Raw genomic sequence first — 72,089 nt, forward strand, 5'->3', positions numbered from 1 at the left:
TTCTGGAAGACAACTTCTTCAAGCAGTGGTACAGGAAGAAGTCGGTATCGTTCAAGAAAAACATGATTTTCATGCAGGACAATGCTCCATCACATGCATCCAACTACTCCACAGCGTGGCTGGCCAGTAAAGGTCTAAAAGATGAAAAAATAATGACATGGCCCCCTTGTTGACCTGATCTGAACTCCATAGAGAACCTGTGGTCCCTCATAAAATGTGAGATCTACAGGGAGGGAAAACAGTACACCTCTCAGAGCAGTGTCTGGAGGCTGTGGTGGCTGCTGCACGCAATGTTGATCGTAAACAGATCAAGCAACTGACAGAATCTATGGATGGTCGGGTGCTGAGTGTCATCATAAAGAAAGGTGGCTATATTTGTGCAGTTATATTGGTTTACTATATTGGTTTATTGGTTTACCTGGTGAAAATAAACAAGTGAGATGGGAATATATTTGGTTTTTATTAAATTGCCTAATAATTCTGCACAGTAATAGTTACCTGCACAAACAGATATCCTCCTAAGATAGCCAAATCTAAAAAAACCCCACTCCAACTTCCAAAAATATTAAGCTTTGATATTTATGAGTCTTTTGAGTTGATTGAGAACATAGTTGTTGATCAATAATAAAAAAAATCCTCTAAAATACAACTTGTCTAATAATTCTGCACACGGTGTATGATAGCTTTTGTTTATTTTTTTTGTTATAAGTGTGTGTTTTGTCATTTTTTTTGTAAAGGCCTATCATTACTATTGACATGGTTTTAGCATTAAAATAAAGGTTAAATTCTAAAATAAGTATATTATCGGTGAAACACAGACTTTTTATTTATATGCCCATAGACAAAGTTCAAGAGACTGTGATTTCTTCTATATACAGCAATGCTGTGGCATTGCTGTATATAGAACAAATGATCAGACAATTGCAGGTTCACATCCACCAAAGGGGACTATTAAACATAGTAAAAAAAAAATTAAAAAAATATAAATTAGATAGAGAGACAGATAGAAGTTCAAATCACCCCACTTTTGCCACATTGAAAATTAGGACAGAAAAAATACACATATTTGGCATCGCTGCGTTAGTAAAAGTCCGATCTACCGAAATATAAAATGAATGAATCCAGATAGTAAACAACATAATAATAAAAAAAAAATCAGAAAGCCAGAATTGCAGTTTTTCGGCCACCGCAATAACAGAAAAATATGCCATAACAGGCAATCAAAACATCGTATATACCCCAAAAAATTGTAAATAAAAATATCAGCTCAGGGTGCAAAAAACAAGTCATCACATGGCCCCAGATCCCAAAAATTGAGAACAGAACGGCTTTGGAAAAGCCGTAACGCAAGCAAAACGTTTTGTTTAAAAAAATTCTGAATTGATTTTGTACATGTTTGGTATCTACATAATCGTACTGACCAGGAGAATCATACTCACAGGTCATTTTATGGTAAAATTAACTTTGTAAACTAAATTTAAAAAAAAATGAGAATTTAACTTTTTTTGCTTTCTTGCCACACTTGGAATTTTGTTTCCTGCTTCTGACTACATCATATGATAAAAGGGATGGTGTCTTTCAAAAGTGCAATTATCCCATAAAAAAAACAAGCCCTTAAATGGCTATATCGATGGAAAAAAATGAAAGGTTATGGCTATCGGAATAAGGGGAGGAAAAAGTGAAAGTAAAAAATTAAAAAAATCGCCCGCCCAATTAGTTCTCCTGATATGGCCATGTCGCTTACCTCATATGCAGGGCATTGCAGCTTAGGTAGCCATGGTAACGACTAGAGATGAGTGAGCCTAAGGTTTGGTTTTTGAACCAAACCCCAAATTTAAGAATCAAAGTTCAGGTTCGGGGTTTGGATGCTTTATGTGCGAGCATCACTATGCTTGGGTACGCTTAATGCTCAGCCCTGTGCGAGCCACTTGCAGTGTTTGAATGGCGCCCACTGGGGGTAACAACAGTGTGATCGGATGTAGTGTGCGCCAAAAAAAGTTTGAAAATGCCCACCTACCCCCCCGGAAGTGATCTGCATATGGCTGGCTGTAGGTACGCGGAGACTCAAACTGCCAATCAGTGACTGGACCCGGGGTTCGGGTCATGCTCAAGCCTGTGGAGCTAGACTCGCTTGCTGCCGGCGAACTGAGACTCAACGGATCCGCTCATCTATAGTTATGACCACTCATATAGGGACAGTTAGTCAGTAGCTCGTGGTCGTAACCATGGATACCTAAATTGCAATATCCTGCACATGAGGTAAGCGACATAGCTAATCAGGAGAACTATACTACCTATCTAATTGGAGATATTTGCTAATATAAATATTATTACTATTATTATCTACTACATATTGGGATAGTATCTTGTAGATGGGAATACCCCTCGAAGGAGATAATTGCGCTTCACATCGACTAACTTCAATGCATTTTTCATCAGTGGTCAGTTTTCTGTTAGGCAGAAAGGGCCTCATTTATGAAAACCACCTAAAATACAAGCCATATTTGTTGCCCACAGCAACCAATCAGAGCTCACCTTTCATTTTCAAACTTCTCTGGCAAAAATAAAAGCAGCTTTGTGATTGGTTGCTACGGGTAACAAAGACAGGTTCGACAGCTTTGATAAATGAGGCCCAGTGTATATAAATGTAAACATCACATTGCAGTTACCAGATAATTGTATCCTTCGGTAACTATTAGTCTCCCGCTTCAGACATTTCTTCTCTCTGTGTTTTTCCTTTTCTGTCTTCAGCTGGGCAGAATCCAATTATTTTCACAATTACACTTATGACACCCGTGTCCCCGGAGTTTACACAGTGAGCGACCATTATTTCATCCTGCACTAAAGCCTCTGGATGACCTTTGTTTTTGAGGACACGCGGCGGACAGACCGATTTTTAGAAATATGTATTCTGCATTAGTTCAGCCAAAATAATTTTTATTCCAAAACTTTGAAAAAATGTGTCATTTGTTCGGTTTTTTCATAAGAAAGATGTTCATGTCAAACTTCAGAACCTCGTTTATAATACTGGAGCCTCTATAAGCCGCCAGGTACCATGGGCCACACAAAAGCTACACTAAACTTGCCAAAATTGGTAAAATAAAGACATTTAAAGGGGTATTCCCATCACCAAGATCCTATCCCAATATGTAGTAGGTGTAATAAGAAGAATAATAGCAAATACCTCCAATTAGAAATGTAGTATAGTTCCCCTCATATAGCCATGTCTTTTACCTCATGTGCAGGGCATTGCAGGTAGGTATCCATGGTTACAACCACAAGCAACTAACTACTGTCACTACATAAGTGAACGTAACCATGGATACCCAAGCTGTAATACCCTGCACATGAGGTAAGTGACATGCTAACAGGCGCAGGTGGATATGCGATCCACCCTCTCCTGCTTGCCACTAGGATTGCGCTGTCAGAATGTGACAGCGTGATTTAAAGGAAACCTGTCAGGGGCATTATGCAACCAGAACCACGAGCAGTTCTTGGTGTATATTGCTAATCCCTGCCAAACTGTCCCTGTATCTAGTAGCATAGATAAAGAGATCTTTAGAAAAAGTATTTCAAAAGATCTTTTATAATATGCTAATGAGCACAGGGACTAGTCACAAAGACGTTACTTCCCTTGGCTAGTTGGCCCCCTTAGGCTATGTGCGCACATTGCGTATTTGCATGCAGTTACGCTGCGATTTGCACCGCAGCGTAACTGCATGTGTCCTGCGTCCCCAGCATAATCTATGAAGATTATTCAGGAGCCGTGCGCACGTGGCGTATTAGAGCGCAACTCTTTTGCAGCTGCTTTTTTCGTGTGCTCTGCCTGCAGGTCCAGCTCTGTCTATGGGAGGGGCTGCAGTCAGAGCGCATGAAATCGGCTTTTTTTTTTTTCATTACGGACTCTTTCTGCAGCGATTTGAAGCGCACGTGTGCTGTTCAAATCGCTGCAGAAATTTCTGCAGGGACAGTACGCAACGTGTGCACATAGCCTTAGCATGTTAGTACGCCCAAAGGGGTGTGCTAACATGATAATGAATGCGCAGCCTCAGACATATTGTCAATCTAACTGCTCTCTGCTGCCACCGCACCAGACTCTGGATTTTGGCTGACTGCGCATGATCAGAAGTCCTGGACATCCAGTCATGCGTACTATGAAGCTGGGTTTATGTGTCCCAGCTTCAAACTGGTGTAGTGCGCATGACCAGAAGTCAGTGGACGTTCTGATCTTCCAGCGGTAGCAGATGAGGTGAGAGTGACCATGCCTCTGCCACTGCGCATTCATTAGCATGTTAGCACGCACCTGTGGGCATATTATCATGCTAAGGGGGCCGACTAGCCAAGGGAAGCAATGCCTTTGCGACTAGTCGCTGGCCTCATTAGCATATAATAAAGAATCCTTAGACATACTTTTTTTCTAAAGATCTCTTTATTTATGCTACTAGATACAGGGACAGTTAGGCAGGGATTAACAATTTCGACCATATGCTCATGGTTCCAGGTGTATGTTGCACCTGACAGGTTCACTTTAAATGGCCACAGCAGGGATTGCACTGTTCTCCTCCACCATCGGAGGCCCCGTTACATGATCACGGATAGCCAATGGTTGTCATGGTAGCGAAGAGTCATGTGATGACCCCTGTGGCTATCATGACGTAGTTCCTTTAAGAGCCGACAGAGCGGCATCTCTTAAAAGAACAGTGCATTTTTGCTGATCAGAGCTGTGCAGCTCTGATCAACAGAAATGCACAAGTGATCAGATTGCTGATCCATAAATTCCCCTAGGGGAACTAGTAAAATAAATAATAAATGTTTAAAAATATAAAAAATAAAAAAACTAAAAGTTAAAAGTTCAAATCACCACCCATTCATCCCATTAAAAATAAAACAGTTAAAAAATTAAAAAATATACACATATTTGATATCGCCTCGCTCAGAGATGCCCAATCTATAAAAATATAAAATCAATTAATCTAATCGGTACATGATGTGGCGAGAAAAAAATTTCAAACGCCAAATTACGTTTTTTGGTTGCCACTAATTTTTTTAAAATGCAATAACAGGAGATCACAACGTAAAACAATTGTGCAATTGCACTTTTTTTGCCATGTCTCCGCACTTGGATTTTTTCCCCATTTTCCAGTACACTATATGGTAAAACTAATGGTTGTATTCAAAAATTAAACTCGTCCCGCAAAAAATAAGCCCTTATATAGCAAGATTGGCTTAAAAATAAAAACGTTACGGCTCTCAGAAGAATGGTAGCAAAAATGAAAACGAAAAATGCAGAGGGTGAAAGGGTTAAGTCTTAACCCCCAGGACTGTTCAAGAAATGTGCGTTTTTGAGTCACATTTACATAAACCCAAACTGAATTCTTCACTTTTATTACTATATTTGCATGTAGCGATACGCTGAGAAGCAAAAGGGTCAAGCATGTCACTCTCAACCAAAATCTGATCCCAGGTGTTTTCTACACATTCCCAATGTTGGCGCATACTGGTCGACTCACTTGGGTATGTATACAGCTTTCTCTTCAACTCTACCCACAAGTGTTGGATTGGGTTAAGGTCTGGGGACTGATGTGGCCAATCCAGCACCTCTACTTCATTGTTATAGAACCATTTCTTCGCCAATCTTCATTTATGCTTTGGGCATGAAAAGGACGAAAAACTATCCCAGCAGAACAACGACCCATAGTACTCGAATATATGAAGTAACTCGTCTTGTAGGATATTCACATATAGCTCAGCATTGAGACCACCATCGATCCTGGTCTAGTATCTACCCTGTTTTGGCCGTGAAGCAACCCCAAATCATCAGGTGGCTTCCGCCACCGAACTTAACAGTTCCTTCAAATTCTCGATCTGTTAGCCCTTTTTTCCCTTGTTTTTTCCAGACCACTTTGCACCCATCAGATCTTAAGGGGGCTTCACACGCTACGAGGGTGGGTACTTTCGCGCTCAATATCGCTAGCAACTGCTAGTGATATCGAGCGCGAAAGCACCCGCCCCCGTCGCACTTGCGATATCGTGTGATTTCTGCCGTAGCGAACATTATCGCTACGGCAGCGTCACACGCACTTACCTGGTCGGCGTCGTCGCTGTGACCGGCGAACAATCCCTCCCTTAAGGGGGAGGTGCGTTCAGCGTCACCGCGACGTCACCGCGATGTCACCGCGACGTCACTAAGCGGCCGGCCAATAGAAGCGGATGGGCAGAGATGAGCGGGACATAAACATCCCTCCCACCTCCTTCCATCCGCATTGCCGGTGGAGGCAGGTAAGGAGATGTTCCTCGCTCCTGCGGTGTCACACATAGCGATGTGTGCTGCCGCAGGAACAAGGAACAACATAGCTAAGGAGAGGTGAACGATTTTTGGTTTTAGGACGATCTCTCCACGGCAAACAATTTTTGCCACTTTTGCAATCGTTTTAGGTCGCACATAAGTGTCACACGCTGCGATAGCGTTAATGATGCCAGATGTGCGTCACTAACGACGTGACCCCGACGATAAAACATTAACGATATCGTAGCGTGTAAAGCCCCCTTTAGTCTATTGACTTTCGTCTCATTGCTCCAAATCCCCATTTCCAAACTTCTACTGTTTACTTCTTTGCAAACTTGAGCTGACGCTTCTTATGACGATATAGCTTCTTCACCTTTTTTTGGGCCACCATCCCACACTTGTCTAATGTGCACCACACGGTGCTTGCATGGACGTCTGTGATCCCACTATTAACTATTAACCTGGACATTCACCTCTTGGTTTTTAAATGAATGGACGGACTTCATTTTGTATTCTTCCAACTGTTATGGCCTCACATGATGCAGTTTAGCAATTTTTTGCCCGAGAGACCGCTATCAATGAGCTGGATGATGCCGTTTCTCTTTTCTTGGGAAATCTTCATGGCAGCTCCTCGATTCAAACCAGTGACCTTTCACTTGGCCATCAACCTAATACCACACTGCGCTCTTAGGAAATGTAAGAACAGGTTGTATTTTGTATTGTACACTACGAAAAATATTTTTATATTTTTCAAACACCAGGAGCAAAACAGTAACAATGCAATGACATGACAAGAATCTGGATAAGTAATCATATACTAAATAGTTGCAAATCCTTTGGTAATATTCAGATTTCATGATGCCTTGCACCCAGTCAATGCCCCCAGTGCCAGAGGCAGCAAAACAACTCTAAAACAACTTTGAACCTCCCCATATTTGGCTGTATTTACTGTGATCTCTTCTTTTTAGGCATCATTCCATTTTCCGTAAACAGTAGGATGATGTGCTGTACCAAAAAGCTCTATCTTGATCTCATCTGTCCACAAGATGATTTCCCAGAAGTATTTTGGATACTCACGTACATTTTGGCAAACTGCAGTCTAGCTTTTTTATGTCTCTGTGTCAGCAGTGGGGTCCTCCTGGGTCTCCTTCTTATCATTTCATTTCATGCAAATGTCAACGGATAGTTTACAATGACACGGATGCACCCTGAGTCTGCAGGAGATCTTGAGTTTCTTAGTTTCGTTGGAACTTGGTTAGGGCGGCTTAATCTCCCTATACATGGACTGTCAGGATGATCCGGATGGTGGATAAGGCTACTTTCACATTAGCTTTTTTTGCCTTCAGGCAAAAAAACGCAAACCGCATATGATCGGATCCTGTGGATTGAATGCGCAACGCATGCAACTGCAATTGTTATTTTACCGCATCCTTCTGCAGCTGGAGACAGAATTTATCGGCTGGCGCTGGAGCCCATTGATCAGGAGTAAGGTGAACTCCTGATCTCACATCCCGCACACGCTGCGATGGATGCAGGATAACAGCAGTCGCTGGCTGCTGCCGATCACGTTTGACCATATGCGGGCTGTGTGGTCAGGAGTTCAGCTGAGTTCAGATCAGCTGACTCCAGTGTCGGCCTAATACTTGTTCTGTGTCCCCCTGCATCCATCGCAGAGTGTGCAGGCTGGAGTCAGCTGAGTTCAGATCAGCTGACTCCAGTGCTGGCCAAACTTAGCTGACCTCACAGCCCTCACACGCTGCAATGGATGCAGGGGGACACAGAACAAGTAATCGGCCGACACTGGAGTCAGCTGATCTGATTACTTGTTCTGCTGGATGTGTAGTCAGGAGTAGGGATGAGTGAGCAGTAAAATGCTCCGATGCTCGATGGGTGAAGCCCATGTCTATTTTTTTTGTTTAATCATTAAAAAATAAAAAAAAAAAACCCAAACACATAACCATAACCCTAGAGTTAGGGGTACAAAAAAATGCGTGGGTTCCAGCTGCATTTTCTATTGCTAAGGGTAACCCAAGCAGCTACTGGCTGCTAACTCCCACTGCTTGGTGTTACCTTCACTGGTAATAGAAAATCCAGGGAAGCCCTTTTTTTTTTAAGTTTTTTGCCCAAAAACTAAATAAAAAATTACATGGTCTTTGCAATATTTTTGTATTCTAGCGAGGTAAAGCAGGCAGGTACAGGCTGCCCCCAACCCACAGCTGCCTATTTGTACCTGGCTGGGAACCAAAAATATAGGGAAGCCCTTTTTTTATATATTTCATGAAATAAGGGGAAAAAAATGACGTGGGCTTCGCCATATTTTTGTATGCTAGCCAGGTACAACTAGGCAGCTGGGGATTGGAATCCGTAGCACAGGGTGGCCCAAGCTCTCTGGGCCCCCCGCTGTGAATTGCAGTCTGCAGCTGCCCCAGATAATGGCATTTTCATAGAAATGCCATCTTCTGGCACTGTATCCAACTCTTGCAGTGGCCCTGGTGCCAGGTGGCATGCTTGGTAATAAGGGGTAATACCAGCTTTGTTTTACCAGCTGATTAAAAGCCCAAGATTCTTAATGTCAGGCCAGGTTTGACCCTGCCATTAAGAATCTCCAATAAAGGGTTAAAAAAAGACATCACACAGAGAAAAAATATTTTATTAGAAATAAATACACAGACACACTTAGAGACTCCATCTTTATTACTCCCTCTCACCCCTCAACGATCTGCTTTCTTCTGTATTCTTTCTTCAACTCCACTATATCAGAAAGCACAGGGGAGGAACTACTTTCTGGGCATGCTCAGTCCAGACAACAGGATCCTACCTACCAGAATGCGGTGACTTCCGGTAGGGCAGGATCCGGCTCATTGAACTGCATTGCAGGTACCGCTGCAATATGAAGGATCCAGGGAGATGCAGTGTTTTGTCGGAGGTCAAAAACGCTACAAGTAGCGTTTTTGAAAAAACATAAAATACCGCATTTCACCAGATCCAGTGTGTGCCGCATGCAACCGCAAGTGACTGCATCTTGCCACGATTCCATTGCAAATGCATTGAAATGACAACGCATTTGTAATGGATCCAGCTTTGCGGCAAAAAATTAATTTGTGCCGCAGTTGAAAAACACTGATGTGAAAGTAGCCTTAGCTATAGTGCATATAACGTTGAGCATAAAATCGATTTTCCTCCCCCCCTTCCTGTTAGGGTCTTCCGGAAAAATGCTTAAGTTTCCCAATGACTTCCGTTATACTTATTAGTCAAATTGAGCCCTTCTGAGCGTCTGACCTGCTCGAACCGAATGGAACACTCGAGCATTTTAGTGCTCACTCATCACTAATTTACACCATTTATAGCCGAGGCTTTCTGAAAAACTTTCTCTGATGTTGCTCTTTTTATTTTACATTGCTATTTTGACCATTCAATATTTCTTGTAATTGAATGAGGGATTCTAGACATTCACTTTTGAATAAAAGTGCTCCTGGAAAGTTATTAAATCAAGGACTGACTGCCAAGTGATCAGTGAGAGACTTCAAATAAATCTTAGGTGAAAAGACATGAATACAAATGCACCTTGTTGAATGATAACACCCATACAGATTAAAGAGAATACATTTAATGGGGGTTTCCCCTTAATTTACAAAGAAAAAAACTCAAAAAAATTATTTGTAATCACAAGGCAATAGGTCTACTGTGGTGGTGATGATACACACAGGTAGTAAACAGAGAAGAAGTCATGGCAAGCGGTCGTCCAAAAAATTATCCTTTTATGAAGGACTATCAACAGATCTTTGCCAAATGAAAAACATAGGATTTTTAACAAGCCTTCCAAAAATTATCAGTTTTGGAAGCAGTAATAGGTTTGCTGTTTGTAAAGAGAAACATCAATGGGTTTTTTAAAAGTTTTTTTAAAACTATTTCCTATACAGTATAGGGCTCTAGGCAGCAATACAGAGAAGCTATGAATTATAATAATCAAGCAGAAGATGTGTGTGATAGTGGAAGTGGCTGCAGCAGCAGAATGTTACGCTTGCTTGTGGAGGCACTGAGACAGATTGGAGAGTGATCTCCAATATTCTGTTAGCAAATAACACACAAGAGGGCGATAGAGTAGTCAGCAAGCCGGGTCTGCAACAAGAGGTCTCGTCAATGGTGCAGGAGTAAGCAAATCATAGTCAGGTGATAGTCAGAGGTCAGGAGACAGAATGTTACGTATACAGCAGAAGGGAGAGACGAAGCCGAGGTCAGGAATGAGGATACAGATCATAGGCCGGGGAGTCAAGGTAACGTACAGGGATACGGATACATAGGTCAGGACCAGGGTCAGAAAGACAGAAATTGGACTACAACTACAGACAGGAACGGGGAGTCAGGAAACGAGGGATGGACAAACAGAGGAGGGCGTGGATCAGGACAAGGTATCTGGAAGGCTGGGGAGTCAAGGTAACATACAGGGGTGCTGATACACAGGTCGGGACAAGAGTCAGACAGACAGGAATGGGACTACAACTACAGACAGGAATGGGGAGTGAAGAAACGAGGGACGGACGAACAGAGGAGGAGTGTGGGTCAGGATAAGGTAGCTGGGAGGCAGGACAGATCAGGTTAACTAACGGGAGCCAGGCATGCACACTGCAGAGCAGGAACTATTACTGGCATTGTTCTGGAGGTGCAGTGCGAGCATATAGTGGCCTGTATTCCGGAATGAGGCAGAATGGAATTAACCCCTCCCATAACTTGAAGCCCAGAGATGAAATACCAGCAATGGCTCAGCGGCGGGTGAGTCAGGCATGGATTATGACACAGCCACTGAACAATATAAAATATAACGGGACAGGCAAAAAGATGTTCAGCTGTGTAGGACCAGCATTAGCTGCCCCAGCAGCAGCAGTACAGTAGAGTTATAGAACAAGATAGGCAGACAGGAAATGTGTGACTGTCTACCGGCAATAGCAGTGACAATGGCAGCAGTTGAAAAGTATAGAATATGAAGGGACAGGCAAGATGATCTCTGTCTGTGTAGGGCTAGCACTAGTAACACTAACAGCAATAGCACAGTATATTTATAACATGATAAACAGGTCTGGGTGTGTACGTCACTATTGGTGAAATCATAACAGTATAAACCACAATTGACAGACAGCATGTTATGTCCATTATGCCCAATCTAATCAATGGGATCAGACAAAAGTTAATTAAATTCAGCACTGATCTCTGCCTGATTCATTTTGACATTTTTGCGAAGGACAATTTGGTCCACTTGGCCATAACAAAGCCACCTGCAGCACTTAGTACCTTCTCTGACAATACACTGGAGGCTGGGAATAACAGTACACCCAAGGCAAACTGGGTTTGTTCTTTCCAGTGGTCCAATCTTCTGACCCAGAAATTTATGAGTTCAAGGTTCAGGGTACCTCCTCAAAAACGACTCAGTCCAGGTACAACTTACCATTGCTGTTCAGGTAGTGCTTCTGTTTGCTAAAATGCATCAGTTAGTGCATCGCCAGACAAAACTCTTGGTCCATTGTGTCATGTATACTGTATGAGCTGCTGCCTCAGCTACACACGTGGTCAAAATTGTTGGTACCCCTCGTTTAATGAAAGAAAAACCCACAATGGTCACAGAAATAACTTGAATCTGACAAAAGTAATAATAAATAAAAAAATCTATGAAAATGAAAGAAATGACACTCAGACATTGCTGCTTTCAGCTTCCACAAGTAAAATATATCTTTGTACCGTGTTAGCCAGTAGAGATAAAAAAATTGTTTAAAAGAACTGAGAGTCCTCAGTGGTTGATACCTTTTAATGGCCAACTGAAAAGACTACTTACTGCACTATTCTAAGTCCTGTTGTGTATAAATATGTGACTCTTCAGATTTTGTGTTATACCATGCCTGATGAAGAGACCTGAGAAGTCTCGAAAGCTGCTATTGTGACCATCTTTTCAGTTAGCCATTAAAAGGTATCAACCACTGAGGATTCTCAGTTCTTTTAAACAATTTTTTTTTCAGCTTCCACAGAAATTTTTAAAAATAAAACTCATAAAACAGGCCTGGGCAGAAATGATGGTACCCCTGAAAATAATGTGACAGAAGGGACATGTTAAATCAACTTGTGTCCACTAATTAGCATCACATGTGTCTACAATCTTGTAATCAGTCAGTGGGCCTGTATATAGGGCTACAGATAATCACTGTGCTGTTTGGTGACATGGTGTGTACCACACTTAACATGGTACAGAGGAAGTGAAGGAAAGAGTTGTCTCAGGAGATTAGAAGGAAAATTATAGACAAGCATGTTAAAGGTAAAGGTTATAAGACCATCTCCCAGCAGCTTGATGTTCCTGTGACTACAGTTGCACATATTATTCAAAAATTTAAGATCCATGGGACTGTAGCCAACCTCCCTGAATGTGGCCGCAGGAGGAAAATTGATGACAAATCAAAGAGATTAATAATAAGAATGGTAACAAAAAAGCCCAGAAAAACTTCTAAAGAGACTAATGGTGAACTTCAAGGTCAAGGAACATCAGGGTCATATCACACCATCCGTCGTTGTTTGAGCCAAAGTGGACTTCATGGGAGACGAACAAAGAGGACACCATTTTTGAAAAAAAAATCATAAAAAAGCAAGACTGGAATTTGCCAAACTACATGTTGACAAGCCACAATGCTTCTTAGAGAATGTCCTATGGACAGATGAGACAAAAATGGAACTTTTTGGCAAGGCACATCAGCTCTATGTTCACAGAGGTAAAAATGAAATATATCAAGAAAAGAAAACTGTCCCTGTGACGCCCTGGACCCCAGGGGTCACAGAATAACATCATACACACACACCCCCTCCCCTGGTCAGGAACACCCGTCAAACAAAAACCCTTGTTGCCTCCCTCCAGGGTCTGATGTCCACACCAGGTGGGGCGGAGCCAGGTGGTTCGCCCCACTCACCGAGGAGTTCACAGGCCTGGAGGCGGAAAAAGTTAGTCAGTCGAGTTCAGGAGTTGAGTGGAGGAGTAGAGTTTTGGAGGTTGAAGTGGAGACTGTGTGTGTCTGGGTCGGAGCCCAGGCAGCAACAGCAAGGTTGGCAGACGGTGGTGGCCGTCTGCAGGCGTTAGTGGAAGTCTGCGGAACCGTAGGACTGGGGTCGGGCGGTGGCCCGCTGGTACCAAACCGGGGAGTGGATTGAAGCTAAGCACCAAGGCAGGGTACTCAGACCCCGACTAGGCTCGGAAGCCGCCGTAACGGTCAAATTCTCTAATTGCGGTCTGGACCTCAGGGGTTCATTCCCAACCAAGTCCCGTCAGAAGGCAACAGCCCAACCCGTCCGGATAAGAGCCACCGCCACGGCCAGAGATCCAAGGGCCAGTGCCTGCGGGCAAAACGGGCTCTCCCGACACGTACAAGCCGGGGAGCGGACCACCCGTGGGAATCCATAGGGGTCAAACACTTATACACAGGTGCAGGGAATGACAGCCACCATCAACCCGTCCGGGAAGAGTGAAGGCAACGCAGCCGACTGCGGGCCCCGTCCATCCAGCCGTTTGGTTTACCAAAGACTCTGTCATTGACTACCTGAGTGAGTACACCAGTGCCATCCGGCACAGCGCTGCACCGTAACGCTGCCCCACTTCCGCGCTGCCTCCCCGCATCGGCACCTGCACCTATCCCCTACTCATCAATCCAACCCACCAACCGGGGTCCCAGGACCAACAGCCCCTACCCACGGAGGGGCCAACACCTCAGCTGCTCCCCGCCATCGCTCCCGGGAAACCCCATCACCAGCAGCGGTGGTGCCCACCATCACCACAACCCCATGGGTGGCATCACAACCGACATCCCACCACCAAACCTCCCCTTTTCACTCGTGGGCAAGGAGGCGCTGCTCGAGCCCCCGGGTCCGGCCCCGTGCTCGAGCCACCGAGGAGCAGAAGCACCGAACCCGAGTGCCAGAGATTCCCCAGCCGAGCGGCGTTCCCAAAACCCCTCTCCGCCCGCGACATCCCTACTGTGAAACAAGGAGGAAGCTCTGTTATGTTCTGGGGCTGCTTTGCTGCATCTGGCACAGGGTATCTTGAATCTTTGCAGGGTACAATAAAATCTCAAGACTATAAGGGGATTCTAGAGAGAAATGTGCTGTCCAGTGTCATAAAGCTTGGTCTCAGTCGCAGGTTATGGGTCTATCAACAGGATAATGACAAAAAACACACAGCTAAAAACACCCAAGAATGGCTAAGAGGAAAACATTGGACTATTCTGAAGTAGCTTCTATGAGCCCTGACGTAAATCGTATTGAGCATCTTTGGAAAGAGCAGAAATGTCTGTAAAGACGACCTTCACACACCAGACAACTGGAGCAGTTTGCACTTGAGGAGCGGCCAAAATGTCTGTCGAGAGGCCCAGAAGTCTCGTTGACAGTTACAGGAATCGTCTGATTGCAGTGATTGCCTCAAAAGGTTGTACAACAAAATATTAAGTTGAGGAGGAGGAGGAAGAGGCCATCATTTCTGCCCAGGCCTATTTCAGGAGTTTTATTTTTTTTTAAAAATTCTGTGGAAGCAGAAACGCAGCAATGTCTGACTTTCATTTGTTCATTTTCATAGATTTTTCTTATTTATTATTACTTTTGTCAGATTCATGTTATTTGTGTGACCATTGTAGGTTTTTCTTTCATTAGACGAGGGGTACCAACAATTTTTACCACGTGTGTATTTGATGTAGCGATAAAGCTGACAGGTGGGGGAGCGTTGGTTCAGAGGGATGAAGAGAGGGTTCCTCTGTATAGAAGTGCAGTTGATAAGATGTTAATCAGCAAAAAGCTTCATCAAGCCAAGCACAGCTTGGTAGTATGCCAGTTTTTACACTTTCAAGAGCAAGAATAAAGTCCACTATTTTGCATTTATAGTGAAGGCCTAAATGCAAGTGTCTCGGGCGGAGGGGCCGTGTTCGCTACGCTCGGGTCCGGGGACTTCTGCTGCTGCTTGGTGGCTTGAGCGGTGGGCCGGACCCAGGGACTCGAGCAGCGCTCCTCGCCCACTAGTGAAAAGGGGGTGGTTTGTTTGGGGAGATAGTTCGTCACGCCACCCACAGGTCGTGGTGATAATGGGCACCACCGCTGCTGGTGACGGGGGTCCCGGGAGCGATGGCAGGGAGCAGCTAGGATGTTGGTTCCCCCTCCGTGGCTAGAGGTTGGTGATCCCGGGGCCCGGTGGCAGTACGGGGAGGCTGGATGGCCGGGGTGCAGGGTTACAGGGGCAGCGCGGCGCGGTGCCGGATGGCACTGTTGTACTCACTCAGGCACAGATTCAAAGAGTCTCTGGTAAACCAAATGGCTGGATGGACAGGTCCCGCAGCCGGCTGCAGTGTCTTTGCTCTCCCCGGACAGGTTGATGGTGGCTGTCTTTCCCTGCACCTTCGTAGAATGTATTGACTCCGATGGTTTCCCAACGGTAGTCCGCTCCCCGGCGTATATGTACCGAGGGAGCTCGTTTGCCCGCAGGCGCTGGCCTTTGGATCTCTAGCCTATGGCGATGGCTTTTTATCCTCACTGTGTGGATGGTTGCCTTCTGTCGGGTCTTGGGTGTTAGGGAACCCCTGGAGTTCCAGTCACTCTCAGATTTGACCGTTGTCGGCGGCTCCTAGCCTGCTCGGGGTCCGGTGGCCCTGTCTTTGCGCTTGGTACAGATCCGTTCCCCGGATCGGTACCGGCGGGCCACTGCCCGTCCCCGGTCCTACGGTTCCGCTGACTTGTACCACCTCCTGCAGATGGCCACCACCGTCTGCCGACCTTGCAGACAGTGCCTGGGCTCCTACCCAGACACTAACAGTTTCTGTCCTCTCACTTTCAACTCCAAACTTCACTCCTCCACTCCACTTGAACTCCAAACTGAACTAACTGCTTTTTCCCGCCTCCAGGCCTGTGAACTCCTCGGTGGGTGGGGCCAACCGCCTGGCTCCGCCCCACCTGGTGTGGACATCAGACCCTGGAGGAGGCAACAAGGATTTTGTGTGACTGATGTAGACTATCCAGGGGAGGGAGTGTGTGTGATGTTGTGTTTGTGACTACCTGGCTAGTCCAGGGCGTCACATTCCCCCTTGGTGAAATGCAGACCGTCCCCGGGCTGCCCGTCCATCACCGGTTTTATTTCTGAAAAATAGAAATTTAACATTGAAAACATATAACATAAGCATATTTTTCATTCTTCCCTTACGGGAGGCTTTTCTCTTAAACGTTACAAACGGTAAAAACATTTTTATTAATAACGGATGGGTCCATGTTCTTCCGCTCACCCACCCAAGCAACCTACACCTTGATGCTGCCCCTAAGAAATGGGCAGCACCCCTTTACCCCAGTTCTGATCCAGGTCACCCGAGCGGGAACGGATATGGTGTCTCGCACCCGGCTGTCATTTCAGGGGACCCCACGTCCAGGGGGACCCCTGACCCCCTAAGGATGGTCATCGGTCCTGGTGGTGACCGGACCCCAGCCTGCTCTGCTGCGGGTCCTCCCTCCAATCTGCCTCTCCGGAGGCAGCAACGGAATACAGCCCACAAATTATTTACAAGACCACAAGTTCGTGGTTGGCCTGCATGTTCTCGGCCTTGTTCATGAGTAGTTTCTCATGTGGGTTGTTGCAAGGTAGTAATACGGCAGACAAGGAATAAACATACTGATGGTCCCAACGGGGACAACTTTCTCCTTTTACGGATGGTACAAATCAGGTAAGTCATTCGGATTGATTGGTGCTCACTCATTCAGTATTTACACAATCAACATGCTGCACCCCTAGATGGTTGTTTCCCTATACCTAAGCGGGGGCCTACCTAGGTTGGGGCGTGTGGACCTTCGGGGCCCAGTGTCGTTAGTAACGGGCAAGGGGATAGAGGAAACACCCGGTTCCTCTTCCCGTATGGCAGGTATGGCGGGCAGAGACCTACTTGGGCGTGGTATAGGTGCATCCCTGGGCATTAGTCCAAGCGGCTCACTTGCGGAGGTTTCCGTTTCCATTTCTTCCACGGGTGGTGGGAACATTATCACCGGAACAATCACCGCGCCATTCTGCGTAGGCCAGTCTGCTGGAAAGTCACCCATCACTGTGTGGATCACCTCTTTTTCTTTTTCCCCGTTCGGCATGGGAACCGGAACCTCGTTTGCCACTCTCAAGGGGGGTGGGCACTTCTTCAGGTGGTCTTTGTAAATGGTAGTTGATGTCTTTGTCGCGGGCGGAGGAGGGGACGCCGCGCTCTCCCAGCTGCTCGGGTCCGGCTACCGCCGCTGCTGCGGCCTCTGCTGCTCGGTGGCTCAAGCGATGGGCCGGATCCCAGGGACTCGAGCGGCGCTCCTCGCCCGTGAGTGAAAAGGGGGGGGAATGATGGATTGTGGGGATAGGATATTGTTCGTGACGCCACCCACGGTTGTGGTGATTTTTGGTAACACCACCGCTGCTCTATACGGGACTCCCGGGAGCGATGACAGGGAGCAGCTTTGTTGGTATTTCTCCCCTCCGTGGGTAGGGGGTTGGTTGTCCCGGGGCCCGAGGATGGGGTGATGGATGAGGGATGGCCAGGCCGGTGCAGGGCCTGGATAAGTGCAGGGTCGCGGGGGCAGCGCTGTGCCGCACGGCACGGTGGTACTCACTCAGCCTGAGATGATGACACAGTTCTCGGTAAAACACACGGCTGGAAAGACGGCTCCCACGGACGGCTGCTGTTGCTTTTCCCCGGTAGTTAACGGTGACTGTCTCTTTTCCCTGCACCTTGTGTAATGTTGGTAGCGATGGATTCCCACCGGTTACCCGCTCCCCGACTTGGATGTGGGCCGGAGGAGCCCCTCTTTGCCCGCAAGTGCTGGCCCTGAGAAACTGGTGCCTTGGCGGTGGCGGTGTCTCTCCTTCACGGTTGGACCGTTGCCTTCAATCGGGACTTGGTTGTTTGGAGACCCGGAGGTTCCCTTCACTGACGGATTTGGCAAATTCACAGCGACTCCTAGCCTTGCCGGGATCCGAAAGGCCCCTGCCAATGGTGCTGGCTTCTCTTTGTGTACCGATCCGGTACCGCCGGGCCACCACCCGTCCGCAGTCCTCACGGTAACTCCAATAGGCCACTCCTTCAGACGGTCACCGCCGTCTGCCAACCTTGCTGTCACGGCCCGGGGCACACACCCGGACCAACTTCAGGCTTTCAAGCTGTCACTTAGCTCCTCTCACTTTCTCCTCCAAAACTGATCTGCCTGTGTTTTCCCTCCTCCAGGACTGTGAACTCCTTGGTGGGTGGAGACCAACCACCTGGCTCCACCCCCTGGTGTGGACATCAGCCCCTGGGGAAGGCAACAAGGATTTCTGGTTTAGCTTAGATGTGCCTAACCGGGGTGTAGGGTGTGATGGTGTCCTTACCTGTGACCCCTGGCTTGCCCAGGGCGTCACATCTTCCCCTGGTCACGACTTATCAGACAAGTCTTTTCGTTCCCCCATTCAGTGGGCTGTATGAAGTACGGGGTTTTCTCCCAATGGTCATCGAGCTTGTGGGTTCTTCTCTTCCGTTTCAGCACTACATCCCCAGGTTCAAAGGGATCGGCCGGAGCCCGCTTGTTGAAGCACTGTTCTTGTTTTTCTCGGCTCTGGTGCAAATTCTTCTCCACATATTCCTGGACCCGTCGGTATTGCGCTTGCCGCCGGGTATCCCAGTCCGCAGTCGAAGGGAGGGCCTCTGAAACTTCCGAATCCATTTCCAGGTCCACCGGCAGCCGGCCCGGTCGGGCTCTCATCAGATATGCCGGTGTGCATTTGGTAGAGCCACAGGGGATATTATTATACATGTCTACCAGGTCAGGCAGCTTCTCCGGCCACAGGTTTCGCTCTTCCAACGGTAGTATCTTGAGGAGATCCAGGACCAGGTGGTTCATCTTCTCACACATCCCATTAGTTTGGGCATGGTATAGCGTGGTCCTGATTTTTTTGCAACCGTATAATTGGCAGAACTCTTGAAACACCTCTGTTTTGAAGTCCGATCCCTGGTCCGTAAGCAGCTTTTCAGGGTATCCGTGCGGTCAACAAAAGTAGGCCTGGAATGCTCTCGCTGCAGTACGGTCGGTCAGATCTTTGACTGGGACAACCACCATGAATCTTGAGTAGTGGTCCACGATGGTCAAGGCATAGGTGTACCCACTTCAGCTAGGTGTGAGCTTGACGTGGTCCAGCGCGACCAGCTCCAGCGGTTGATGGGTAATGATTGGCCGTAGCGGGGCCTTTTTTTGCTGGCTTCGTCCCTTCTTCTCAGTGTACAGGGACCACACTCTCGGCACCAGGCCTCTACAGACTCCCACATCCCGCTCCAATAGAACCGCTCTCTCAACAACATCTCCAGCTTCTTCCCACCAAAGTTCCCGGCACTGTCATGGTAAGCTTGTAGCACTTTGGGCACATTGGCCTGAGGAACCACCAGCTGGCGAACCTTCTCATGAGTCTTTGGGTTAATCAGTTCTCGATACAGCTTCCCTTGATGGAGGCACAGCCGGGCCCTTTCTTTCCATAGCCGCTGGGCTTCTGGGAGAGCAGCAGGGTCCATTCTGGAGAAACCCTGTTCAATCATGGTCTTCACCAACTGGACAGCAGGCACCTGATCTTGAGCCTCTTGCCATCCCTGACTGGGTAACGGGTCCAGGTTCACCTGTTGCTGAATGACGCAGGGTTTTTCAGCCAGTGGCCAGTGGAACGCGGGTAACTCGATTTCTTCAAGGTCATCTTCTTCTGCCCCTTCATCAAGTAGGTGTGGCATTCTAGATAATGCGTCCACGTTGGTGTTCTTGCGGCCGGCTCGGTATTTGATAGTGAAGTCGTAGTTAGACAGCCGAGCCACCCACCTTTGCTCTAGGGCGCCCAGCTTGGCCGTATCCAGGTGGGTTAACGGATTGGTGTCCGTGTAGGCAGTGAATTTTGCTGCTGCGAGGTAATGTCGGAACCTCTCGGTTATTGCCCACACCAGGGCCAGGAACTCAAGCTTGAAGGAGCTGTAGTTTTCGGGGTTCCTTTCCGTGGGCCGGAGTTTTCTGCTGGCGTAGGCGATCACCTTTTCTTTCCCGTCCTGGACCTGGGACAGGACTGCCCCTAGGCCCACATTGCTGGCATCGGTGTAGAGGACGAACGGGAGGCCGTAATCGGGGTACGCTAGAATTTCTTCCCCAGTCAAGGCCGACTTCAGCTGGTGGAAGGACTTCTCATGCTTCTCTTCCCATACAAATGGGGGTTCAGGGGCTCTACCACCCTTGGTCTGTCCCACGACGAGGTCTTGCATAGGTGCCTTCTTGGTGTACCCCTTGATGAAGCGGCGATAATAGCCCACCAGGCCCAGGAACTGCCTCACCTCTCTCACTGTGGTTGGTCGTGGCCAGTCCTGTATAGCGGTAATCTTCTCGGGGTCTGGGGCGACACCCTCTGCGCTTACCACGTGTCCCAGGCACTGCACTTTGGGTTTCAACAGGTGGCACTTGGAGGGCTTCAGCTTCATCCCATATTTGGCAAGAGACGCGAACACCTCAGCCAGGTGCCCTAGGTGTGCCTCTTACATCTGGGAATACACGATCACGTCATCCAGATATAGCAAGACGGTTTCAAAATTGAGGTGTCCGAGGCAGCATTCCATGAGCCGTTGGAAGGTCCCTGGGGCGTTGCACAGCCCAAACGGCATACTGTTGAACTTGCAGAGTCCCATGGGGGTGGCAAACGCAGTCTTCTCGCGATCTTCTAGTGCAACCGCCACCTGCCAGTACCCACTGGTGAGGTCAAGGGTAGAGAAGTAGTTAGCAGTTTTCAGCGCAGCCAGCGACTCTTCGATACGGGGAAGAGGCTAGGCATCTTTATGCATTATGTGATTGATCTTCCGGTAATCCACACACATCCTCATGGTGCCATCCTTCTTCTTTACCAGTACAAGTGGAGCTGCCCAGGGGCTGCAACTATCCCGTATGACCCCTGCCTCCTTCATGTTCCTCAGAATGTCTTTAGCGCATTCATAATGTGCTGGTGGGATTGGCCTATACCTCTCCTTGATGGGTGGATGTGTGCCTGTGGGGATATGGTGTTGAACCCCTTTAATCCTCCCGAAGTCTAATGGGTGTTTACTGAAGACCTGCTCGTACTCCTGGACTAACCTGTATACCCCCTCTTTGTGATGGGTAGGTGTCGCCTCGGTGCCTACATGTAGTTCCTGGCACCACTCCTCAGACCGTTCGAGGGGTGCGCCACTATGTGTGGGGGATGCAAAGGTAGGAGGGATAGCTTCATGTACGGCGTGGGGATTTATGGTGAGCAGCTTGGCAATGGTGGCGTAGCGGGGAAGCCTAACCTCTTCCTCTCCACAATTCAACACTCTCACAGACACTCTCCCCTTTTTGACGTCAATCACCCCTCTGGCTGCCATCACCGTGGGCCAGTGCTCTGAAGGCGTGGGCTCCACCATCGCTGGGTAATCGCGCCCCTGGGGGCCTACTGCTGCCCTGCACCAAATCATCATCTCACTCCTTGGTGGCACCACTAAGGGGGCCACATCCATCACCCTTACTCCACCAATCTCTCCACCCGTCAAATTCGCCTGCTGCCGATGTAGGAGGGCCTGGATCTCACGCTGTACTGCCCTCTGTCAGTCTCCTACCGCCGTGGCGGCCAACTGCTGCAACAGACTCAGCACTTCACCCATACAATGCTCCATCACATTTGTCCCTAAAATTACTTTTGGGTTATGGTCACTGGGTTCATTCAGCACCACAATCATTCCTTGGTGTTTTAGCTCCGTACGCCCCACGGTCAGGGCCACTTCTTTGTATCCCACCTGGGTCATAGGGAGTCCATTGGCTGCGACAACGGTCAAGCTATCATCAGGGGGGGGCAAGTTCACCATTACCCCAATACTGTGATCCTGTGTCCAATAGGGCCATGATCGGGATGCCGTCCACAGCCAGGGGAATGATGGGGCGGGCCCCAACGTACCGGTCTCGCCAATCGGGGGGCCATTGGGGTCTACTCCTGAGGATTGGCCCTTGGCCCCAGGGGTTGCTCGTTTAATGGACATCACCTGGAGTAGTGGCCAGGCTTGTTGCACCTGTAATAAATAGGAGGCCCATACTGCAAGTCGCTGGTCCTTCTCCGCTACATCCAGGGGACGTCTTCCGGGCTGTCGGCGAGCTGGATCTTCCCTGGGGGTTTGCCTCTCGTCGGGAGCTGGAGTGCGGCGAGGATCTTGGCTAGGTCTCTATCCATGCAGCGGAGCTGGGCAGCCAGCTCCTCCATCATCCCGACGGGCGCTGCAGGGGTCGGTAGAGTCGGGAGAGGAGGTGCCACCGTGATGGGAGCGGTTTCAGCCGGCCATGGGGCCTCAGGAGCGTCTGGGGTTGGGGTTTGCAGGGCCTTAATGGCCCGTTCCTTCACTACTGCAAAGTCCAGATTAGGGTGTTCCAGGGCCCACAGCCATAGCTGCTTGCGGTCTTCCGTGGACCCCAGCCCTTGCAGGAATTTTTCCACTAGCATCTTATTGCTGTCCACATCGTTAATGGTATCCACTCGCTTCAGCGCACGGAGGGCTGTTTGTAGGCGCAAGGCATAGTCTCTTATATTATCCACAGGTCGCTGTCGGCACTGATAAAACTGCATCCGCAACTCCGCTTCCGTGTGGGTCTCAAAAGCGGTTTGGAGTTTCTCAAAAATGATAGTCACCGAGGCCCGGTCTGCGTCGGTCCAGGTCTCCGTCTCCTGCTCAGCCGCGCCAGATAGCTGCCCTAGCACTACCGCCGCCCGTTGCCTGTCAGTCAGGGCATACAAATCGAGGACCGGGCTAATCTTTTTACGGAACGCCTGCAAAGCATCAGGCTCTCGATCGTATTGCGGTAGCCAGGCAGCACCAGGTACATAGGGCAGGGAGATCGGCATTACATGGGCGACCGCTGGGACCGCGGCCCCCCCCCCCGCTCTTGCGACCGCCGCTCCTCCGACTGCTCTGTCAGGGCAGACATCTTCCTCCCGTCCTCCCCTTGGTTCTTTCTAGCACTTCCTCCTTCTGGGGGCGGGGCTTCACTTTCGCACCCTCCCTGCTCGGGGAAGACGCTCAAGCGAAATCGTCGCGCCCAAGATGGCGGAACTCCAAATTTTTCGGCCGGACGCTGCCGGCGGGGACTGCAAGGTGCACTTCTACCGGTAGGTAGATTGGTTTTAATCCTGTTCGTGACGCCAAGTTGTCGCGGGCGGAGGGGCCGCGCTCACTACGCTCGGGTCCGGGAACTTCTGCTGCTGGTGCTCAGTGGCTCGAGCGGTGGGCCGGACCCGGGGACTCGTCCAGGGCATCACACAAGTCTAACCAGTAGTTATTCCTGTGCCTGATATTCCTTTGCCTATCAGCTAACAAGCATTCAAGCCTATAGATTGCCATGTTTGCAGGCATGACCAAGGGCATGCACCGTGTAATGATCGTGGGTCAGTATGGCCAGCGACATTCCCATTATTATTATTATTATTTATTTTTAGATCACCCCTGATTTCATGGTGCTGTACATGTGAAAATGATTCACATTGAAATGCAAATATAAATGATAATGAACGACCTATAAATGATCAAACTGTGAAAGATTGGTAAAGAGGGGAATGGGCTTTGCCCTTGCAGGCCTTCTTTCTACAGGATAATAAGGAAGGAGTCAGTAGCTTAGGGGGATTGCAGCAGCTGTGGCGGTGACGCGGGGTCATTGCAGGTTGTAAGCTTTCTTGAAGAGATGGGTTTTCAAGTTCCGTTTGAAAGTTCAGAATGTTGGAGACAGACATATTTTGGGCACAGAATTCCACTAGATTGGGGATACTCAGGAAAAGTCTTGAAGGTGATTGGGTAAGGATCGTATGAGACTGCAAGAAAGAAGAAGGTCTCATGAGGACCGGAGATTACATGTGGGAAGATATCGGGACATTAGTAAGGAGATACATGGAGAAGACAGATTATGGATGGCTTTATAATTCAGTGTTAGTAGTTTAAACTGGATACCTCTGGAAATTGGGAGTCAATGAAGATCTATTCAAAACGAAGAGTCAGAGGAGTAGCAAGGTGAGAGGTGAATTAATCTGGCAGCAGAGTTAAGGATGGACTTGAGAGGTACAAGAGTGTTGGTTCTGAGGCCATAGAGATGACGAGGTCATGCACTAACATTTTAGTAGTCTGAGGTTTGAGAAAGGGACGAATTCTGGAAATATTTTTGTGTTCGAGGCAGCAGTGGTGGTTACAGCTTGCATGTTTGGTTTGAAGGACAGGGCAGAGTCCAGGTTTACTCAAAGATTCTGTATGGCGTGCACTCAGTCAGGATGGAGGTGCTGGTAGAGGGGATGAGAATCCCACGTGGTCAATAATTCTAATCACCGCACACTCAGAAGTAGTTGCAAAAAGTGTTCAAAGTTTATTAACAAATGTGGTACAGGGCAGTAGGTAGTGTTGGGAACTGAGCGACTAAAACAACGTTTCGACCCTGGATGGGTGTTGTTCACGTTGTCGCTCAGATATGTAGTGCAGGAGGCGCTCCCGTGCCTATATCCATTAGTGGTAACGAATGCTGGATACCTTTAATGATGTTATTATGAAAATAGGTATCTTCTGTGTCCTGGTCAATATAACGCACCAGCGTCTTTTAGTAACAGGGTTCTACTTGTTATATAGCCTTGAAGATTGAGATAATGACTCACAACGTTCCCATGTCTTGTAGTGACAGGGTTCTTATCATTATATAGCCTTCAAGATCAAGGTGATAAATCTGACGCTGCAGCATCTTGTAATAGCAGGGTTCTGGCAATTATATAGCCTAGGGGGATAACATGCGTAACCTTTGGCCTTAAAGATGAATATGGTTGATATGCGTCCCAGAGCCTTGTAATGGCAGGGTACTGCCTTAAAGATCTGCGCTCCCACGCCTGAATTCTGGAAGCTGTGTTCTTGTGTTTGAGGTTTACTCAAAAGCAGCCGGCTTCCAGTAGAAGGGAAAGAGTGATGTCATTTATAGTGATAGACAGGTCTGGTAGGGACGTTAGGTGAAATAGAAGAAAGATGCTAAGTTTGATTTGTCCACACTAAATTTTAGGGAGTGTTACAGTGACAAGAAAAAGGGTAACAATATTTTGAAATTTTCACTTTTAGGCTCCATATCTCAACATCCATTACAGCTTTAACCCCTTCAGCCCCCGGGCACTTTCCGTTTTTGCGTTTTTGTTTTTTGCTCCTTTTCTTCCGAGAGCCGTAACTTTTTTATTATTCCGTCAATCTTGCCATATGAGGGCTTGTTTTTTGCGGGACGAGTTGTACTTTTAAATCAAACCATAGGTTTTACCATATGGTGTACTGGAAAACAGCAAAAAAATTCCAAGTGTGGAAAAACTGCAAAAAAAGTGTGATCGCACAATAGTTTTTGGGATGTTTTATTGATCGTGTTCACTTTATGGTAAAACTGATGTATCTATGTGATGCCTCAGGTCGGTGCGAGTTTGTAGACACCAAACATGTATAGGTTTACTTGTATCTAAGGGGTTAAAAAAAATTCACAAGTTTGTCAAATAAAAGTGGCGTACGTTTTGCGCCATTTTCCAAAACACGTACCGTTCTCATTTTTCGGGATCTATGGCTCAGTGACGGCTTATGTTTTGCATCTCGAGCTAACATTTTTAATGGTACCTTTTTGCGCAGATGCTACGTTTTGATCGCCTGTTATTGCATTTTGCGTAAAACATGCGGCGACCAAAAAACGTAATTTTGGCGTTTGGAATTTTTTTGCCACTACGCCATTTACCAATCAGATTAATTGATTTTATATTTTGATAGATCGGGCATTTCTGAACGCGGCGATACCAAATATGTGTATATTTATTTATTTTTTAACCCTGTAATTTTCAATGGGGTGAAAGGGGGGTGATTTGAACTTTTAAGTTTTTTTTTTATTTTTTAAAACTTTTTTTTTCCTTTTTTTTATTTTACTAGTCCCCCTAGGGGGCTATAGCGATCAGCAATCCGATCGCTGATCGCTATCTGCTGATCACAGCTATACAGCTATAAACAGCAGAAATAGTCACTTTCTTTTTCCCTCTGCTCCCGGCCGAGGAAAAACGAAAGTGAAACTTCGTAGCTGCAGGCGTCATCACATGACCCTGTGATACGATGGCAACCACCGATAGTCACGTGATCACGCACGTGACTTCCGGTGGGGGCGGCGGTAAGTAAAAAACATGGCCGCGCGCATTTAGATCTTGCTGCCAGACTTTGGCAGCAAGATTTAAGGGGTTAATGGCCGCAGGTGGAAGCGATTCCACCCGCGGCTAGCAGGCACACATGTCAGCTGTTGAAAACAGCTGACATGCGTGCCGACCGCCGCCACCTGCCCGCGGCAGTGGGCGGGGCTTAACGGGACACGATCCATGACGGATAGATCCGTCCAAGGTCGTGAAGGGGTTAAACTTGAGACTATCTTCATTTTATAGGCAATCATCTTGGCTATCTCATACATAAAGTTGATATGCAACTATTTAGTATAGAATTACTTATGCAGATTCTTGTTATGAAGAAGGAGGATTTGGATTTTAGACACTCTGGGATTCTGGACAACAAAAAGGTGACATTTGTGTGTCGCCAGGGGTTAAGGGGATACCCAGAACCGGGCCAAGGGGTTGTTTCTGGAAAAGGGGATCACGGTGTCGTGACCCGGTCCGTGCTCCCTGGTTCCACAATGAAAAAGGGGGGTTATGTTCGTGACGCCACCCGTGGAATGTGATCAGAGATGACCACCGCTGCTGCAGAACCTCCGGGGGTGATGGAAAGCAGCTTGAGATAGGACGGCTCCCCACGGGTAGAGCCTTTTCCCCGGGGCAGTGTGATAGTCTATGGGGGGAGTGCAGGACACGAGCACAATAAACAGGCAGACTCACGGTTTTGCAGTTTCTTTGTCCTTTACTGATGATGGTATTCAGCAGAGTACTGTCCACGGAGTCTGTGAGGGGTTCAGGGTTTCTCCCACCCAGCCGGGCCGTTTTGGCTTCCTTGCCTGCACTGTGTGTCTGTGGCCCCGCTGCTGAGTGAACTATGCAGCTGGCTCTGCTCTGCTCTGCTCTGCTCCTAGGTACCGACCTGACAGGCAACTCGAGTCCTTACTAGTATGTTCCTGAACTCTCCTATGTTGCTTGTGTCTGTGGTACAGGTGAAAGATCTGGAATCTTCACTTCTCTGGTGGTAACTGTGCAGTATGTAACCTGCAGTCTCGGATCCAGCATCCGTTCTGTGTGCTCCACTGGGATGAACTCAGCAATGCTCTGTCTCCCAGGAATGTTCCTTTGTGTACGCTTTCTCCTTTCCTCAGACCCTCAGCTAGGCCTGGAATTGGTCAGTGGATCCTGAGGTGAGCTAAAGCCAGCTTCCAACCTGCAGAGATCCTGTCTCCTCAGTGCTCTGCACTGAACTTCCAAACTGAAACTACTGACCATTTCCTCCCCCCCAGCAGAATGTACAGGGAAGCAGCTTGGTCTCCCCCTTCTGGCCAGGAGGTCTTGGTGTTGTGTGTGGGGAGTTAACCCTTTGTGTTGTTACTGTGGCAACCCTGGGGTGCCACATTCCCCCTTAGTGAAGAACAGTACTCCGGGACTGTGAAACAAACAAACAAGTTATCACAACAATTATATATATACAGAGTCTCAAAAGGAAAAAATACAAAAACCTTAAAGTTCAAAAAGAGTCCAAAATGTTCAAGAATATGTAAGTGTTCATACAGTATAGTCTCTGTAGGTACTGGGCTTTTGGTCTTAACGTTGCAATTAAATAAACATTTCAATCAACAAACACTTCTTAAAGGTGTCTCTACTCTGGTCGTAAGTGCAGTAGACCTCACGGCCCTCGGGCCACCAACATGTGATCAAGTTGTAACTCTCCGGGCTGCCACCTTACACCACTCTTCTCTCACCTTTTCTGTACACTAAACTGTTACGGTTTTTCATATAAACATTATAACATATGTACATTTTATATGCAATTCCACATTAGTCTTTATATCTTGCTGGTATCTGACCCTGAGTACTACGCTGTGACCTGCGTACTGCTGGTGTACTGGGTGTACTTAGCATAATGGTGTGAGTGGAAGTGTACCTATTTGGTGTTTCTGGTACTTGTGAGGATGGGGGGCTGACTGTAGGACTGGCAAGCTCACTGGGACCAGGAATCTGTTCTTCCTCTACGGTTTCAACTTCCAGTTCTTCTTGTCTTGAGACTTCTTGTGGTATGGGTTCTGATGGTGGTTCCACCACTTGAGGGAAGGCGATCATTGGGACTACTACTGCTCCATAATAATTTGGCCATGTTTTTGGGAAATCTCCTAAGACTGTATGGAATACATCTTCCTTCTTGACAGGTTGTACCTGTATGGGTAAGGTGACTTCTGGTGTCTTCAGGGTTTCAGGACACGGTTTGAGTTGATCTCTTGACACGACAGCTGATGTCCTTCCTTCATCCTTACTGATTAGACACACTTTGGGATTATCCATACTGGATGGTAAGACTGTATATGGGGTGGTTTCCCACTGATTATCCAATTTGTTTGTGCGCCGTTTCCTCTTGAGAACTTGGTCACCAGGTTGCAATGGGGTTGCTAGAGCATGCTGGTTGAAGGTTCTCTCCTGTCTTCCCCTAGCTTGTTGGAGACTTTTCTCTACGCACTCTTGTACTTGGCGATACTGCTGCTGACGTAGGGTATCCCAATTGGATTCTTGAACTTCTGCACAGAATTCCCATATCTAGATCAATTGGCAGTTTACCGGGCCTTGCACGCATAAGGTAAGCGGGGGTGCAGTTTGTAGAACTCACCGGGACATGATTGTACAAGTCCACTAGGTCTGGCAACTTCTCTGGCCATTGATTTCTTTCTGACTCTGGTAAGGTCTTCAACAGGTCAATCACAATATGGTTCATCTTCTCGCATAAGCCATTTGTTTGGGGATGGTATGCTGTTGTGCGGATCTTTTTACAGCCATACATGTTGCAGAATTCTTGGAAAATCTGTGATTCAAAAGCTGGACCTTGATCTGCAAGGACTTGTTCTGGGTAACCATGGGGTCTGCAAAAGTACGTCTGGAATGCTTTAGCTGCTGTTCTAGCTGTAAGGTCTTTCACGGGTACCACCACTAAGAAGCGTGAGTAATGGTCCACGATGGTTAAGGCATAGACATAGCCGGACCGGCTTGGTGACAACTTGACGTGGTCTAATGCGACTAGCTCGAGTGGTTGCTTTGTTACTATGGACTGGAGTGGAGCTCTCTGGTTCTGTTGATCCTTTCTTCTGAGGTTGCACGGTCCGCATTTTCTACACCAATCTTCAATTGATTTTCTCATGCCAACCCAGTAGAATCTTTCTCTTAAGAGCACTTCCAACTTTTTCCAACCAAAATGACCAGCACCGGTGTGGTAAGCTTCCAGAACCATCTTGACGTCTCTCTTGGGCACGATGATCTGCCAGACCAACTCATGTGTTTTTGGATTGGTGTGCCTTCTACAGAGCTTCCCTTGGTACAGGAACAATTTACCTCTCTCTTTCCAGAGATGTTGTGTCTCAGCTGGGGCATTCTGATTAGGGTAAGCACCTTGTTGTGTAAGCAGTTCTTTCACTAGCTTCACAGCTGGATCACTGTCTTGTGTGTCAGCCCATCCGTGGTGTGCTAATGGGTTGAGAGTTGCCTGCTGTTGTTTTTGGTAGACACTCGGTTGATACTGTCCCACCTTAGGACGGTGAAAGGCCGGCAGCTCAATTTCTTCCAGTCCCTCCGGTTCCTCTTCCACGTTCCCCGAGTGTGGCATCCGGGATAAGGCATCTGCATTCCCATTCTTGTGGCCTGCCCTGTACTTGATGACAAAGTTGTAGTTTGACAGTCGGGCTATCCATCGCTGTTCCAGCGCACCTAATTTTGCCGAGTCCAGGTGGGTCAACGGATTGTTGTCAGTAAAGATGGTAAATTCTGCAGCTGCCAGGTAGTGTTTGAAACGTTCTGTTACAGCCCAAACTACTGCCAGTAGTTCTAACTTGAAGGAGCTGTAATTCTCTGGGTTTCTTTCTGTAGGCCGGAGCTTCCTGCTTGCAAAGGCAATAACTTTCTCCTTGCCTTCCTGCTTTTGAGACAATACTGCTCCCAGTCCTACGTTGCTGGCATCCGTGTACAAAATGAAGGGTTGATGGTAATCTGGATATGCCAGGATCTCTTCTCCTGTCAGTGCCCACTTCAACTTCTTAAAGGACTCTTCTCTCTCATCACTCCACTGGAAAGGAGGATTTCGGGCTGCAGACTTCTTTGACTGTCCTACCAGGATGTCTTGTAGGGGAGCTGCTAGCTTCGTGAACCCTTTTATAAATCTTCTATAGTAGCCTACCAGTCCCAGGAATTGCCTCACCTCTTTCACGCTGGTGGGTCTCGGCCAATCTCTTATCACGGTAACTTTTTCAGGATCTGGTGCTACCCCTTCTGAGCTCACGACATGTCCCAGGTACTGTACCCTTGGCTTTAGAAGGTGACACTTGGATGGCTTGATTTTCATGCCGTATCCGGATAAGGCTTCAAACACTTCTGCCAGGTCTTGTAGATGCTGTTCATAGGTCTTGGAGTAGACTATGACGTCATCCAGGTACAGGAGGACAGTTTCAAAGTTCTTATGTCCTAGGCAGCACTCCATCAGTCGCTGGAAGGTTCCAGGTGCGTTGCAGAGTCCAAACGGCATACAATTGAACTCACAGAGGCCCATCGGCGTGGTGAACGCTGTCTTCTCCTTGTCAGCCTCTGCCACAGGAACTTGCCAATACCCACTAGTCAGATCTAGGGTGGAAAAGTAAGTAGCGGATTTTAATGCAGCCAATGACTCTTCTATCCTAGGTAATGGGTATGCATCCTTGTGTGTAATGCGGTTGATCTGTCGGTAGTCTACACACATCCTCATGGTCCCATCTTTTTTCTTAACTAGCACTAGTGGGGCTGCCCAGGGGCTACAACTGTCTCTTATTACCCCTGCTTCTTTCATTTCTTTGAGCATGTCTTTGGCGCATTGGTAGTGAGCCGGTGGTACTGGTCTATACCTCTCCTTTATTGGTGGATGGTTACCAGTGGGTATAGTGTGCTCTACCCCTTTGATCTGCCCAAAGTCTAATGGGTGTTTGCTGAATATTTGTTCATATTCTTTCACTACCCTGTATACTCCATGCTTTTGATGGGAGGGTGTAGAATCGGTACCTACATGTAGCTTTTGGCACCAATCCTCCAGCTTTCCCTCTGAGCCATTGTCCTCCGCCTGATTTGACGGCTTCAAGGGCTCAACGGTGGTGATGGCGTTGTTATCAACCGTATATAGCTTAGCCATGGTAGCATACTTAGGTAGGGTGACCTCATCTTCCCCACAATTTAGAAGGCGTATTGGCACTCTCCCCCTGTGTACCTCAACTATTCCTCTGGCCGTCAGTACAGTGGGCCTACTATCTGAGTACACGGGTTCTACCAGGGCCTGATAGTCTCGCCCTCTGATGCCTATTGCGGCTCTACACCAGACCAGCATTTCTGTTTTGGGAGGAATTACAATAGGTATTGGGTCACTTACCCTTGCACTGCCAATTTCACCTCCTGACATTTCTACCTGCTGCTTCAGCATCAAGGCTTTAATTTCCTTCTGCAGGAGTCTCTGTTGCCCAGGTTTGGCAGTCTCGACGATCTGCTGCAAGACAATAATTACCTCTGCAAAACAATTTTCAATTACATTCATTCCTAGCAGCATAGTTGGCTCACGTTCTCGTCGGTCAACATCAACAATGATAATACCCTGATTCTGCAATTCTACTCTCCCAATCTTAATGGTCATTTCTCTGAAACCAACCTGTGGTACTAATTCACCATTGCTAGCCCATATATTCAATGCAACATTAGATGGACCACTGCTAACGTCTGAATCAGCCCAGTACCTCTTATAAAGGACATGCGGAATTGATGTTATTTGGGAACCAGTGTCCAGCAAGGTGTTGAGCGGAATGCCATCCAGCACAATGGGGATGACTGGACGTCCCCCCACATACTTGTCGTGCCAGGGTGAAGGACCTTGAGAGTTCATTCCTGAGGAGCGGCCCGCCTCCCCATTCCCCATTTAAAGCACATTCACGGGCAAAGTGACCTGGCTCCTTGCAACGGCGGCAAATGGGCTGTCCATCCGGCTGGTAGCGGTCGCTGGGTCGTCCTCTCGTCGCTTGATATCTCCTAGGCCTCATCCATGGGACATCCTCCTTGCTGGTCGCCAGCTCAATCTTGGGTGCAGACTTGGATCCACGCAGCTCCTGGACGATTCTAGCCATGGAAGCAACAGTGTCTGTAAGGGCTTCAAGCTTTTGATGGAGAGCCTCATTAGTGATGGGCTCCAGGTGGTTAGCAGCAGCCGCTGACATGGCCGATGTCACCGGCACTACTGGCTGCTTGGGTGCCACTGTAAGGTGTTGAACAGAGTCTATATCCTGCGGCTCCTCCACCTGCTGGAGGCGGATGGCTCTATCCTTTAGCTGGGCAAATGTTAGTCCTGGATCCTGGATCACCATCATGCTCAGTTGTCCCCGGTGGGAAGGGGATGAGAGTCCATCCAGGAATTGGTCTATCAGCAGCTTATCTGCTCCAGGGGCTAAGGCAGGTTCTGCTAATTTAAGTGCTCTGAGCGCCTCCTGCAAGTTTAAGGCAAAGTCTCTTGCGCTCTCTCTAGGTTTTTGCTTGCATCCAAAGAACCTCATTTTAGCCCGGCTGCCAGCAGTGGATTCAAAAGCTGCTTTTAGTCCAGCTATTATATGCTCTACAGTGTCCTTTGCATCATCCGGCCAGGATGTAGCCTCCCGCTGGGCATTGCCAGTTAACTGTCCCATAAGCATACCAACACGCTGAGCTTCTGTCAGGGGGTACATGCTGTAGTAGATTTTTAGCTTTCCGATAAAGTCATTAAGTGTGTTGGGCTCACCTGAGTACTGCGGCAGCCACACTGCACCCGGGGTGTACGGCATCAGGAACGGCATGATAGGTGCCGCTGCACCGCCGGGTACAACAGCATCTCCCTGCTGCGACATCTTTGCGCCCCCTTAGTTAATTTCACCAGTCTTCTTGACAGCAAGCCTGGGACACTTTTCTGCGTTTTCGTTCGGGTCGCAGCACCGAGCGCACCTCCTCTGCAAGCGGTAGGCGGAGTCTTAGTTTTGGCGCGATGTTTTCCCGCGCGTAGCAGCTAATGGCGCGATTAAAGATGGCGCCTGGAAAATTTTACCAATGATGTTTTTGGATTTTTCCAGGTATGTTTGCAAAGTTTAAAGTCCTTTCTTTGTTGCAACAATTCACAGTGCAAGTCTTTTATGCTATGCAATAAGTCTTTACAGGCACACGTCACCCGGGTTGCAGCCGGGTCCAGTCCGCATCCTGTTCGTGACGCCAAAGTTGTGTCGCCAGGGGTTAAGGGGATACCCAGAACCGGGCCAAGGGGTTGTTTCTGGAAAAGGGGATCACGGTGTCGTGACCCGGTCCGTGCTCCCTGGTTCCACAATGAAAAAGGGGGGTTATGTTCGTGACGCCACCCGTGGAATGTGATCAGAGATGACCACCGCTGCTGCAGAACCTCCGGGGGTGATGGAAAGCAGCTTGAGATGGGACGGCTCCCCACGGGTAGAGCCTTTTCCCCGGGGCAGTGTGATAGTAGTCTATGGGGGGAGTGCAGGACACGAGCACAATAAACAGGCAGACTCACGGTTTTGCAGTTTCTTTGTCCTTTACTGATGATGGTATTCAGCAGAGTACTGTCCACGGAGTCTGTGAGGGGTTCAGGGTTTCTCCCACCCAGCCGGGCCGTTTTGGCTTCCTTGCCTGCACTGTGTGTCTGTGGCCCCGCTGCTGAGTGAACTATGCAGCTGGCTCTGCTCTGCTCTGCTCCTAGGTACCGACCTGACAGGCAACTCGAGTCCTTCCTAGTATGTTCCTGAACTCTCCTATGTTGCTTGTGTCTGTGGTACAGGTGAAAGATCTGGAATCTTCACTTCTCTGGTGGTAACTGTGCAGTATGTAACCTGCAGTCTCGGATCCAGCATCCGTTCTGTGTGCTCCACTGGGATGAACTCAGCAATGCTCTGTCTCCCAGGAATGTTCCTCTGTGTACGCTTTCTCCTTTCCTCAGACCCTCAGCTAGGCCTGGAATTGGTCAGTGGATCCTGAGGTGAGCTAAAGCCAGCTTCCAACCTGCAGAGATCCTGTCTCCTCAGTGCTCTGCACTGAACTTCCAAACTGAAACTACTGACCATTTCCTCCCCCCACCAGAATATACAGGGAAGCAGCTTGGTCTCCCCCTTCTGGCCAGGAGGTCTTGGTGTTGTGTGTGGGGAGTTAACCCTTTGTGTTGTTACTGTGGCAACCCTGGGGTGCCACATTTGTGCCAGAGAGATAGATAATAATGCTGACAACACTCAAATCTATTTCATACTTTTAGCCTTGTGTTTTACCTCTGTCTTAGAAACATTTGAGGTCCCTCTCCACATCCAGCTGCTGCTATTCCTATTCATCCTCCTGTCCCTTCTTAACATACTGCTGCATGTAACACTGACCTTGAGAGTCCACACAAGTCCCAGGGCAGAAAAATAAGTTTTTTGTTCTTCCTCTATGCTTCATACCCTGTTGCATTCCTGTGAGTGTTTTTTCCAATCCAGGGGGATGGCAAAGCTATTTCCACAGTTATCTTTACTGACAAATGTAATAGCCTCTTAAGAGAACATCAGCAGGTGACACTGAGGGGCACTGCAGCCAGAAACTTGAGATGCTGCCCCCTGACTGCTGGCCCCTCTGCATGTTAAAATAGAGTTCTCCCCCCCTGGAAAGACACTGACCTGCCGCCCCCGCCTCCTGTGGTGTGACTGGCCTAAGCCCCGCCTCCTGGATACATATCATCGTGCTGCCCAGCTTCCAGCCTCTCGGCTGCAGGACCCGGACCTGTTTGGACAGCCGGACACAGGGACCCGCTCCTGGATGCGGAATGAGAGCTATCAGCAGGGAGGTAAGCGTTTCAGCTCACAGCGCTGTTAGCTGTGAGCGGCTCCCTCTCTGCTGAGGCACAAGCGATGTGTGCCGGTGAGCGCGGCGTTCTATGGGAACGACCCGCCCGCTGGTCCGCTTGTGCTTGTCATTCTTTAAACACCCTTAACCCCCTCCCTCCCTCCAGCCTTCCCAAAAATCAGCATTGAGGAAAGCGTCCTGCTCACGGCGCTTTTAGCTGTGAGCGGCTCCCTCCATGCTGAGGCTCAAGCTATGGGTGCCGGCGAGCGGCGTTCTGAGGGAACTACCCGCCCGCCGGTCAGCTTGAGCCGCCATTAAGTTTTAAAAAAAGAGCGCTTCGCGCTTTTTGTCTTTGGCCCCGCCTACCCGCCGCCCAGCCACCGCCGCCCAGCCACTGCCGCCAGTACTGAGAAGGAGCAGGGTAGGGCTGTGTGCGCTCTGCACGGCACCTAAAAGGTGTGCCTCAGAGCGCAGCTGAAAAGCTCCGTTCTGAGGCGCATGGTGCCGGCAGAGAACGTGCGCTCAGCCTGCAGCTCCTGCCATAGACAGAGCAGGAGCTGCCGGCGGAGCGCACGGAAGAAGTGACATGTCACTTCTTAGAACACAGGGATTCGGGCAACAGCTGAATCGCTGCGTTCTACTATACAACGTGCGTACGGCCTCTGCACAGTCTCCATAGACTGTGCAGGGGACGCAGGACGCATGAATTACGCACACAGCCTAATTGAAGTGCAGACTCAGTGCAGTCCCTGTCACAGCGCAGGTTGGAGGCATTGTAGGGGGGAATGTAGTATGCAGGCACTAACCTGCAAGAGTTCAAATCACCCCATCCCACACGCACTGAACTTCCCCTCCCCTCCGTTTGTATGCCCCAGGAATGCCAAGGGGGCTAGCCTGGGAATGAACCGGGGACCATGTGGGTCTCCCAGTGAGCGGGCGGGTTAAGGGATACTATTAGGACTTCAATGTTCAAATTGAGGGGGGCTGGTAGTGAACAGGGGCAAGAAGCAACAGTCAGCAGGTGGCATGTTTTCCCTCCTGCTGATACCACACCTACACCGAGCCCCCTCCCAGGCCAAAACACACTCCATTTGACATTATGACAATGGGGACTGTTAACAGCCCCTCCCCGTTGTCACACAGTGGATTTCAGCATGTTATGGCGGCGGTGGGTGCGGTGCCGACCATCGCGTTGTACGGTCATGTGCAGGGGTCACGGTAGCAAGCTTTGGCATGGGTAGCCACCATGACCGGAGTCTGTCATCTTAACCCTTGGATAGGTGTGAGCGTCGTCGTAGCAGGCGTTACGTGGGTAGATCTAGATCCAGTCGTCTCGTCATTTCTTGAATCACCAGGTGAGTACCCTGATGGGGAAGGCGGGGTGGGATAAGTCCCCCTAGGGAGGATAACGTGACGTCACAGGAAACAGGCGTCCCGCCCAGCTCTACATGTTGTCACTAAGTTATTTATAACAAACAATGTTATTGGTGCTGAGGGAATCGCCCTTCCCCCGTTTCTGTTAAAAGCTGTGATGGTATCTAGCATTCTTACCCCTTGTAGACAGCATTCCACAATCTACCCGCTCTAACTGTAAAGAAGCTTTCCCTTTTTCGGAGGATTAAGTTTGGTGACAGTTTCTTTATATTGACCACACGGGTATTTTTACAAATTATTATTATTTATTATAGCGCCATATAATTCATGGCGCTTTGCATGGGACAAGGGTTTACATAATACGTACCAGTATACTAATCATAGACCATACAAGGCGCAGTCTGGTACAGGAGGAGAGAGGATCCTGCCCGCGAGGGCTCACAGTCTACAGGGGATAGGTGAGGAGACAGTAGATGAGGGCAGAGCTGATTGTGCGGCGCTGTATCAGACGGAGGGTTACGGCAGCTTGTAGGCCTGTCGGAAGAGGTACAAATGAGATATCCTCTGAGATGTCTTTCCAAACTTAAACATATCTTAATTTTTCAACCTTAGTTTAATACAGGCGGCCTCCATTCCTTGGAATAATCTTGTTGCCACCGGTTAACTGACCCTTCAAGTGATTTAGTGATTAGTGACAATATGATGGGATCACGGGATCTCACACCCCTGTTATACCCCTAATTTCATGCTGTAATTGAAATGAAGGGATCTATATTGGCCACAGATAGTTTTATCGAAATGTGAGAAGTATATTTCTGTACATTTGCATGGTTTGACTGTTTTTTTTTAAAATTGCTTCTCTTTTGTAGTGAAGTAATTTTCATCCTTTTGTACTAGATTTTCCCTCTTTGGTTACTTACGTATGTTTCAATTGGTTTTCCTTACCGTAAGAACCGAAAATAAACAAGTGAGATGGGAAAACCGGCAAGGTTAACTATTCGCAGAATAATTAGGCTCGCTAATATTTTCTGGACAATTACTTCCACATAAATATTCTAAAAGGTATAAATTCACTTTTAGTTTTTGTGTGCGTTGCATGGATTGGGGACGCTGCCCCATCGGGGCTTACGGTCTGGATTCCATACCTGTATGTTTATGGGGGTGTGGGAGGAGGCTAGAGTGCCCGGAGTAGACCCACGCAGTCACGGGAAGAACGTACAGGCTCCTTGCGGATGGTGTCCTTGGCGGGATTTGGGCCCAGGACCCCAGGGCTGCAGCTAGCCATTGAGCCACCGTGCCATGCCAAAATAGTTTCAAGAGGAGGAACAGACAGATTTTTAGATGGAGTATTACAGCGTTGCAGGGCCAGCTGTTTGGGATCATTCGCGATACAAAGTGTTTATATAGTTATATATATAAAAAAAAAAAAAATGCTCCTTATGCTGGGCCCGGGGGGGCATGGTCCATTAACCTAACTTTGATTGCGCCTTCCCCACTATTTCGGTTCCAGCTACACAAAAAGGGGGGTGGACTGGGAAATAGGAGAATGACCAGTGGTCCGACGATGCCGGTGGGTAAAAGCCTTAACCAACTACAGCCCTTTCCTCGAATAAGTAATCAGGCTGATTAGGTTTTTTGTGGCTTGGAATGTTTATGGGTAAACGCAGGGTTGAAGGCAAAACAGGCATCTGGGTTCCGGGTTAGTATCGGGCACCTTATTGCAATCCCAATCTCAGGTATTTTGGTAACTCAACCCACCAGCAGGATCAAGGTTTGGAGTTCTCAGCTAGATGGTGGGGTGTTTGGTGAAGTTAGGCCTATGATCCGGGACCCCGTTTTGCATTGACCTGACGGTTCTATGGTACGTTATGCAGCGGGTATTGCTTCGGTGGTTGATGTGCGTGACTATTTCCCAAGCCACCCTCTAGTAATACACACCCGGCAGTATTCAGCGAACGTGCACCATGTTCGGTTGCAAGCAACCTGTGACGAGGTCGGTCTTCCCATTTTAAATTGTGGAACGGTACTGAAGCGATGAGGGCTTCTGGGGTGTAAGGTATTGAAGGGTTGGATGTTTAGCGGCAAGCGAGTGGATCACAGTAGGCCTATTCTTATCTAGCCGTAGATTGTTTCAAAAAAAAAAAAAAGGGGGGTTTTTTGGATTGTTCGCCCCATTGCAAATCTATACATTGATGTTTTGGATCTCTTTTTCCATCACTCGGTTATGTCTATTAGGCGAGCGTGTGTGATGGGACCAGTTTTTACCCACGACGACGGCCCTTCATTTTAGCGTCACGGATTTAGTCCTCCTTTTCGTGGGCTGGTTTTGGTCGGTAATGCGACGGTTCCTGGTTATTTCGGTGTTTGCCAGCCGTGGTACCCGGTACGTACTCTCCCAGAGTTGGGGTGTTCCAAGGCTTCGGGGGCCAGCATACATGAGCACAGTTTCAGTGGTTTTGGTGTCTGCAATTGAAATGCATTATGAGGGACGTTAGTACTGAGTTGTTTTTGAAATCGGGTTTTATCAGGCACGTAAGAAGATTCAGAACAGCGTACAGGGCTAATGTAAAATGATATGATTGTGATTTGTTTCTTTTTATAAAGAAAAAAAAAAAAAAGGGGGTTTTGGGTTTTGCCAGTACCACCTTGGAGAGAAGAGGTGTTGATGGTTACGAGAATTCTCTGTTTTGACAGTGTTTTTCCTTTCAGATCTAAGTCGGCCTAGTGACTGGGTCCGAGGTTACTTCCATATATGTTGGCTGCGAGGAGAGCGGATCTTCGCCTCTTCGTCTTGGTGGTCGGTCCTTGGTTCCCTTTACAGTGGATGTAATTGGAGAGGTTGCCGGAGCTTGGCTCAGCTGTGGGTCTATCAGAGGTGATCAAGATTGTGTGAGCTCTCTTTTCTCCAACCGACTTGGTGATACACATAGGCTTCAAGTATCTGGTCCAAGGCCGTTTGGCTAGGCCTCTTACCCTTATCTGGTCACAGAGGTACAAGTTTCCCTGTTTTTCGTTCGGAGTGTTACAACGATCCGGCCGAAGGTAACCCTCTGGCCCAGGGGGCAAGGCGCTAAGGAAGAATGTGATATGGATCTCTCCTGGCGCATGAGCGATCAGGGCCTACCCAAATTGTGCTGTTAATAAAGTGTTTTTAAAAAAAAAAAAAAAAAATGTTGGAGGTCTGGCACCGCCAGCTGGAAGGCAATATTTGGCTGTCCTTAAGCTCAGATGGGTACATCCCGAATGATGATGTTGTGGATATGGTGGTTGCGGAAATTCCTGGGACGGCTCAGGTATTTCAGTTTTTTGGGTGGGGTCGCAGCTTGCTGGCGCTGTGCTGCTCCTTGGCGGAAGGGGTAGGAAAAGTGGTGGTGAAATACCCGCGCCGGACGGCCGGATGGCGGTACATTTGCCTGAACCCCGTGATGTTGGCAAGTTAATGCCTGGTTAAAAGCTGCGACCAAATTTTATGCCAAAAGATGAGAGTGGTTTTTTCCCCATACCTCTCTCCAAAAATGGAAAATTCAAATAAAAGTATTTTAATTTATAAGAGAACGGTGTTGTGTCTTTCTAGGGGGGGGAAATGGTGGTTGTTGGGTCCTGGCAGTCATGCCCATCATCAGCTGCCAATGGCACATTTCAAAATATCTCAAGCTCCAGATTGCCTGATGCATAGTGTAATCACTGCTCACTCACATGCCCAAACATGATCAGCATTGAATTCCATTGTTTTTTAACATCACGTATTAGACGATGCTCAAGCAGACCATTCTGTTTTTGCAAAGTCTGGATGGCATACGTCTCCATAAAGGAAAGGTAGAAAATGCCTTAACTGCTCAGTACAGATATTGCTAGAAAGACCTCAAACAAATTGTGTTGTACTACTGTAGTAAATAAGAACATAGAAAATGAGAGTTGTCATCCAAGTCTATGAATAATAACACATGCTTCTTTGGTTATCATCCTATGGGACGCAAGTCGAGGAAAGGAATTTAGGAACTGTTGATATACATGACATATCCAACTGAGGCTCCATCGCAGGTTTGGGCAAAAATGTTGGATCAAATTGAAATGATAAAAAATAAGATTCTAAAAAAATATTGTGCTTAAAAAAAGCAAATTCCCAAAAGAATAGGATATTTCTAATGACCAATGTTAGGAATTCATAGAAAGAAAAGTTCCTTTATTGGTAAAATACGGGCAACACAACTCAGTATTGGAATAATACCTTCATCATGCCTAAAAAAGTAGATCACAATGCGCCGTTCTCCTTGTAAAATTACACCATGATGACCGTGGGCGCCAAGCCCATTGAAAGATTTTTTTCTAAATGGGGTTGAATGTCCTTGCTCGTTGCATGCACATATCTGTACATAATGGATAGGCAAGTAGCCAGAATAACATTGTGTAATTCTAAAGTCCAAAATTATTTAAATTGGTCAGGCGCCATACATATTGCCATTTTATGGATCTGTTTTGCAAGAATCTGTGAAATGATTCTGTCATGGGTGTGTCACGAGTGACAGACAGTCCTGTGGTGTCCAGCAATAGAAGTTCACGGCTTTTGACTGCTCAAAATGCTCCCTGACTTTCTATTGTTCCTGATGTCAGTGTACTGTATTCAGTGTACTGGGAGGGTAATCCAGCAACAAAGTCCAAGGGATATTAAAATCCAAAAAATTTATTAAATCAAATTAAAATCCATATAAAAAAAACTCCAAACAGGGTATAAACAACAGTCTCAGAGACTGACTAAGAGCCATTTGGGTTCGAAATGCATCCTCTCTGACAGTTGTTTATACCCTGTTTGGACTTTTTTTATATGGATTTTAATTTGATTTAATAAAATTTTTGGATTTTAATATCCCTTGGATTTTGTTGCTGGATTACCCTCTGTCTATAATCTGGATTGCCAGTATACCCTTTCCCTTGCACGAGTCCTGGATACGGTGACCCCTCCTTTGGCTACAGGTGAGCGGATACCAATCTTTGTTTTTGTCCCTGATTCAGTGTACTGGGTATCTCCTCTGCTGGGTTTTCATCACCTAAAAGACCCAGCGGAGCTCCTCTTCCCTTCAGATGCTTATCATTTGTATTTTCTCTTGGGTTTAAATACTTTCATTTTTCCTGGACTTGTGCTGGTGATATTTTCAGTTCATTCAAGCCCTGGATGCAAGCAGGTGGCTTGTGCTCCTTTGTGGTATAGTTGCTTTAACTTTGCTGAACGTCTTCCTGAGTCATCAGTGGGTAAGTAGTTCATGCACTATTAAGGCCCTGTCACACACAGAGATAAATCTTTGGCAGATCTGTGGTTGCAGTGAAATTGTGGACAATCAGTGCCAGGTTTGTGGCAGTGTAGAAATGGAACAATATGTCCATGATTTCACTGCAACCACAGATCTGCCAAAGATTTATCTCTGTGTGTGACGGGGCCTTTACTCTGTGTGTCCTTCCTTCGTGTCCTTCCGTGTGTAGTTCATGCACTATTACCCCGTGTGTATACTTCTTGTGTCTTCTTTAGCATTTAGTGGGGTTGACAAAGGGCTCATCCCACCAGTTCCAACGCTAGCAGACATGGGGGCTTTCATATGCTCTCAGCTTTCAGGGAAACCCATCAGCATCTTATGATCACGTTGACCATGATAATGATCCAATGGCTTTGACATGGACTGCCGAATAGCTGCAACCTTGGGAATACGGTGGCCATTCTAGCAACTAGTGATGAGCGAGCATGCTTGTCACTACTCGGTACTCGCACGAGTATCACTGTACTCGGGCTGCTCGGCGGGGACCGAGTAATCTCGCGATACTCGTGCTTTACTCGTGGTCTTCATTTCTGCATGTTGGCGCTCTTTTGAGAGCCAGCCCTCATGCAGGGATTGGCTGGCAGACCACTGCAATGCCACAGCCCTGTTAGTTGTGGAATTGCAGTGATTGGCCGGCCTGCACAGCGTCACCGAGCCTTTATATCGGCCGGCGCGCTGTGCTCTGCTCACAGCTATTCTGACAGTGAGTGTAGGGAGAGTGTCGCTGATTCAGGGAAAGCTTTGCGGCCCTTTATAGCTTTTTCAGTTGCAGGGCTGCAAACAGTGTGACCAAAAGTCCTTCTCAGGACTATTCTAGTTGTATACAGGCAGGCAGGGTATAGCCAGGTCGGAGTACAGTAGCAGAGTCCTTCTCAGGACTATTGTTGCTATATACAGGCAGGGTATAGCCAGGTCTGAATACAGGCTAGTGACCAAAAGAGTCCTTGTCAGGACTATTGTAGCAGTATACAGGCAGGCAGGCAGGCAGGGTAGTGGTGACCGTATACCAGCCTTCATATCTGGGGCTGGTGTACACAGTGTAAAACAGTCCAGATAGTGTCTGACTTGTCTGTACTGTAATTGTCGCTCCCCAAAAAAACCTGTTAGTAGGTTATTATTGCGTCCGTGCTTGGTTTTTAAAACCGCACGTGTGTGCCTGTTGGTGGCAGCGTACAGGTGCACTGGTGTGCGTTTACCAAACTATTATATAACGCACAAGTGTAGTGTATAATACACGTCAGTCAGCAGTGGCTGATAGTGTCAGAGTTCTTAATTTTTGCTCCTAAAACCTGTGTTAGGTTATTATTGCGTCCGTGCTTGGTTTTTAAAACCGCACGTGTGTGCCTGTTGGTGGCAGCGTACAGGTGCACTGGTGTGCGTTTACCAAACTATTATATAACGCACAAGTGTAGTGTATAATACACGTCAGTCAGCAGTGGCTGATAGTGTCAGAGTTCTTAATTTTTGCTCCTAAAACCTGTGTTAGGTTATTATTGCGTCCGTGCTTGGTTTTTAAAACCGCACGTGTGTGCCTGTTGGTGGCAGCGTACAGGTGCACTGGTGTGCGTTTACCAAACTATTATATAACGCACAAGTGTAGTGTATAATACACGTCAGTCAGCAGTGGCTGATAGTGTCAGAGTTCTTAATTTTTGCTCCTAAAACCTGTGTTAGGTTATTATTGCGTCCGTGCTTGGTTTTTAAAACCGCACGTGTGTGCCTGTTGGTGGCAGCGTACAGGTGCACTGGTGTGCGTTTACCAAACTATTATATAACGCACAAGTGTAGTGTATAATACACGTCAGTCAGCAGTGGCTGATAGTGTCAGAGTTCTTAATTTTTGCTCCTAAAACCTGTGTTAGGTTATTATTGCGTCCGTGCTTGGTTTTTAAAACCGCACGTGTGTGCCTGTTGGTGGCAGCGTACAGGTGCACTGGTGTGCAATTTCCAGAAACTTTGATATAACGCACAAGTAGTGAATATACACGTCAGCAGTGCACAGCATTGCAAAATGCGCAAGGGCATTGGCAAGGAACAAGGAAGTGGACGTGATGGTGGTGCAGGCAGAGGCCGAGGTCGTGGGCAAGCTCTAATTTCGCCACAACAAAGGGCCACATCTAGTCGCTCGCACGTCCTGTCCCAAATTCTTGGGGACCGCAGCAGTACACCGCTCTTGAACCAAGACCAGTGTCAACAGGTTGTTAGTTGGATAGCGGATAATGCTTCCAGTCAGATTGGCACCACCACAAACACTCTGTCTTCCACACGGTCAAGTGTCAGTAGCCGTGATACTGCACCGCACATTTCTGAACCTGATCCTCCTTCCTACCACCAGGCTGAGTACACGTCCTCCTCGGACATTAATGATCCCACACTTGGACACTCGGAAGAGCTGTTCACGTTTCCATTCACACATTCTGGCCTCTCGCCAGCTCATATTGAAGTGGGTCATGAGGAGATCGTCTGTACAGATAGCCAAATATTTGAGCAGCCACGTTCTCACGAAGTTGGCAACGTGTCTCAACAAGTGGTGGACGATGATGAGACACAATTGTCAGCAAGTCAGGAGGAGGAGCAGGGTGCGGAAGAGGAAGACAACGTGGTGGATGATCCAGTAACTGACCCAACCTGGCAGGAGGATATGCAGAGCGAGGACAGCAGTGCACAGGGGGAGGGAGGCGTAGCATCACAACAGGCAGTAAGAAGCAGGGTGGTGGCCCCAGGCAGAAGTCAGGCAACCGTTCCCCGTAACAACACGACGACACCAGGTGCCTGTACAAATGTTAGGTCTTCACGAGTCTGGCAGTTTTTTAAGTTGGATCCAGATGATTCAAAAAAGGCCATTTGCAACACCTGCCGTGCCAGCATCAGCAGGGGTACCAAAACTAGCAGCCTGACCACCACCAGCATGATCAGGCACATGTCAGCCAAGCACCCGACTTTGTGGGAAGTACAACAGAGTCGAGGAGCAGTGCTTGCTGATGTCACTGCTACGTCTTCGCTGGTTGTGCATGCGAGCCAATCCTCTGTCCATGCTGCCTGCGAACAAGCCTCCTCCACTCCTGCACCTGCAGTTGCCTACGCAGAAAGAACACCATCATCAAGCACGTCCTTGTCCCAGCGCAGCGTTCAGTTATCCATTGAGCAAACCTTTGAACGCAGGCGCAAATACACTGCCAACACCCCACATGCCACAGTTCTAAATGCTAACATTTCGCGACTGCTTGCGCTGGAAATGTTGCCTTTTAGGCTGGTGGAGACAGAAGCATTCCGTGACCTGATGGCGGCAGCTGTCCCACGTTACTCGGTCCCCAGCCGCCACTATTTCTCCCGGTGTGCCGTCCCCGCGTTGCATAACCACGTGTCACAAAACATCACACGTGCCCTGAACAACGCTGTTTCACCCAAAGTCCACCTAACCACAGACACGTGGACAAGTGCTTGTGGGCAAGGCCGCTACATCTCGTTGACGGCACACTGGGTTAATATTGTGGAAGCTGGGACCCAGTCTGAGCGAGGGACGGAACACGTCCTTCCCACACCAAGGTTTGCAGGCCCTACCTCAGTCAGTGTTTCACCCACACTCTACAGCTCCGGAATGTCATGCTCTTCAGCCTCCTCCTCCTCCTGCGCATCCTCATCCACTGTGCCCTCCACACCAGTCACAAGCTGGAAGCACTGCAGCACTGCCTCGGCGAAGCGGCAACAGGCTGTGCTGAAGCTAATCTGCATAGGTGACAAACCCCACAATGCAGAAGAGCTGTGGACAGCTCTGAAACAGCAGGCAGATCACTGGCTCACACCTCTGAACCTAAAGCCAGGAAAGGTCGTTTGTGACAATGGCCGGAACCTGGTGGCGGCTTTGAGGCGAGGCCAGCTGACACATGTTCCATGCGTGGCCCATGTGCTCAACCTCGTGGTTCAGCGGTTTATAAAGTCATACCCAGAGCTGTCTGATCTGCTGGTAAAAGTTCGCCGCCTGTCTGCACATTTTCGAAAGTCACCTACTGCTTCAGCCGGCCTTGCCGGCTTTCAGCGCCGTTTGCATCTTCCGGCTCACAGACTGGTGTGTGATGTCCCCACGCGTTGGAATTCAACTCTGCACATGTTGGTCAGGATATGTGAGCAGAAGAGGGCAGTTGTTGAGTACCTGCATCACCTAAGCCGTCGGGAAATGGGTCAAACTCCACACATAACACCTGAGGAGTGGAGATGGATGTCAGACCTATGTACCATCCTCCAAAACTTTGAGGACTCCACCAAGATGGTGAGTGGTGATGACGCCATTATTAGCGTCACCATACCGCTACTCTGCCTTCTAAAACGGTCCCTGCTGAAAAACAAACATGATGCATTGCAGGCGGAGCGCGATGAGTTGCAGCAAGAAACAGTAGTGGGTGTGGGTGATAACACACAGCCCAGCCTCGTCTCATCACAACGTGCAGTGGAGGACTATGACGAGGAGGAGGATGAAGACATGGAGCAACTCTCCGGCCAAATTGAGGATATGACATGCACACCAGTCATATCCTCGATTCAGCGTGGCTGGCCAGAGGACAGGGTAGATGAGGAGGAGGAGGAGGAGGAGGAGGAGGAGGAGGACAGCATGTTCAGTCATCTTGTTGGTCAGGCTACTGAAGTCCTGGCTGTTAAGAGTCTGGCGCACATGGCTGACTTTATGGTAAGCTGCCTGTCTCGTGACCCTCGCGTTAAGAACATCTTGGCCGACAATCATTACTGGTTGGTAACACTGTTAGACCCACGCTACAAGGAGAACTTTTTGTCTCTTATTCCCGTGGATGAGAGGTCAACCAAAATGCAGCAGTTTCGGAAGGCCATACTCACGGAAGTAGGCAAAGCATTCCCCTCACAAAACGCTAGCGGCATAGGTCAGGAATCAGTGGACAACCGAGGCGTACAGCCGAGAGAGGCACAAGTCCAATCCGCCAGAGGTAGGGGAACAGTCTTTAAGATGTGGGACAGTTTTCTCAGCCCCTCACGTACCACAGCCCCTGAGGTGCGGGGTAGTGCCACAAGAAATCCTAAGTTTGCCCAGATGCTGAAGGAGTACCTTGCAGATCGAACAACTGTACTCCGACATTCCGCTGTGCCTTACAATTATTGGGTATCCAAGCTGGACACGTGGCATGAATTGGCTCTCTACGCCTTGGAAGTCCTGGCCTGCCCTGCTGCTAGCGTTTTGTCAGAGCGTGTTTTTAGTGCCGCAGGTGGAATCATTACAGATAAACGCACCCGCCTGTCAACTGAAAATGCTGACAGGCTGACTCTGATAAAGATGAACAAGGGTTGGATTGGGCCAGACTTCACCACACCACCAGCAAATGAGAGCGGAATTTAAAGTTTGCCATGTACCTCCACTCACCCATGGGTACACTTCTCGACTTTGGATAATCGCTGGACTGCTCCTCCTTCTCCTCATGCGCCATCATGATGACCGTTACAATAGTTAGGTCTTTGTTTCAGGTATACCCCCAGTGGTAAATTTTTTCGCCCATTCTTTGCAGAATGGACATTACAACGACAGGAGACCCGCTCCTTTGCAATGGGAACAATGTTTTGAGGCCCTCATGCACGTCTCTACCCAGGGACAACGTGTAGCCTCCCAATTTTTGGCTGCCCTGCCTAAGGGCTATACTGAAATACACCCACTTCCTTAAAATGGACACTTAATGTTTTGAGGCCCTCATGCACGTCTCTACCCAGGGACAATGTGGAGCCTCCCAATTTTTGGCTGCCCTGGCAAAGGGCTATACTGAAATAGACCCACTTCCTTACAATGGGCACTTCAGGTTTAAAGGCCATCATGCACGTCTCTATCCAGGGACAATGTGGAGCCTCCCAATTTTTGGCTGCCCTGCCTAAGGGCTATACTATAATACACCCACTTCCTTAAAATGGACACTTAATGTTTTGAGGCCCTCATGCACGTCTCTACCCAGGGACAATGTGGAGCCTCCCAATTTTTGGCTGCCCTGGCAAAGGGCTATACTGAAATAGACCCACTTCCTTACAATGGGCACTTCAGGTTTAAAGGCCATCATGCACGTCTCTATCCAGGGACAATGTGGAGCCTCCCAATTTTTGGCTGCCCTGCCTAAGGGCTATACTATAATACACCCACTTCCTTAAAATGGACACTTAATGTTTTGAGGCCCTCATGCACGTCTCTACCCAGGGACAATGTGGAGCCTCCCAATTTTTGGCTGCCCTGGCAAAGGGCTATACTGAAATAGACCCACTTCCTTACAATGGGCACTTCAGGTTTAAAGGCCATCATGCACGTCTCTACCCAGGGACAATGTGGAGCCTCCCAATTTTTGGCTGCCCTGCCTAAGGGCTATACTATAATACACCCACTTCCTGACAATGGACACTTAATGTTTTGAGGCCCTCATGCACGTCTGTATGCAGGGGCATTGGTGAACCTCACAATTTAGGACTGCCCTGGCAAAGGAAAATACTACAAAGACTCACTTCCTCAAAATGGGCACATTAGACTCAAGAGGCCTTCATGTACGTCTCTTCTCAGGGACATCGGAGTGCCACACAATGTTTTCACGTAAAATCTTTCATGTATTGATCTCAAAAAGTAACATACACCAGCTCTATCTCACTATTGGGTATGTGCCCTTAACATTTCCGCCATGAAAATTCATTTTGGTGTCATTTTGGAAGGTTTTCTGGTGAGTCCGTAAAAATGGCGTAAAACGCGGACAAAATTGTTCACAGCTGTGACTTTTGAGTGATAAATGCTTCAAGGGGTCTTCCCCATGCTGTTGCCATGTCATTTGAGCACTCTTCTGAGACTTTTGTGACATTTTTAGGGTTTCTCCATGCTGCCGGGAGGTCATTTCACAAAAATACTCGGGTCTCCCATAGGATAACATTGGGCTCGTTGCTCGGGCCGAGTACACGAGTATCTTGGGAGGCTCGGCCCGAGCTTCGAGCACCCGAGCTTTTTAGTACTCGCTCATCACTACTAGCAACCAATTTATTTCAAGTCTTTATTTAAAACCCAAATTTGCATTAGAGTATGGAATACAATTTTCTTTAATAGGAATGTTTTAGTTATTTGGATTTTTTGGGGACTTTTTTTCTCGATTTTAAACCTATGAACAATGTTTTATGCAACTCTTGTGTCCTAAGAAAGTCAAGGGCTGCGAATTCAGTCTTCCAGCTGAAGGTTTCACCGTTACAACCTGTTTATGACCAATATCACAACTTATTCCTCTGCCAGATGACAGGCATGACTTGCATGTTAAGTCTTCTTTATTCTGCTGAGTAGGTGTTTAATGTGCTCCATGATTACATTATTCTCCAGTTTAAGGCTCTTTTCTCGCAGTGATGGGTGGGATGTACAGCAGAGTCAGCAAAGTGAGGTTATAATTTTGCACCGTTAATAAAGTATAAGGAAAGGGCGGAATGTAACAGATCAGAATCATCCTGGCTGATACATTAATAGCCCCCAAAACCATGTCTTGATTTAATCCACTACAACACTCCAATTGTACACATTATAGCTATTCTTGATCTATATGATCCCTGATTTTTGGGCAAGAAAAGTAACTATAATACTGTGTGTACCGAGAACTGATCCTCTGTGGAAATTCAGCAGCAAAGCAAAATCTGCAATAAATTTTGTTGTGACGTTGATATGAAGTTATTGCAAAATGGATCTCCATTCTAATTTGTGGAGACCAACAAGGCCACCAAATGGCGTACACTAAAGGCAGCTTTACACGCTGCGACATTGCTAAAGCGATGTCGTTGGGGTCACGGAATTTGTGACGCACATCCGGCCGCGTTAGCGATGTCGTTGTGTGTGACACCTATGAGCGATTTTGAATCGTCGCAAAAACGTTCAAAATCGGTGACATCCCCCCCCCTATTCCCAATTATGGTGGCTGCAGCATGTACGATGTTGTTCGTCGTTCCTGCGGCATCACACATCGCTGTGTGTGACACCGCAGGAACGAGGAACATCTCCTTACCTGCCTCCACCGCCAATGCGGAAGGAAGTAGGTGGGCGGGATGTTACGTCCCGCTCATCTCCGCCCCTCCGCTTCTATTGCACGGCTGCCGTGTGACGCCGCACGAACCGCCCCCTTAGAAAGGAGGCGGTTCGCCGGCCAGAGCAACGTCGCAGGGCAGGTAAGTCCATGTGACGGGGGTAAGCGAGGTTGTGCGAGAACCCACACAACACACACAAAACAAATTGGCTCTGCAAGAAAGCAGAGCCGCCAGAAAGAATCACAACAGATAGGATTGCTTCAGCCCTTCACCTTTTGGAGATGGCTTATGATAGACTGCACTTTTTGAATATGAATTAAAAAAATCATAATCCCAGACTTCGAATAAAAAAAAAAAAACTTGCTCTAGAGAGACAGCTTTCCTTTCTCTATAGTGGGAAGTAATTTCCATATCCTAAACCTAGGACATCAATGTGGAAAATCCTAGAAAAAGCTCATTAATTACAAATTCAACTCCCATTATCCATTGTACTGTATTTATATTATATCTATTATAATGTTGTAGATAAATCACCTTCAAACCACGAAGGTTATAACAAGACTGACTCTATTTCTTATTTTTGTTCAATAAATCCAGTGTAGAAGTAGAAGGGCAATTTTTTATAACCCTCTAAATCACGTCGGGATCCAGTGGACAGCCAGCTATATATAGCCGCTACTTCATTGTTTCCATTTTAGTGCAGCTACAACCTCGGCTATAATTTAATAGACAGTATAGTAATAAATGGAACAACATGAGGCACTGAGGACAGCCTGTGACCCAGCTTATGTGAATATTGGTATTTGCTGCAGTATAATGATGATAAATGGCGGTATAAGGGATTGGTCGTGTAAAGGGCTCTGGGGTTGGATCTGCATATTATCCAGTTTGTTTTAGTATGTACTTCTATTCCTACAAATCCAGAGACATGATGTAATGATGACTTTGGGATAGCGGGGATCTGAAGCACCTAAGCTGTCCCTCAATCTAGGGGACACTATGCTATCCTTATTATCAGGGATACTCCTAATGGTGGAGAGACCTGAGTCTTATTCCTGGCCCTGCTCATGACCAGTCCTGATAGATTCCTCCTAAACTCCCCTAGGGAGAGACAGGACAAGGAATGTGTTAAAACCACAGAAAAAGACAGACAAGAGAAAGTCTAAAACTCTGTCACACAGCATGCACACACTCAGGATAAAGGCCCCGTCACACGCAACGACATATCTAACGATATATCGCCAGGGTCACGGATTCCGTGACGCACATCCGGCATCGTTAGCGACGTCATTGAGTGTGACACCAGTAACGATCGTTAACGATGGAAAATACTCATAATATGTGTTTTTTATAACCACACAAAAAAAGAAAATGGAGACAAAAAAACTAATTGCACTTAATTTCACCCAAAACCCCAAAAATTCTGTGGACAAAATTATTGCCACATTTCCAAATTTGTAGGTAAATAGCTTTGTTTCAGTACTCGATCAAACTCACCTGTGGCAATTAAAAGGTGCGGGCAATATAAAAAACACACCTGAAACCAGATAAAAATGGGAAAAGTTGACTCAGTCTTTGCATTGTGTGTCTGTGTGTGCCACATTAAACATGGATAACAGAAAACGGAGAAAAAAAACCTGTTTGAGGACTTAAAAACCAAAAATATTGAAAAAATATCTACACTCTCAAGGTTAAAAGTATATCGCCAGAGATCTTGATGTTTATTTGTCCACAGTGTGCAACATAATCAAGAAGTTTATAACCCATGACACTGTAGCTAATCTAATTGGACGTGGATAGCAGAGAAAAATTAGTGACAGGTTGTAATGCAGGATAGTCCGGATGGTGGATAAGCAGTGCCAATCAAGTTCCAAAGAAATTCAAGCTGTCATGCAGGCTCAGTGTGTATCAGTGTCAGTGTGAAAACTCTATCGACATTTGAATGAAATGAAACACTAAGACAGGAGACCAGGGAGGACCCTACTGCTTCCACACAAACATAAAAAAGCTAGACTGCAGTTTGCCAAAGTGTACGTAAGTAGCCAAAATCCTTCTGAGAAAGTGTCTTGTGGACAAGTGAGACCAAAATAGAGCTTTTTGGTAAGGCACATCAGTCTACTGTTTACTGGAAACAGAATGAGGTCTACAAAGAAAAGAACACAATACCTACAGTCAGATATGATGGAGGCTCAAAGATGTTTTGGGGGTTGTTTTGCTGCTTCTGGCACTGGGGGCCATGACTGTGTGCAAGACATCATGAAATCTGAAGATTACCAAAGGATTTTGGGACACAATGTAGTGCCTAGTGTCAGAAAGCTGAATTTCTGTCCTAGGTCATGGCTCTTACAGCAGGACAATGACCCCAAACATACTTCAAGAAGCCCCCAGAAATGGATGGAAACAAAGTGCTGGAGAGTTCTGAAGTGGCAGCAATGAGTCCAGATCTAGATCCCATTAACACCTGTGGAGAGATCTTAAAATTGCTGTTGGGAGAAGGCACCTTCAAATATGAGACCTGGAGCAGTTTATAAAGAAGAATGGTCCAAAATTCCAGAGAGAGGAGTCAGAAGCTTGTGTACGGTTATAGGAAGCGATTAACTGCATTTATTTATTCCAAAGGGTGAGCAACCAAATATTAAGTTGAGGGGGACAACGATTGTGTCCTGTACATTTTGGGGGTTTTGTGTGAAATTCTGTCCAGTTTGCTTTTTATATCTGTTTTTCTTTTGTGTTGTTAGAAATACACACAAAGGAAATAAACATGTGTATAACATAACATGTAATTGCAATAATTTTCTAAGAGAAATACTTCATTATCTGGAATAATTCCAAGGGTGATAACATTTTTGGTCATAACTGTATGTCCGACCCATAGATCTTAACCGCTCATTTACATACTAATAAAAACATAAATTCTTTGTAAATTACACGTCAGAGCACAGAAATCAAGATATCATTTCCTATGACCCTCATGCCCATATAGATGGCTCAGGCCTCTTTCACACGCCTGTGAAAATCACGCATGTGTTTCACGGACGTGTCAGAGGTGCGTATTGCCCTCGGTGTGCTGTGTGTTTATGGCACACGTGTGTTCTCCGTGTGTTATCCGTGATAACACACGGAGAACGGGAATTTTCTGCTCACCTGTCGCTGGTGTCGCTGTCCGTGGTGCTGATCTTCGGTCTCCGGTCCTGCCGACTCCCCGCTGCTGCTGCTTCCGGCCGCAGTGAAGTGAATATGCAATGAGCATAATGAGCGGCGGTCGGAAGCAAGTGACAGCTGCGGGAGAGACTGCAAGACTGGAGAAGGTGAGTAAAGTTTTTTTTTTTTCTCGCTGACACGTCTTTTCTCCGGCGCGTGTCACACGGAACACACGTAATGTGTGACACGTTTGCGTTCCGTGTGACACCCGTGATGCCGGAGAAAAAACAGACATGTTGGCATGTGGAACAAACGGACACCTGTAATTATGGAACGGACACACATTCCGTGCAGAAATACGTGTATCCAAATCCATTAGAATACCTTGGTCTACGTGTGCACGTGTCTCCGGTACGTGAGGAAAACGGACCAAACACGTACCGGAGGCACGGACGTGTGAAAGAGGCCTTAGGAGAGTTCATCCTACTGACAGATTCCTTTTAAACCTTTAATAAAAATGGAGTAAGATTCAGCCAATTTAATAAAAGGTACAATCAAATTAGTTGCATCTCTGATCTTATCTATACTAGCTATGGATTGATGTAAAATGTCTATAATTTATAGAAATTTGTTATTTAATTATTGTAAACTTGACTTAGGCGGGCTTTGCACACTACGATATCGCAGGTGCGATGTCGGTGGGGTCAAATTGAAAGTGACACACATCCGGCATCGCATGCGATATTGTAGTGTGTAAAGCCTAGATGATACGATTAACGAGCGCAAAATCGTCTTTATCGTATCATCGGTGTAGCGTCGGTCATTTCCATAATTTGGAAATTACTGATGCTACGATGTTGTTCCTCGCTCCTGCGGCAGTGCACATCGTTGTGTGTGAAGCCGCAGGAGCGAGGAACATCTCCTACCTGCGTCCTGCGGCTCACGCCAGCTATGCGGAAGGAAGGAGGTGGGCGGGATGTTTACATCCTGCTCATCTCCACCCCTCTGCTCCTATTGGCCGCCTGCCGTGTGACGTCGCTATGACGCCGAACGACCCGCCACCTTAATAAGGAGGCGGGTCGGCGGCCAGAGCGACGTCGCAAGACAGGTGAGTGCATGTGAAGCTGGCGTAGCGATAATGTTCGCTACGGCAGCTATCACCATGATATCGCATCTGCGATGGGGGCGGGGACTATCGCGCTCGACATCGCAGCATCAGCTTGCGATGTCGCAGCGTGCAAAGTACCCCTTAGTGTAATAGAGAAGAAATTCTTGCAGTCCTCATATGTTTCGCCAGGTGGCTTCCTCAGTGGTATTGTCTAATGCCGGATGTTGCTTTTTAACTCCACAAGTTGTGTTAGGTCGACAAAATATCAATTAATTTGAAGCCTATAGCAAATCTCTTGCCCGTCTTGTAAAGCGCATGTGTCGCGGGCGGAGGAGTGGACGCTGCGCTCACCCACTGCTCGGGTCCGGCTGCTGCTGCTCGGTGGTGGCTCGAGCGGTGGGCCGGATCCCGGGGACTCGAGGGGCGTTCCTCGCCCGTGAGTGAAAGGGGGTGGTTTGGTTTAGGGATATTGTCCGTGATGCCACCCACAGTTGTGGTGAGATTGGTGACACCACCGCTGCTCTGGACGGGGATCCCGGGAGCGATGACGGGGAGCAGCTTGGATGTTGGTTCTCCCCTCTGTGGGTAGGGGGATTGGTTGTACCAGGGCCCGGTGAGGGGTAGGGATGTATGGCAGGCGGGTTACGGGGCTTGGTGAGGTGCAGGGTCGCGGGGGCAGCGCTGTGCCGCACGGCACGGTGGTACTCACTCAGCCAGTAATTCACACGGAGTCTCTGATCAAACAAACGGCTGGATGGACGGGTCCCACAGACGGCTGCGGTGTTTTTCCCCTGACCCCAGGTTGGTAGTGTAAGTCCTTTCCTGCACCTTCGTGTACGCTCTTCCTGCGCTCCGGTTTCCAGCTGGCTCCCCGGTTCGGTACCGGTGTGCCACCGCCCAGCCCCGGCTACCTACGGTTCCACCAAGACTGTCTTCCTGGCTCCCGCAGACGGCCACTACCGTCTGCCTCACTGGCTACACGAGGGACCTAGGCTCCAACCTAGGCCTCAGTCTGCATCTGCCTCTCTGCAGACCTCCTCTCCCTTCCTCTGCCTGGACTTGTCTGCTCTTGTCTCCTGCCTCAGGCCAGCTAAACTCCTCAGTGGGTGTGCCCATCTGCCTGACTCCGCCCACCTGGTGTGTCTGTCTGAACCCGAGGGAAGAAACCAGGTCTCACTGGGGATAACTGCTGTGAACTGCTGGGGGTGGGGGTGTGTGTGTGTTGTTACCTGTGGCCCCTGGCTTGTCCAGGGCGCCACACATGCCACGTTACTCCTGCCACCTACATGACCATGGGTCTTTGTACGAAATGTCACTGCATCTGCCTGCCATAACTGCAAGTTAGCAAAGAGCTTGGCTGCTGCACTCATCTGAGCATACATTTTGGTGACTCTGATGGCAATTTTACCTTTTTAGGGAACACGCAAAAGACAATATTACATTTTAAGAGGACACTTAGGGGGGTTTGAATACTTTAAAAATCAACACTAGAAAAGCACTAAAATTTTCAATGAGGCACACAAGAGATAATATTGCTGACTTTGGGGTAAAAAGGGGTAAAGTTACCTTTGAGGGTATCTACTGAAGTCACTTTTACTTTTTTAGGGGCATTTTTACTGTCTGTAGGGCATTATGATATATTTTGCATCTTGAGTTTTTAATTATACCATTCTGGGGTAGATGTGAAGTCTCGATTTCCTGTTATTGCATTATAATGCAATGTTGCGGCGACCAAAAATCTATAATTTTGGTGTTTGCAATTTTTTTTTATCACCACACTGTGTACTGATCAGGTTAATTGATTTTATATTTTGACAGATTGGGTATTTCTGAATGCGATAGCAAATAAATACCGTATATACCGTATATATATATATATATATATATATATATTTATTTTTTTATTTATTTTTTTAATTGTTTTTTTTCCAGTAAAGGCAAAAGGGGCGTGATTTCAACTTTTATTTTTTTTTTTATTTTTTTCATATTTGTTAAACCTTTTTATTTTACTCTTTTTTTATTGATTTTATTAGTCCCCTTAGGGGACTTTATAACTGTACCATACGATCGCTTGTGCTGATCAGAGCGATGCTGCAGTTGATCAGCAGAAAGGCACTGTTCTTGTGAATGTCGCCGATCTGTCAACTCTCACAGGAAATACGTCATGGTAGCATCAGGGGTCATCAGCTGACCCAGCGCTACCATGGCAACACCATGGCGCCCCATGATTGCGTTATGATGGCGGTGGGGAATAGCGCGACCCCGCCAAATCCATTTAAATCGCGCTGTCAGATTTTGACAGAGTGACGCCACGCAGAAGGAGCAGGTCCTATTGTCCTATCACACAAGTTCAGATAGTCCGGCACCCGTTAGGTGATATCCAGTATTCATTTAGGAACCTGATCAGAATTTCCTTACTACGTATTTATGCACAGTGGCACGTATCCCTATGGGCTGCAGTAAAGATTACATAAAGGATACATTGTTGCACCTTCATTATAGTATACAACCCATACTTATCCTGGAATCTGACACTACTCTGCTATGCTTATAGGATACAGGGGCAAGCCACTGCTTCCCTCTCACTGCACAATCATACCTATTAACAGGACGATTACATATTACCTGAATATAGAATTTGATTGGGCTATACCAGTATAGCGGTTGTGTACATACCTACGATCAATAGACCTAAGATTCTATGTAGATTCATGTTTTTGAGCTTCCTCCTCTTGGTACTTGCCGCACCGCATCGCCTAGTAACAGCTCACCTTGCCTGATAATCACAGATGGTCCTTCTGATGAAGACCATATTATGGTTGAAACGTTAATTTTTGGACATCATATATGCATGAATTCCTTTCTTCAAAAATAAATACATATATATAAAAAAAACCTTTTTTCTTGTCTGACTACATTGAGGTAGAGTGCCGGAGTTCTCTCTTTATTATTATCCATTTTTTTCTCCTGAGCACCTATAAGGTGAAGCAGGGTCCTATTTCTTCTTTGATCTATGTGGTAAGCAGGTACGGGTGGATCTCTGATCCACCCGTGCCTGTTAGCCGCACATGTCTGCTGATTGGATCAACAGACATGTGCAGGGATTACCACAGGCTCGCCGCTGAAGCCCACAGTTACCAGGGGACACGACCTAGGATGTATATATACATCCAAGGTCGTGAAGGGGTTAAACTCCACTCCAGGCTCCCAGAATGATAGTGTAAGGGCAACCAATCACAGATGGCAGCACATAGGGTGAGTAGGGGAATCAAGACTGCAACAAATCACCAACACTGTTACAGAGGGTGGGCGGGGGAAGCAGGACTGCAAAAAATCACCAGCACTGTTACAGAGGGTGGGCGGGGAAGCAGGACTACAACAATCACTAACACTATTACAGAGGGTGGGCGGGGGAAGCAGGACTGCAACAAATCACCAACACTGTTACAGAGGGTGGGCGGGGGAAGCAGGACTGCAAAAAATCACCAGCACTGTTACAGAGGGTGGGCGGGGAAGCAGGACTACAACAATCACTAACACTATTACAGAGGGTGGGCAGGGGAAGCAGGACTACAACAAATCACCAGCACTGTTACAGAGGGTGGGCGGGGGAAGCAGGACTGCAAAAAATCACCAGCACTGTTACAGAGGGTGGGCGGGGAAGCAGGACTACAACAATCACTAACACTATTACAGAGGGTGGGCGGGGGAAGCAGGACTGCAACAAATCACCAACACTGTTACAGAGGGTGGGCGGGGGAAGCAGGACTGCAAAAAATCACCAGCACTGTTACAGAGGGTGGGCGGGGAAGCAGGACTACAACAATCACTAACACTATTACAGAGGGTGGGCAGGGGAAGCAGGACTACAACAAATCACCAGCACTGTTACAGAGGGTGGGCGGGGAAGCAGAACTGCAACAAATCACCAACACTGTTACAGAGGGTAGGCGGGGGAAGCAGGACTGCAAAAAATCACCAGCACTGTTACAGAGGGTGGGCGGGGAAGCAGGACTACAACAATCACTAACACTATTACAGAGGGTGGGCAGGGGAAGCAGGACTACAACAAATCACCAACACTGTTACAGAGGGTGGGCGGGGGAAGCAGGACTACAACAAATCACCAACACTGTTACAGAGGGTGGGCGGGGGAAGCAGGACTACAACAAATCACCAACACTGTTACAGAGGGTGGGCGGGGGAAGCAGGACTACAACAAATCACCAACACTGTTACAGAGGGTGTGCGGGGGAAGCAGGACTGCAACAAATCACCAACACTGTTACAGAGGGTGTGCGGGGGAAGCAGGACTGCAACAAATCACCAACACTGTTACAGAGGGTGGGCGGGGGAAGCAGGACTACAACAAATCACCAACACTGTTACAGAGGGTGGGCGGGGGAAGCAGGACTGCAACAAATCACCAACACTGTTACAGAGGGTGGGCGGGGGAAGCAGGACTGCAACAATCACCAACACTGTTACAGAGGGTGGGTGGGGGAAGCAGGACTGCAACAAATCACCAACACTGTTACAGAGTGTGGGCGGGGGAAGCCGTGCATATTGATGAACTTTAATGATTGGACCAGGAAGCAGCGTGACAGCCATGGGGAAAATCTATATAATTCTCCTGCTTTAATCCCCATAATACTCTGACAATATTATTCCCAGGAACCAACTGTGAGTCACAAATACATCCAGGCATCTTCCCCATGCAGTTCCCATTCAGTTGCAGCATTTTTACAGCCCTCCCAGACCTATGTCCAAGGTCCTCCAGAAAATTATTCGAGTTCCCCATTGACTTGCATTAGGTTCGTTATTCGGTACTAATACACAAATAATAGAAACTATTTGGCACAAAGAATCTGAACCCGAATACTTGACTATTTGCCCATCTCAAATAGGGACATTGATGACTAGAAAATCCCTTTAATTGGATTGAGTCAAACATTTTGAAGGAGTGTATACAGAAGGAAAGGGCTTTGGTTGTGCCATTTGGGAACTTAGATACTTTCTTATAAGAATAATATACCATATAGAAGGGTATATAAGTCATCTTCTCCCTTTCAGTACAGTAACCTCTATGCACATCACTGAGCATGCCCAATACACTCTAATAGAAGTCAATGGGGAATCTGTGTTTCCCCAGTTATGCTGTAGCTTAGAATAACCGGTAAATGATCTACCATTCCCATATACCAAAAAATGTACTAAAAATGTTCAATATAAAATATATTTTCATTTATACATTTAATTAGTGGGAAAAAATAGTATGATACATTCCCTATAAGTGCAATATCCTCTAATACACGATGTTCTCCACCAGAATATGCTGACTACAAGGTGCCGCCTCTGTACTAATCCAATTATACTATTTACCTTCCTCATGATTACTGCTCTACCAGGGTGTAATAAAATGTCCTCTAATTAGCCCTCATTTGTATATTGCGGATAATTGAGCTGCCTCTAGAGCTGACCACAAAGTGTCGGAGAGGAAAATGCAACTTCTGAGAGAATCCTGTATATATCGTCTAAGAGGATAATATACAGTTTATCACAAAAGTGAGTACACCCCTAACATATTTGTAAATGTTTTATTCTATCTTTTCATGGGACAACACTGAAGATCTGACCCTGTGATGCAATGTACAGTGTCAGTGTGCAGCTTGTATAACAGTGTAAATTTGGTGTCCTCTAAATAACTCAACACACAACCATTAATGTGTACCGCCCCGGGGCTCGGCCGGCTGCCGAACCGCTCGGATTCGGGCTCGTCGGTGGGTGGCTCGAGCTCCTCCCGGACCCGGGGGTCACGTCGCTCTGAAGGGATGCTGGCGCTATGTGAGGGGTGATGTTCGGTAGGGAGGTCTACGGCCGAGGCCGCAGTTGTTTTTGGGGGTTAAGTTCGTGACGCCACCCACGAGTTATGGTGAATGGATGGACACCACCGCTGCCGTTGACTAGGCTCCTGGGGACGGTGTTGTGCAGCTTGGTGTTGACCTCTCTGTGGGTAGGGGGTGATAGTCCCGGGGGGCCCGAGGGAGGTGCTGAGGCGGGGGGATGATTGCGTGCTGGCGTGACGGTGCGGCGCGGTGCGCGGCCCGAGGGCACTGTTGTACTCACTATTACAGACACACTGGAGTCTCTGGTAAACCAAACAAGTTGGTGGACGGTGCCCGCAGCCGCCTGCACTTTTCCCCTTTTTTCAGGTTGGTGGTTTCCGCCTTTCTCCTGCACCTCACTTTTAGTAGAATGGTGCCTCCTATGCCTGAGCAACGGTAGTCCGCTCCCCAGCTTTGTGTGTGCCGGTAGAGCCCCTTTGCCCGCAGACGCTGGCCCGTGGGATCTCGATGCCTGGGCGGTGGCTTTCTATCCCTCTGGTTGGGCTGTTGTCTTCAGTCGGGTCTTGCGTGGGAAAGGACCTAAAGTCCAGACCCCAATCAGTGAATTCGACTCGGTCCAGTGGCTTCTGGGCCTCGTACTGGGTCTGAGTACCCCTCCTGGTGCTCTGGTTTCCAATCGGTTCCCCAGTTCGGTACCGGCAGGCCACTACCCGGTCCCGGTCCCTTACGGTTCCACCGGCTGTAATCCCAGCTCCTGCAGGCGGCCACCACCGTCTGCCTCCTGGCCACAGGGTATCCGGGCTCCAACCCAGATCCCTGACAGACGTTACTCCTCTCTACTCCACTTCACCTCCTCTCATTTTCACTTCACTAACAGCTCTCTGTGTTTTTCCCGCCTCAGGCTATCCAAACTCCTCGGTGGGCCTGGCCAACCACCTGGCCCCACCCCCGGGTGTGAACATCAAGTCCTGAGAGGGGTGACTCAGGGTTTTAAGGTTGGCCGCTGGTACCCCTCTAGGGGAAGGTGTCTGTGCAAGAGCCTACCTGTGACTACCTGGCTAGTCCAGGTATTCACAAATGTCTAAACCGCTGGCCACAAAAGTGACTACACTCCTAAGTGGAAATGACCACTCAACAGTGTTATGTGACTCATTAGTATTACAAGGTCTCAGGTATGAATGAGGAGCAGGAGTGTTACATTTGGTGTTATCTCTCACACACTCTCTCATACTGGGCACTGGAAGGTCAACATGGCTCCTCATGGGAAAAAATTCTCTGAGGATCTAAAAAAAATAATTGTTACTCTACATAAAGATGGCCGAGGCTATAAGAAGATTGTCATCACCCTGATACTGAGCTGCAGCCCGGTGGCCAAGACCATACAATGGTTTAACCAAGTAGGTTAAACTCAGAACAGGCCTCGCCATGGTCAACCAAAGAAGTTGAGTGCACGTGCTCACCGTCATATCCAGAGGTTGTCTTCTCAGAATAGATGTATGAGTGCTGCCAGCATTGCTGCAGAGGTTACAAGGGTGGGGGGAGGTCCGCCTGTTAGTGCGAGACTGCCACGGCAGCACCGATATGGCAGAGAGCTGGAGTCTACTGGGAGGAATACATTTCATTTCCTCCCAGTAGCCGGGCTTTCAGTGCTACAGCCTCACAGCATTAGGCTGCAATTAACCTGCAGATTAACCCCATAAAGACAGGTTAATAGTATTTGGGGACATGACAGATTCTGTTTAAGTTCATTTCTTACAATATTTCTGAGCTGTTTCATAGTCTAAAAGTAATTACTGTACAGTCGCTTTAAGCAGCAGTCCCATAGTCCCCGGCAATGTAGGATGTGAGTGGTCTTTTATGCTTGTATTTCTCACAATAGACAGTAAATTGATCATCTCTGGAGGTGATAACTATGGAGCTGTTCACACTCAATATTTATTGTTCAAGGTCACTGTTCCTCATAGATATAAAGAAAACATCTCGGCCCCATCAGAGACCTCCGGATCATCAAGTACCTGTCCAACTTTGAGGGTATAAGATAAAACAAACGTTCGTGTACAAACTTCTCAGCATCAAATAGAGTTTTCCTGTCTAGCTATTGAATAGATAGTAAATATATGGAAGAATGATTGTGCGCCGAGGCCATAAATCCTGCAATTTCAAAACACCAATGTGTAAGGATGCAGCGGCGATAAATCAAAATCATGTCCATGTTAGATGTCCAATCAATATGGAAAGTGTGCATTAGAGGGCATCTGGAACTGCAAACACAGTCTATTCCAGCTCTTTTCTTAGCAACCCAGTAGAAAGAGAAAAAGGTCAAAGATGATCTGTAGCGGTGCCAATCATAGGCCAATCGGAGCCCATGCAGCGGTGTACCGGTGGTAAGGGACGGTGAGCACGTCATCTAAAGCAGAGCTGTTTATTGAGCGTTAAACCTGGAGTAATGTAAGTGTGACTAGAGCATTCAAGGACAGTTAGAGAAACTATCCACAACCCTAACTCATTCCATCCATACTCTTATTATAGTAATATAAAACCTTTATCATGCAGATATCATCACTTGGTGCCTGCCAACAGCAGCTCTGGTATTTACATCGATCTCTTCCCCTTCCCAGGATCACTGTGTGCTAATACTACAAAGTCCATCATGCATTGCTGCAGCCTGTTTCCCAGCACTTAGCTCGCCGCCTCCCTTCTCTATCCTGTGCTTCTGTAGATATTGGGAGATACCAAGTATCAGAACAGACCAGGGTAGGTACCTGCCCATCCTTTGATTGCCAGACAGCCCTACCATTGTGTGTATTATGCAAATTTTCTGCACTATTAAGCTATGTGCACATGCTGCGTTTTTTTGACGCTGCGTTTTTGTGCGTTTTTGGCCGCTAAAAATGCACCAACGCAAAAAAAGCGGCAAAAAACGTGTGCGTTTTTACCGCATTTTGGTGCGTTTTTGGCTGCGTTTTGCTGCGTTTTTGATCTCTGCGTTTTTCTGCGTTTTTCCAATGCATTGCATGGAGGGAAAACGCAGAAAAATGCAGGAAAGAATTGACATGTCCATTTTTTTTTTTAAGCTCAAAAACGCAGCTTAGAAAAAAAAGTTGTGTGCGGACAGCAAAAATGAAAACTCATAGACCTTGCTGGGGAAGGAAACTCATGCAGTTTTGAGGCCAAAAACGCACCGGAAAAATGCACTGTGTGCACATAGCCTTAAGCTGTCCGGCTGCCAATGTCAGTGGTTGGATTACCTAAACCATTTGCTTTTGAAATGTAGATAATAATATTTATTCATTTATATAGCGCTATTAATTCCACAGCACTTTACATTCAGTACATTGGCAACACTGTCCCCATTGGGGCTCACAATCTAGAGTCCCTATATGTATGTTTTTGGAGTGTGGGAGGAAACCGGAGAACCCGGAGGAAACCCACACAAACACGGGGAGAACATACAAACTCCTTGCAGATGGTGTCCTTGGTGGTATTTGAACCCAGGATGCCAGCGCTGCAAGACTGCAGTGCTAACCACTGAGCCACCATAGATCACAGCACTTCACTAGGTGTCAGCCCCTCCTGCTACTGCTGAATGAAACTGTTAGCTTAGCTTGCATGAGACAGAATTGTGATTTGCTCCAAAACCTCCACACCCTCCATCAGGATCCCAGTGACAACTTCTTTTCGTTCTGTCCAATTTCTGTGCCGGAATAGGAAGTATCAGAGGAGGAAGAAGAATCTGCATAACAATCCAGTAATATGTGATCCCTGCTGAGATGCGCTCATAGAAGCTATACATTCAATACAAGTACAGTGGAACCTTGGATTACAAGCATAATTGGTTCCGGGAGTGTGCTCTTAAATAAGTTACTCTTATATCAAAGCGAATTTTCCCATAGGAAATAATTTAAACACAGACAATTCGTTCCACAACCCAAAAATATTTCCAGTATTTATACAAACTTATTACAGTAATACAAAATAATGTCCAGTATTCATATAACATTATTACAGTCACTAATACAAAATACTGTACAGTAAAAAACATATAAAACAAATCAAACTGTACGTTCGCTTCCAATAGAATTGCTGGTGTGTGAGAGGTACAGTACAAGCAATGTGCTGCACTGGTTAGCCGAAAGAAAGTACAATACTGTATACACACATGCAAATTGATAGAAATCCTATATAGTATATACTGTACTGTACAATGGTACACTGTATACAGTACATATATACAGAAAGTTACCTCCAGAGCGGGTCAGAGCGCAGTGAAAGGACGGAACCGGAAGTGTACACGGTGGGAATTTGCTCTTATTGCAAAGCATTGCTCTTAAACCAAGTTACAAATTTGTAAAAAGATTTTCTTGTGTTGCAAAACGCTCTCAAACCAAGTTACTCTTAAACCAAGGTTCCACTGTATATTACAAAAGGTATTATTTAGAAGAACTATAATATATGGCCAGGCAGTGAAAAGGTAGTGGAAAACCCCTTTAAATTCTGTATGCCTCTAAAATGTGCCTCTTTTTCTCATATAGCACAGAAAATTCAGTATTAAGGGTTTGTAAAAAAATATTTATCTTTTTAACAACCACACTGTCATGACTCATGACTATTGCTTGGCTTTGAGGCGGTTGGGTCGGGTGGGGCGGTCTGTTTGGTTGTTCCTCGTTCTGGGACTCTCGCCGCTTTGTTTTGGTGTGGACTCCTCCGGGACGCCGCCAGTGGTTGTTCCTGCTCTGCAGCGTGTGCACTGGTTAATGTGAGTTTGAGCTGATCTGTCCCACCACATAGCTTTCCTCTTCCTCCTGACCTCCGTTCCCCTCGTACTGTCTGTCCGCCCTGTCTACCTTACCATGGTCCCATCCCGTATCTCTGCCTCCACCCACATCTTTGTACTTACGTGATCTCCTGGCTTCTGACCTTGGTAATGTCCCGACTACTGCGTTGCTCCTCCTCGGCTCTTTACATGACTTTTCAGTTCCGACCCCCTTGCTTCCAATTGACTACAGCTTGCTCACTTCCCTGTATTGACGTGACATCCCAGTTTCACGTTGGCCTGTCTGACTACTCTTAAGGGTACTTTACACGCTGAGATATCGGTACCGATATCGCTAGCGAGCGTACCCACCCCCGTCGGTTGTGTGTCACGGGAAAATTGCTGCCCGTGGCGCACAACATTGTTAACACCCGTCACACAGACTTACCTTCCCTGCGACGTCGCTCTGGTTGGCGATCCGCCTCTTTCTAAGGGGGCAGTTCGTTCAGCGTCACAACGACGTCACATGGCAGCCGTCCAATAGCAGAGGAGGGGCGGAGATGAGCGGCCGGAACATCCCGCCCACCTCCTTCCTTCCTCATTGCCAGTGGACGCAGGTAAGGAGATGTTCGTCATTCCTGCGGTGTCACACATAGCGATGTGTCCTGCCGCAGGAACGTCGAACAACATCGTACCTGCAGCAGCAACGATATTAAGGAAAGGAGCGACGTGTCAATGAGCAACGATTTTTCACGTTTTTGAGATCGTTGATCGTCGCTCCTTGGTGTCACGCGCTGCGATGTCGCTACCGGTGCCAGATGTGCATCACTAACGACGTGACCCCCGACGATATATATCGTTAGCGATGTCGCTGCGTGTAAAGCACCCTTTACTCTAGTGCTAGCGACTTCTGGTGGGCTTTTGTATTAGTGCACTTTGGAGTTCAATCTTCACTAAAGGGTGCTGTACACGAGACGATCTATCGTGCGATAGATCGTCGGGATCACAGTTTTTGTGACACCTCCTAGCGACGCAGTATCGCTCACAAATCGTTAGTCATGTACTCGTCGCTAGGTTTCATAAAATCGTTTATGAAACATGGCGCCGTTTGTTCATCGTTCCCGTGGCAGCACACGTCGCTCCGTGTGACACCACGGGAACGATGAACATCGCTTACCTGCGTCCCGTGGCTCCCGCCGGCTATGTGGAAGGAAGGAGGTGGGCGGGATGTTTACATCCCGCTCATCTTCACCCCTCCACTTCTATTGGCCGGCCGCTGTGTGACGTCGCTGTGACACCGAACGTCCCTCCCACTTCAGGAAGTGGACGTTCGGCGCCCACAACGAGGTCGCACAGCAGGTAAGTGCGTGTGACAGGGGTTAAATGAGTTTGTGCGCCAAGGGCAGCGATTTGCCCGTGACGCAAAAACGACGGGGGTGGGTACGATCAATTGTGAAATCGCACAATCGGTCGTCCCGTAAAAAGCAGGCTTAAGTCCCTGCGCCCCCTAGTGGAAACTTGTACTGGACATAAAATCATTAGTACAAGCAGATATAAGAAACTTTGTCATATACCTTGTCAGAGAAATGTATTACTTTCTCGCCTCATGAGCCATTTTTTTTCTTTTTCACCCTACATCCTAAACTCATTATTTGTTCTTAATATCAGTCGTGCGCATAAAATAATGGATTGCCAACTCAAAGAAGTGTCAAATTACAGCTGTATAATAAAGTCAATTTATATGGGAAGGAAAGAGGACAGTGAGAGCGCAAACAGAGAGAGAGACACAAGCAGATTATGCTACAGCTTTCTAGTAAGTGTTTATTTCACCCTAAAAGAGAAACATCCCTTTCCCAGCATCCATAAAGTACAGTATATACACTGTGTGCAGACTTATTAGGCAAGTTGTATTTTAGAGGATTTTTTTTATTATTGATCAACAACTATGTTCTCAATCAACCCAAAAGACTCATAAATATCAAAGCTTAATATTTTTGGAAGTTGGAGTGGTTTTTTTTTTTAGATTTGGCTATCTTAGGAGGTTATCTGTTTGTGCAGGTAACTATTACTGTGCAGAATTATTAGGTAACTTAATAAAAAACAAATATATTCCCATCTCACTTGTTTATTTTCACCAGGTAAACCAATATAACTGCACAAAATTTAGAAATAAACATTTCTGACATGCAAAAACAAAACCCAAAAAATTAGTGATCAGTCTAGCCCCCTTTCTTTATGATGACACTCAGCAGCCGACCATCCATAGATTCTGTCAGTTGCTTGATCTGTTTACGATCAACATTGCGTGCAGCAGCCACCACAGCCTCCAGACACTGTTCCGAGAGGTGTACTGTTTTCCCTCCCTGTAGATCTCACATTTTATGAGGGACCACAGGTTCTCTATGGGGTTCAGATCAGGTGAACAAGGGGGCCATGTCATTATTTTTTCATCTTTTAGACTTTAATGGCCAGCCACGCTGTGGAGTAGTTGGATGCATGTGATGGAGCATTGTCCTGCATGAAAATCATGGTTTTCTTGAACGATACCGACTTCTTTCTGTACCACTGCTTGAAGAAGTTGTCTTCCAGAAACTGGCAGTAGGTCTGGGAGTTGAGCTTCACTCCATCCTCAACCCAAAAAGGTCCCACAAGTTCATCTTTGATGATACCAGCCCATACCAGTACCCCACCTCCACCTTGCTGGCGTCTGAGTCGCAGTGGAGCTCTCTGCCCTTTACTGATCCAGCCTCTGGCCCATCCATCTGCCCATCAAGAGTCACTCTCATTTCATCAGTCCATAAAACCTTTGAAAAATCAGTCTTAAGATATTTCTTGGCCCAGTCTTGACGTTTTATCTTATGTTTCTTGTTCAAAGGTGGTGGTTTTTCAGCCTTCCTTACCTTGGCCATGTCCCTGAGTATGGCACACCTTGTGCTTTTTGATGCTCCAGTAACATTGCAGCTCTGAAATATGGCCAAACTGGTGGCAAATGGCATCTTGGCAGCTTCACGCTTGATCTTCCTCAATTCATGGGCAGTTATTTTGCGCCTTTTTTGCCCAACACGCTTCTTGCGACCCTGTTGGCTATTTGCGATGAAACGCTTGATTGTTCGGTGATCACACTTCAAAAGTTTGGCAATTTCAAGACTGCTCATCCCTCTACAAGACATCTCACAATTTTAGACTTTTTAGAGCCCGTCAAATCTCTCTTCTGACCCATTTTGCCAAAGGAAAGGAAGTTGCCTAATAATTAAGCACACCTTCTATAGGGTGTTGATGTCATTACACCCCACCCCTCCTCATTACAGAGAGCCACATCACCTAATTTACTTAATTGGTAGTTGGCTCTCAGCCTATACAGATTGGAGTAGGACAACCTATAAAATGTATAAAAAGTATCATGTGATCAAAATACTCATTTGCCTAATAATTCTGCACACAGTGTAAACTTTAATAGGCTTCACAGCATGTCACGTGGTATAAGCCCACACAAAGAAAGGCCCCTTTGTGGGTTGATACATTGTAACATGCTGTGAAACCTATTAAAGTCTATATACTGTAGTTGATGGATACTGGAAATGTTTTTATTCTTACTTTTTGGTTGCAATTAGTCTTGTTTGGCGAAACATCATCTTCCTTACCTTTGCATTCCGTTACCTTTTTTTTCTGGTGCTGTCTTTTTTACATTTTTTTTAATTTATTTTTACATTTTTTGCCTATTTATTTCATCCTAGCTGGACTCACCGGTAAACTAAACTGCTCAGTACTGTGGTATAATGTCCTCCATACTACTGATAAGAGGTATGTCTGTATGTACTATGCGAGCCTCCACCTACAACCTTACTAAAATTTAGAGACAGAGTTTTTACAGGAGAAAATGTTTTAAAAAAATGCAGAATACAAACTATAAAACTGCCAGGAAAACTATATAAGAGACTTAAATAGTGTTATTCCTCATATACACTCATAGATCCTGCAGGTGTGCACAACATTTTTTGGTCTGAGGTCCAAATTGCCAAAGTGAACCAATCCTAAGGGCTGCAAAAAATTGTAAAGGGTTACTTAAAAGAATACATCACCAGAATCACCATAGGTACATGAATACATCACAAGAATTGATTTGTAGAGTTTCTTTTGCAAAAAAAAGTCAACATCGACACACTTCCACTACACAGTTTTTGGAACAGAAACTCTACAAATCCAACTCAATCTCAAAACACCACATTTTGAAACTTTTTGAATTGCAATATAGCCATGATGTAGCATGTCATCTGAACAATTATGGATTGCTACAGATGTAGAAAATGAGAACCACCATCAGTATATGAATACAGCTTCAGAACTACTGTCAGTACATAATACAGCCTCAGAACCACTGTCAGTGCATCAGAACCACCATGAGTACATAAATGCAACAACAAAACCACCGTCAACTCATGAATGCAGTGCCAGAACCACCGTCAACACGTGAATGCAGCACCAAATCCACCGTCAACACATGAATGTGTACTGCCCCAGTGTTGGTCGGGCTTCTCGGATCCGGAATCGTGGTGGCTCGAGGGGCCCGGACCCGGCTTGGCGGACACTTTGATCCGTGAAAGGGGGTATTTACAGAGGATAAGTTTGTGACGCCACCTGTGGGTTGCGGTAATGGGAGTACCACCACTGCGAGGAGTACCAGGGCAGATGGAGTTAGCAGTCTGATGTTTGTCCCTCCACAGGTAGGGATGGCCCCGGGCTCAGGGGTGTTGGTGGTTATTTGGGAGAGCAGGGTGCAGGGGACCAGGGTACTCACTGTGGGTAGTCGTGGTGCTGGATGAGGATTATAAAGGAGACACACAGGCTGCAAGTAAACCAAGTTCTCTGTGTGCCGCTGCGTGAAGCCTGGTCCCACCGGTGTCACGTAGTAATCCGGAGCCTGCCTCGTGGACAGTTTCATGTCCGTGTGCGTCCCTCTAGCCTAAAACTATGAGGTCCTGCTCTTCAGTTTTTAAGTGAAGATGTGCTCCCAAGGGCTGGCACTTGGGACTTTAATGGGTTGCTTTCTCTGGAAAACCCTGTCCCCTGCGGTGTACTGATGCCCTCAGTCTCTGAGCTCTCTGGGAGTGTCCCTGAAGGTCCCCTTACTCTGCAGGTTAATTGCTAGGTCGTTGAATCGGCTCCTGACCTAGGGTCCTGTACCCCGTCGTGCTTGGTACTGGTCCGTTCTTTTGGGCTTTCTGGTGCTGACAGTCCTCCTAGACTATGTCCGTCGCACCCTTTTCCAATGTCACTGGCACCTGTCCCAGACTTCTCTGGTCCCAGACTACTGTGTGCGACTCAACCACTGTTGTTCTAGCTCCCCGGGAGCTCCCACTCCCCAACTCCTCTCTCTTTGAGGGCTCTCAGTTGACTCTCTCACTTCCCTCACACCAGTCTGCCTGATCCCTAGGTGGGTGGCCCTTTTTACCAGCTAAACCAACCCACTGTTGTGTCTGACAGGTCATGATGTGAGGTGTTGATTGTGATTTGTGGTGCTGATGGAGGTGACACCGGTTTCTGGGAACCTGGAACCGGGGGGGGGGGGGGGGGGTAGGTCCTGCATCCTGAGGGAAGAGGATGCAGTTCAGTTCCCTGTAGCACCCTGATGTATTCAGGGGCGCTACAAATGCAATGCCAGAATCATCCTCAGTAAAGGTATAAAGCACCAAAACTACATTCAGTACATGAGTAAATCAACAAGCTTAGTACAGAGATCGATTGCAATGACAGACCAGCCACATATGCATTTGTATCCCATGAACCTACAACTCCCAGTATGTCCTTAACAATGCTAAGAATATACTGGGAGTTGTCGTTACCAGTCATCATTAGACTGTGGACCATACAGGAACCACAGTACTGATGAGATGCAGGCAGGATTACAAACAATCATTTAAAATCAGGTACCTTATAGATGACCTATTCTCTGATAGAAATCATACCCATTTCTTTTATCTTGACATAAAGATGTCATGATGAGATTTCATGCCCAGAGCTCAACTCTGCAGATCTTCCTCTTCTCGGTCTTCTGCCGCTCTTTCAGACACCATGCCCTTAAAAATAATAACATAATTATAATGCCCCTTGCGAGCTATGGCCTCAAGACTGTCCTTCCTACTGTTCCCATCATCAGTGTCCCTCTACACTCCCACCACATGTGTTCCTGTGTTCCACCACATCATGTTGTCCCTCCACGCTCCTACAACTGCATAGTATCCCTAGCCCCACCACTCCTTAGTGTCCTTCCACAACTCTATACTGACCTTCCTCATTCTTCATCTCCATACTGTCCGCCATGCTCTCACCACTCCATGTTGTTCCCCCAACTCCATAAACCCCCCCCTTGTTCCCTCAACTCCATACTGTCCCCAAATGCCTACACATTTCTTTACTGTCACCCCAAGCCCCCATGACTTCATACTGTTCCCTCACATTTTTACAATTCCATGCTGCCCACCATGCTCCTACAAACTCCATGCTGTCCTTCCATGCTCCCACAACTCCATAATGCCCCACCATGTTCTCATAACTCCATGCTATCCTCTCAAGCCCCCACAACTCCATACTGTCCCCCCACGTTCCCACAACTCTATACTTCTCCCACGATCCCATAACTCCATACTGACATAAGTGTGAACACCCTCTTATAATTTGGGACGTGGTTCTTTTCAGAATTCATGTTATATAGTAATCAGTCCTGACATCTTATTTGCTTTAGGCTCCCTTCACTCGTCAGTGATTCCAGTACGTACAGTTAGGTCCAGAAATATTTGGACAGTGACACAAATTTTGTTATTTTAGCTGTTTACAAAAACATGTTCAGAAATACAATTATATATATAATATGGGCTGAAAGTGCACACTCCCAGCTGCAATATGAGAGTTTTCACATCCAAATCGGAGAAAGGGTTTAGGAATCATAGCTCTGTAATGCATAGCCTCCTCTTTTTCAAGGGAACAAAAGTAATTGGACAAGGGACTCTAAGGGCTGCAATTAACTCTGAAGGCGTCTCCCTGGTTAACCTGTAATCAATTAAGTAGTTAAAAGGTCTGGGGTTGATTACAGGTGTGTAGTTTTGCATTTGGAAGCTGTTGCTGTGACCAGACAACATGCGGTCTAAGGAACTCTCAATTGAGGTGAAGCAGAACATCCTGAGGCTGATAAAAAAG

This window comes from Anomaloglossus baeobatrachus, chromosome 3, assembly GCF_048569485.1.
Source record: "Anomaloglossus baeobatrachus isolate aAnoBae1 chromosome 3, aAnoBae1.hap1, whole genome shotgun sequence".
In the NCBI taxonomy this organism is placed as follows: domain Eukaryota; kingdom Metazoa; phylum Chordata; class Amphibia; order Anura; family Aromobatidae; genus Anomaloglossus; species Anomaloglossus baeobatrachus.